General features: G+C 35.0%; 1 protein-coding gene across 1 annotated transcript; it reads right to left on the minus strand.

The window, feature by feature from the left end:
• Positions 1-39425: 39425 nt before the first annotated feature.
• Positions 39426-39899, minus strand: LOC113311544. The gene has a single exon (XM_026560372.1). It carries the CDS (start codon positions 39897-39899, stop codon positions 39426-39428), a length of 474 nt encoding a protein of 157 aa, XP_026416157.1.
• Between the last annotated feature and the right edge of the window lie 21049 nt (positions 39900-60948).

Raw genomic sequence — 60948 nt, forward strand, 5'->3', positions numbered from 1 at the left:
GATAAAAACAACAAGATCAGATCACACAACTACAAGAAAAGTAGTATCGGTCTGGCTTCACAATCCCAATGAAGTCTTTAAGTCGTTAACCTGGTTTAGAAGAAGAAACCAAAGGTTAAAGGGGAATCGACTCTAACTATGCAACTAGTATCACACGTAAGGTGTGGGGATTAGGTTTCCCAGTTGCTAGAGTTCTCCCTTATATAGTTTTCAAATCAGGGTTTGCAATCAATGTTAGCTTGGTAACAAAGCATTCAATATTCACCATTAGATAAAAACCTGATTAGATTCAAGCTAACATTTATCAACCGTTGGATCGAAAATTTAGCTTGTTACACACAAATGAAATGTCCAACTTTGGGTTTACGAACCGTTCCCAAACATTAACATTTGTTGGTTCAACAATAGTTAACCAAATGGTTAGCCATATGATTACTTTCATATCAACCATATTCTTCTTCACCATAACTAGTTCAAAAGACTCAAATGAACTAGTTAGAGAGTTGTTCAATTGCTTAGATCTTGTGTAACTACACAAGACACAATCGAATCAAAAACGGTTTGATTCGCTCGAATAGGTTCATGAACTTTATAGCCACGGTTTGCAAAAGCATTCCTTAGTTTAAATAAACATGATTTCAAGAACAACTGGTTTTAGATATAACCTGCTCAAGTTCGCGGACTTAAGATCATGGAAGGAGTTCACGAACTCCAGCAGAAATTCTTGGGTCGAGAACTTCCGCCAGTTCGCGGACTTGGCTCACGCCACTTCCATTTCTCTTGATCAGCAAAGTTCGCAAACTTTTGTTCAAGGAATAAGGACTTATACATATATGTGTTTCCACAACAATTCTTATATCCTAACAATGGTTATGTAATCCAAACTCTCATTTCAATCATTGAAACATTCTCAGAGGACGGATAAAGCCGTTATTCACAGACCATTTTTCGTCAGAGAAATTTTCAAAGTGATTGAAACATAACATGACTTTCGTCACTAGGTAAAGATGAATTCGGCTAAAGCGAAAGCTTACCAACACATATTTCGAGAAATAGATAGGTGAGATAAACTCGGCTCGAAATACCAAATGTGCATAATGAAAGTCTATATATCAAAACGACTTTTGTCTCAAGAGTAGGAGATAGAATAGATAGACTTTTGAGTGACAAATAAGTTCAAGTCTCCACATACCTTTTAGTCGATGAAGATCCACCAGTTCCTTGAGTAGTCCTTCGTCTTGTATGATGATTGTCATGGAGTTCTTGAGCTCAACTACACTGTCTATCCTAGTCCGAGACCTTTAGCTATGTAGGCTAGAAATCAAGACTTATAGTAACAATCTCCCCCATTTTCAATTTTAGTGGCAAAACTATTAATACATATGGAATACAAAAAATAAATAAATTAACTTTTGTAGCTCCTATTCCACATGCCTAATCTTCAACATTACTCGAAATCTTTGTCACTTCCAAGTACTCCAATGATCCCAAAGGTTGTAAGTTTAGCATCATCGTTATTGAAAATCCGTAGATATAACAACAAGAAAACAATAGTTCTCAATCATTGTTATACAGTGTCATAGTATCATTACACAGCGTCAAAGTCCAATTGTATCACAACTTCAACAACAATACTATGGTGATATGTATCACTCCCCCTTTGTCAATACTCCATCTCACATGGAAACCACTCCCCCTTACATAATGATCCGAAAACCATATGTATTTGTAGTGTGAACTACATATTAATTCTCCCCCTTTTTGTCAATAAAATTGGCAAAGGTACAAGAACGGGATTCTAATGAAATTTCCGAAAGTGACATTTCTTGACCAAAAGAAAGCAAAAATATCAACTTGTTCTTTAGATGCAATCATAAAGCCGAAGCTAAATGCATCCATCAAGGAGTTTATAAAGATACAAGATAACCCCTATAATATTCCACAACTTCACTCCCCACAAAGAAATGGCAATTAAGCGCAAGTTCAAAAGAACTCTCCCCCATTAAATGTCATTCCCGAAAGAACAACAAGAGCGACCTTAATTTCGAAAGAAAAGAAGGATTTCATTGGACATAACAAATCACATACAAGTATGAATTTAAATCCAAAATACTCAATTAAATTAACCACAAGAGAATTCATGATTAATTTAATCGAAAATGCTCAACATAAGTGAACTTATGGAGACTTAAAAATATTCAATTAGATTAATCACAAGAGAACCCATAATTAATCTAATCGGAATACACAACCAAACTAATCACAAAAGGTAATCAATTTAATTGATCATGCTCGTCATAAGAAAACTTACGGAGGAACAACTAAATAGCCAAACAAGATGATTAACTTAGTTGAAAATGCTCGACAGAAAGTACCTCATGGAACAACAACTAAGCCAAAACAATAACTCAGTCGATAGAGCTCAACATAAGACACCTTATAGAACAACACAATATATACACAAAAATTGTGGATCGGAGATCGACCTAATACCGTGGAATAAGTAAGGACTCATTTTATTTTCCATAACCATTTGCACAATGACATACAATAGACATAATCCTTGAAAACAAAAGATTTTAACCTATCTTCCATCAATAATTGACATAATAGGCTTAACTTTTGTATTTGTCAAAAGTCCATTCATTCTTTTATCAATATATGCATATTGACATATGAAAGACTTTACTTTTGACAAGATATGGGACAATCACAGTTCACGGACGCAAACACACATATCTCATAACAAATTGCAATATATAAAACCATAAAGATTAATACTGCAAAAATCATCTTCGAAACAAGTTTAGAATTTAAACCAACAAATCTAAAAACATGAAGATGAAACCGTTGGACATAGCAATGTGTAATCACAATAATGTCTATTACAAACTCTAGTAATCCTTCTAAAAAATAAGAACAAATTCTCATAAGAAGTTTCCTAGGCAACAAGACAAACTCGTAATGCACATACAAGATGATTTGTCCTTATAGGGTGGAATCAATCTTTTTCACATGGATTTACACCAATAATAGCTACCAAAGGCGTATAAAATGATTTTCTTAACAAAGAATAACATACAAAGTCAATAACGACTATGCACCATAGTTCACAAAGGATGATTGTGAACATTCAAGAATTCCGTAGCACTGCGTACTACTTTCCATTATTGAACTTCTTTCTTTGTGATTCACCAACGAAATACTTGTAAAAGCTACAAATTAGCTTAGAAGAGTAGTACTCCAAGAATCCAACTGCCCAAGTTCAAGAGAAGTGGAACAAGTGCAACGAAACGGAGCAAAATACTCAGAAACAAGAGACAGGACAAATACCAATCTTAACTCATCAAAATTCAAGTTTTCTCATCTCCATTTTGAAGATAATCCAAAGAGGAAGAGATTTCAAAAATAATGAGGTCAATCCGAGTTCGGACGAAGAAGTTACGGCCAACACAAGTTTACCGAATATCGACGTCAAGTATGCATACGGGTTTGCAAACGAATTTTCGTATCCTGGAGCAATATGCAGACGGGGTTTTCGAACTTAAACCCCTGGATTTTGGTTTTAAATGATGTTATGCATACTAATGTTTTCAAACCTAAACATTTAAGAACCTTAAACACAGATCAAGTTAGGTAGAAATGAACGATAAGCAAGGTACATGGATCATTATAAGTACTCGAACAAGTAATTAAAAACATAAAACTTTCTCAAGTTTATAGACATACATTTTTAGAAAAGTCCAATTGAATTCTAAAGCCTTACCGAATATAATCTGTGCGCCCCAGTTGTTGTGCTTCCCTCACTGTATACATAGCAGGGCATTTCTTGGTGAGGATGCACTTTCAACACAAACAAGTTGTGTTGAGGTGAACAATGTCTTGCTCACCATGGCACCAAGAAAGAGTTTCTTTCCAACAACTCTTAAATCTTGTAGTGTTGAGAAACTCCCAAGGAACTGTTTTTATAAGTCATCAAAGAACTTCAAGGGAACCCAAAAAGATTTGTGTTTCTGATTTCTTGTTTTCCAACTTATAAAAAACAGTTTTTGTAGATAGTTTTTAGTACTGCGAAGGGAAACTCTTTTGATAAAAAGAGACGTCCTAGATTCTTCATAAAAGAAGACAATACTACTATCTTGATAGGAAGTATCAGTAATTGAGCAACAAATCAATTCATGCTTTGAGGTGATACACTCAGATAACTGAGATTAAACTCCTCTTGTAATTCGTTTAGTTTATCACAACTAATTGGATAACGCAGAGGAAGAGCATCTCTCTCACTGATTAGTAAATCAATATCAACCTCAACATGAATATTATTCATCATAACTTGATTTAGTCTGTTAAGAGATTCTTGCTCTTTCTGGAGGTATAACTCAACATCAAGAGATAAGCTCTCAAGCTTCTTTCAAGCCCTGAAAACACTTCAAGAGATTTTAAACCTGGTGGAGGTTTAGATAGAATTTCTTCTACAGATTTTATTAAATCAGTCATGGAAGAGAATTCTGAAATCCCTGGATCTGGTGGTGCATATATTGAGATATTACTACTGTCCACAGAGTCAGATCGCTACAAACACAGACTTGTAAGGTCTTGAACGTGTTTGCCTGCTCTGATACCAATTGAAAAAGTGGGGGTACAACAACCACACCCAATATTTCGTTTTGCAATCTGTATGGAAAAACTCCAATATATTTTCTAGAGAATCAACTAGACATTTAGACTCAATCTAGATAGAAAGTATATCAAAGATTTTATATCTCAATCTCTCGATTTGATATATACTCAAGCAAATATAAATCTACGAGTCTTTATCAAATACTAGAGAGATAACTTGGATGGTACCAAAGACCAATATCCAAGTGTCAATCAATTTAAATCAGCAACCAAAAGGTCGGATATTCTAATTGATTGAACAACGCACAACCTGTGATATTTCAATTATACAACAAAATATAATGAGGAAAAGAAATAACACAGACACCAGAATTTTGTTAACGAGGAATCCGCAAATGCAGAAAAACCCCGGGACCTAGTCCAGATTGAAGATACACTGTAATAAGCCGCTACAGACACTAGCCTACTATGACTGTAGTTGAACCCCAATCAATCTCACACTGATCCAAGGTACAATTATGCTCCTACGCCTCTGATCCCAGAAGGATGCTACGTACTTGATTCCCTTAGCTGATCTCACCCACAACTAAGAGTTTCTACGACCCAAAGTCGAAGACTTTAATAAACAAATTTGTATCACACAAAAAAGTCTACGGTAATAGATAAATCCGTCTCCCACGAATATACCTACGAGTTTTGTTCCGTCTTTTGATAAATCAAGGTGAACAAGAACTAATCAATAAACCGGTCTTATATTCCCGAAGAACAGCCTAGTATTATTGATCACCTCATAATAATCTTAATCGACGCAGCGAAAAAAGATATTGTGGAATCACAAACGATGAGACGAAATGTTTGTGATTACTTTTCTATCTTGCGTATCGGATATATAAAATCTCAAGCCAATTATTTCAATTGTACTCTTACGATAGAAACAGCAAGATCAGATCACACAACTACAAGAAAAGTAGTGTAGGTCTGGCTTTACAATCCCAATGAAGTCTTTAAGTCGTTAACCTGGTTTAGAAGAAGAAACCAAAGGTTAAAGGAGAATCGACTCTAGCTATATGCAACTAGTATCACACATAAGGTGTGGGGATTAGGTTTCCCAGTTGCTAGAGTTCTTCCTTATATAGTTTTCAAATCAGGGTTTGCAATCAATGTTAGCTTGGTAACAAAGCATTCAATATTCACCGTTAGATGAAAACCTGATTAGATTCAAGCTAATATTTCTCAACCGTTGGATCGAAAACTTAGCTTGTTACACACAAATGAAATGTCCAATTTTGGGTTTACGAACCGTTCCCAAACATTAACATTTGTTGGTTCAACAATAGTTAACCAAATGGTTAGCCATGTGATTACTTTCATATCAACCATATTCTTATTCACCATAACTAGTTCAAATGACTCAAATAAACTAGTTAGAGAGTTGTTCAATTGCTTAGATCTTATGTAACGCAAGACACAATCGAAGCAAAAACGGTTTGATTCACTCGAATGGGTTCATGAACTTTATATCCACGGTGTGCAAAAGCATTCCTTAGTTTAAATAAACATGAGTTCAAGAACAACTGGTTTTAGATGTAACCTGCTCAAGTTCGCGGACTGGGTTCGCGGACTTAAGATCATGGAAGGAGTTCACAAACTTCAGCAGAAATTCTCGGGTCGAGAACATCCGCCAGTTCGCGGACTTGGCTCACGCCACTTCCATTTCTCTTGATCAACAAAGTTCACAAACTTTGGTTCAAGGAATAAGGACTTATACATATATGTGTTTCCACAATAATGCTTATATCCTACCAATGGTTATGTAATCTAAACTCTCATTTCAATCATTGAAACATTCTCAGAGGACGGATATAGCCGTTATTCACAGACCATTTTTCGTCAGAGCAATTTTCAAAGTGATTGAAACATAACATGACTTTCGTCACTAGGTAAAGATGAATTCGGCTAAAGCGAAATCTTACCAACACATATTTCGAGAAATAGATAGGCGAGATAAACTCGGCTCGAAATAGAAAACGTGCATAATGACAGTCTATATATCAAAACGAATTTGTCTCAAAAGTAGGAGATAAAATAGATAAAATTTTGAGTGACAGATAAGTTCAAGTCTCCACATACCTTTTAGTTGATGAAGATCCACCAGTTCCTTGAGTATTCCTTCGTATTGTATGATGATTTCCATGGAGTTCTTGAGCTCAACTACACTTTCTATCCTAGTCCGAGACCTTTAGCTATGTAGGCTAGAAATCAAGACTTATAGTTTTGATCACTAACATTGACAAACATGCTTGAGATAGAAACGCATGCGATTTCGACCGAGCAATGCTCTAACAGACATAAACTAAGAAAAAGATAGAAACCAGAAGGTATACACTTGGTATATAGTTTCCAGTTCGAAACCGAAACTTAAACTATAGAGATCAACCCAAGTGTTTGTAATTAACATGCAATATATTTACTTTTAATTATAACTAAAATAATAATTACAATTATGGAAAGTAAAAGTAAAGACACAACAAGATTTTATTAACGAGGAAACAACAAATGCAGAAAAACCCTGGGACATAGTACAATTTTGAATACTCTCAGAATTAAGCCGTTATACAAATACACTACCAACTTTGTATGGTTGAGACCCAGTAAACTACCCCTAGTTACCTAGTTTCCTCCCTGCGCCTACAACCAATTTGGCCAACACAAGTGAATCCTGAGATATAGTCCACTATTTTAAGTTGCTTCGGCCTCTCTGAAGACTTTAAGCACTCAACAATTTCAATCGTCTTCCAAAAAGAAATGACTAATGTGTTTGGTAACCACTCTCCTATCTCTGGAAATTAATTATAGATATATTTGTTGAATGTGACAAGGGATTTTCGGTTTAAAATCAATTAAACTCCTTTTGCGGGTTAGATCTTCCAAGACCTAGATTAACAAGTTAACCAGATCGAGTCAAACAGAACTACCAGATCCGGATACTGAAGAGTACCACCAAATCTTATTGTCTATAAATACGACTACAAATAACAAGTATATCAAAAGATAAACTAGATCTAGTCGGATCCCAGACGATCAAGTTTATGCACAAAGCAAATCACAAAGATACGAAACCAATAAGAAAAATCTTATTGTCTTCAAATCTTCGATAGTCTTCTGTACCTGCACAATAACAAACTTGATTCCGACTTATGATCGATCACGCACAGAATGGAGTCTGTTAACAATGGATGATCACAAATCAACGTTAGATCTGAACTAACGCTAATATTTTGATCTAATTTGAGTGACCTTATGTCAGAAGAGAAGGATCTCAAGAATAATCAAACTAGGTGCAATCAAGAGTTAACAAACCGTTAGTCAATCAAATCAATAATTGAAAACTAAAATAACAATATAATTATAGTTTCCCACCAACGGTACTAGTAGTAGGAGACGCTTCTTTATCCCAAATAAGTCTTTAAACAAGCGGACGTAAGAGATTTCACCTAATTAGGTTACTCTCCTCTCCAAGTAATGTTATTAGTCGATTACAGCAGTGACTACGAAACGAAGTGCCTGCCTCATGATCAGTTTGTAAGACGAACAAACTTCACTATTTCTATACCAAGGTAGTTTGGACACCAAGGAATTTCCATAACCAGAAATATTCTTAAGATATACAATAAAGCACCTAAATTCAGTTTTATGTAATTCTAACCAATATCCAACTGTATAAGCGAAATCTCTTAGACAGCTCAATATTAGCTAGCACTTAACTAATATATCTTTCCATAGATATGTTTTGCTTGCTGGTAAAATAAAACATATAACTTCGAGAATCTCAAAAAGATTCTCAACCATTTCGGTTTGGGATGTCACCTTGAGTATCAAGAATATCTTGGAACAATTAAGAAATAAGATTTAAGCACGTGTTCAAAGTACTCATTATGTCGACATCTTGAAATTTCCTATTTTGAAAACCCAATTTCCAAATCACACAAAACCTAAAGTGTACGTGACTTAGAGAAGTCGGTTTTGCCTATTGGACCGGTTCTACCATGACTCCTATAACAAGTTAGGATCGGTTCTACCTTGAATCCCAATATAGGTAGGATCAGTTCTACCTTGACTCCCATCATAAGATTGGTTCTACCTTGAATACCTATATAGGTTAGGATCGGTCCAACCTTAATATCTTCAATAAAAATTGGTCCTTCAATCCTCTTGATTTCCTTTCAACTACGAAACAAGTTCGTACGTCTACTTCCTTAAACTCATGTAATTAAACATAGTTTTCTAGGTATAAAATCAAACCTATGTTCATTACTCAATCTAATAATGAGTTACAAATATTATGTTGATGTTGCAATTACGAAGTTCATAAGTTAAACATTATACTTAGTAAATCAATATACCAATATAAAGCACTCATCACTATTGACATATTGCTCTTGGACACTTTGATCACAATATGATGATCAAGTCTCTTATACTAGAGTTTCATGTACATATATTTTCATGTTATGTTTTCAATCAGAAAAGACTTGAAAGCTTATAATATAGAAATTGAAACAATTCAAGTCATGTATTACTAATCTCAAGTGGAAGGATGACGTCATCATTGATGTCGATACGTCTTCGGAATCTTTAGGTCTTCAGAGTAATAATTGTATGTCTCAACATTTCTAGACTTTCTAGTCTAACCTAACGAAGTTGACTCTAGTAATCTAATCAAGTGACTTATGAGATTTGATACTAAAATACGACAACCAATCTTGACATACCAACGCTTGGTGGGTTACCGAGCAATGCTCTAACAAGTTATAATTTCTAGCCCGAATGAATGTTTCACGCACAACTCTACATTTTGCCTCTTCAGAATTCAAACAGATGTTGGAGAATGTCCCTTTAATGCCTCGACAGTGACCTGCATGATCTCGAAATACCAAACCAGAACCAGAATTGTTATTATCATAGAAAAAAGATGCATCAATATTAATTTTAATAAAACCTTCATCGGGTGGTTTCCAATCAGAATTAGGTAGAGGAGACTAGACAGTTATAAGATTAATGTTATCATGCAGACTAATTTGGTGAATGCATTGAGACAGGTAGTAGTTAATTATACTAATTGAGTTAAAAGGGTTTAAAGATGTTCCTTAAAAAACATATTCACATTTGTCTTTCCATAAGAACCGTGCACCAATCAAAAGCTTGTAGATCCAACAATCATTCCTCATGACCTAATTATTTGAGCACTAACTAATAACCCATTGAGAGGCTGAAGCTCCACTGCTTTTAACTCAATCAATGTTTTATGCTTCTCCATACTGCTTTAGTATGCCTGCATTCTAACATAATATATTCAATAGTTTCTGCATATCTTCTGCAACTTCCACATTGAGTTTCAAGATTAGGATCGAAACTGGTCATCTTTGATCTTATTGAGATAATACCTCTTATGCACTTCTATATGAAGATATTAATTTTGTGTGAGATACATTGCATTTCCATAAGGCTTTCCATATTTTAGTATCAACAATAACTCCATTGCCTTGAACATTATTTGTGGTATTTGTCAGCATCTTGTATGTGCTCTTAACATATAATTTTTCATGGCATCCAAATTTAAGTTGTCATCTTTTGAAGTATCAATGAACATATGAAGTATTCTGGAAGTTGTATCCAGTTCGAATGTTGGTTGACTAAATTCTCATACCAAGAATTTGTGTTTGGCAGAAATAGTTCACTGGCAAAAACAAACTGATCATAATTTTGAGTGACCGGAACAGATGGATGATGAATTCCAGAAACCCAATTTTCCTTTGACCATTGTTGATTTCCATTATCCTGCATAATCTTTAAGAATTTTTCAACGTCATTCCAGACCCATGAAATATTTCTTGAAGATTCGGTAACGTTATAATGAAGAATATCATTGTTCCTGAAATATTTCGATGAAAGCATTTATACCCATAACTGATAAGCCTCTGTGAAGATCCTCCATTCTAACTTAGCTAACATTAATAAGTTTAAATTCTCTAAATCCCTAAAGGAAAGGCCACCTTTGTCTTTATATTTACACAATTTATGTCATGCAATTGGATTAAAACCTTTATTTGAATGATGTACCCAGAAAAATCTCATTTGGATAGCAGTTAGTTGATCCGTGAGTTATTTACGAATTAAAAAAACACCCATTTGATACAGTGGAACTGAATCGAGTACGTTCTTAACCATTGTTGATTTACTTGCTTGAGTCAGAGATATAAAAGAAGATCCTAAAAAAATTTACTCAAAATTATCTTTAATGGATTTAAAATATTATTTCTTTAAATGTCCCAAAATCATTGGGATCCCAAATACTTATCTTCGCCATTCATTGTTTTAATTGCTAGAGTTTGAGTGAGAGCTGAAGCAACTTCTGGCTTAGTAGACTTGCTAAAATAAACTAAGGATTTTTCCAAATTGATTAGCTGACCCAATTGAGAGATGAAGTATTAAAGAAGATATAGTAAGTTGTTAACTGAAGTAAGGTTGCTTGAGTGAAGATTAAGCAATCATTTGCAGAGTAGATGATCAATGGTTGGAAAATTACCACCTTCCACTTTAATACCAATGATGGTTTGTTGTTTTGAGCTTTTGTAAGATGCCTTGAAAGAAATTACATTGTTAGGATGAATAAGTAAGGTGAAAGGGTGTCGCCTTACCTTATCCCTCTAGTGGGTTTAAATTCAGTGTAGGGAAACCATTAAGAACCATAAAGAGAGTGGTGGTGCTGATGCACTGATATATAAGATCACACCAGTAATCATCAGAACCAAAATATTGTAGAACTTTGATTACGAAATTCCACTCGATCCTATCAAAGGCGTTGGAAATATCCAATTTGAGGGCAATCTAGCCATTCTCTCATGTCTTCTTATTTATAGAATAAATAATATTTTTGAGCAATGATGATGTTGTCAATAATCAACCTTCGTTAAACATAAGTTGCTTGATATGGAGAGATAATTTTCTCCGTTAAAGGCTTCATCCTATTTACAATTATCTTTGAGATAATCTTATAAGAAGTATTACATAAACCTATCGGTCTATAATCTGCAGTTGTGATTGCCTTTTTCTCCGTTGGGTTTAGTGAGATGAAAGTCTTGTTGATTTTCTTTAGTATGTGTCGGGTTTGAAAGAATCTTTGGATCATATTACAGACATCACCACCTACAATGCTCCACTGACTTTTGTAAAAAAATCCAACTTGAAAGCATGTCGGACCGGGTGCACTCCAGTTTTCCATAGACTTTAGGGTATTATGAATTTCTTGCATATCTGGACATCTGCACAGTGGTATGTTTTCTTCGGCCGTAACAATTGTGGGTATGATCATGTACAACCCTTCTTCAAGGATAGTTGATGTGGAAGACTGATGTCCCTGAAGTGAGTTGTGAGATGATTAGCTATTTCTTCTCTATTTTGAATCCAAACATCATTGTTTTCCTGTAAAGAATCAATGTTATTTCCGACCCTCCTCCTATTAGTCTTTGTATGGAAATAATTTGTATTGTTATCCGTATCCTTAATGAAAGTATCTCTAAACTTCTGTCAATAAAACTCATTTCTCCTCTTATGCCATTTATTGAGTTTTGTGTTGATAGTTAGAATCTGATTGTGAGTTTCATGAGTGGAAGGATTAATTGTTCTGCAACACCTCTAGCTTGTTTTGGAGATTGTCAACCTGTTGATTAATATTTCCAAAATATTCTTTGTTCCATATGGAAAGAGACTTTCTGGTGGACTTTAGTTTTTGTACAAATTGATCGTCGGGTGAGACAACGATAAAAATGTTCCAAGCCTTAGCAATTTCATTATTCCAAGAGTTATCATTAACCCAAGTAAGAAAGAATTAAAATGGAATCCACTGTTTGTTTTGTGCAGCATCAGATATGAAAAGAATGGGTGAAAGATAACTACCTAATTGATTCACGTGCAAAAGGTTAGAATTAGGAAATGTACACTCCATTCACCATTGCCAAGTGCCATGTCTATTTTACATTTCCTAGTACTAGTCCAGGTATAATTCTCTAGCTACTTAGAAATCTAATCTAAAATTCTATAATTTGAGGCATTAAGAATCTAAAACATCTATTTAAGCAAAGCACTAAATAAGATTAATTTCTAATAATTAAATCGATACGCGACAAACAGTCAATAGCAATTGACCTACGTTGGGGTTATTACACCCACCTTACAAAAAAAACGTCCTCGAGATTAGGAACGTTCTTCCTCTCTAAGTAAGTACTGATCATGCTTATCTCCACACAAAATTCAAACCCACTTCAGATGAGTTCGAAGCAAACATTAGGTCAGTCACGAACCTATGGCTTTCTGTAATGGAAAACTACAAATCTTGGTCTTTAATCTCCCTATTCTAATTTCTATTTCATAAAATAATCGTCTTTAATCACAAGGGAGAATCCTATTTGTATTTGTAAGTGAAATTGGAATCTATCTATTCCTACAAGAATTACATCTTCCTTCTATGATTTGTCATCTTTGTATACAATTGCCCTGTTAAGGTTGGTCAGGCCCAATAATGCCTTCCTACAAACACAGAAAACACAACCTCACTATTCCCAAGTGCTGGATTGACTAAATATTGACTAAACAAGACTATTTAACCTTTAAGTCTCGATCGCAACTGGTTTAACCTGCAATTTTTTACTTCATAATATATACATACATACACCAAAAGTATGAAATAATTAAAACAACATGTTAAACCAATCAATCATCACAATTATCATGGCTTTTAGTTTCTTTATAGGTTTAGTGATTTATATTTATCTCATCATCATAATTATCATGGTTTTTAGTTTCTTTATAGGTTTTAATGATTAAGATTTATCTCAAAACTCATCCCAGTTCTAAATTAATCTAGTTCACTTATTGGCAATGGCTATTTTTATTGTCGCCCATGTAAGATCTAATAGTAAGCTCTGATACCAACTTTGTAACGCCCCAAGATCCAGCTACTTAGAAATCTAAGCTAAAATTCTACAAACCGAGGCATTAGGGATCTAAAACATCTATCTAAACAATAAATAAGAAGTTCTAAAAAAAAATAGTTCCTAATAATGAAATCGATACGGGACATAAAAGTCAATTGACTAGATAATAGTCATTGACCTACTTTAGGTTTTTAAAATTCTTCCATACAAAGCCTAGGTATTGTAGTCCACAATCAGATACTATTTTGTTTATCCATCTACTAGCCTATCCTTCCGCTATGTGAAAATTCAAGTAACGTAGAATTAGCCAAGGCTGAGAGATATTTTCTCATATAGTTTTGATGTGTGACCATTGTTCTTTATTCTTAGAGTAACTATTAAACCCATACATGCAACTTAATAAAATATCAGGCTTATTAGGATCAAATGAAAGATATTATCAGCAGTATACATAATATCACAACTAAAACCATTTTTCCATATTAGAACAAGCCCACCTGATAAACCAATGGGATCAATAACAGTAAAGTTAGGATATCGAATCTGGGTTAATAAAGGTTGGCTTTACTTTTGACCAGTTTGGTTTCACTTAGAAAAATTATGTTAGGATTTTGAGTTCTGATTAGGTATTTCAAGTGATCTTTAGTGACATTTTATTTAAAAACTTTCACATTAATTACAAGATAGAATTCTCATATTGAAGATTATATTTGAAAGAGTAAAAGCAAAACAGTCGAGATGACCAGCCAATAGAAAAAAATGCATAGAGTTATTTGAAAAAACGTACCGAATTGAGTTGTTGATAATAATAATAATATATTCCCTCTGTACCACATATATAGGCGGAGGGACCAAATCTCTTAGATTAAGAAAATTACTTTGAATTCATGTTTTTTCTTGTGTTATCCTTTGTCTTATCACTAACACAATTTTATATGTACAATAAATGAGGGTATATGTGAGAAAATTCATCTTGAAAATATGACACGCCTATCTAGTGGTACAAAAAAAATTCAAAATTTCGCATATATAATAGGTACGGAGGGAGTATTTAGTTAACAAAAAAGGAAGAGAGGGTTTTACCAAATTTGCATGGGCCCTTGCAGAACTGGAGAGTGTTCTTTGGAAACATAAGATTCTACAACATTGCCATTCGTTTACATTCCTTCCATATGGTCAGGAATTGTGTGGTCGGGAATTATAGCAGTATTTTGTTGGTAGATTAGGTACCAGTTCTTTGACAACATCTTCACTTATGGATCTTCTATTACACTGAAAAATCTTCTTATGAAAGCGCTGAATTACCAGACATTGTGATATTGTTTAATTTCGTCTCTTACTCTTGTATATGTCGTGCATATTTCTCGTCTATCATAACATCTTCATTTAGTTCAGCAACAATTCCGGCACACCCCTCGTCATTATGATCCACTGTGTAACATTCTTGGAAAAAACTGTGGGGTTGTTTATCCCAGTGATATCTTATCTATACTGCTTTTCCAGAGTTAATATTCCACTATTTTCTTCGTTTGAGGGGTTTGGTTAACTCCATCTCAACTCTAGGTGTAATTATGTACCTCTATTTTGGTCTACAGTCTTTCATATTAACACTTATCTTATTTCCTAAGTCTTCAATTGTTTTATCACTACAAAGTGGCGTTCTAATAACAATTTCACAAAAGAAACATTCCATTGTTATGTAGTAAATTTTTAGATAGGTATATCAAACTTAGTTGTATACTTTTGAAAACTTACATTTATTTATATTTACGAACATCCTTACATTCCTCATCAGTATTCATCTTGATGATATAAATGCTCTTCCCATGACTCTAATCTCATTTCTTCTCTCCACAACGAATTGATTTCTTTTGTGATAATTATAGTTTCCATTGGATCGTCGCATATTAATTTGCCAATGATACAAGCCGACCATTCATCATCAACAACGTTTAGTGCTTTCGCAGAAGCAAGAGGTTTACTTTATTTTTGACGACTGATCAGAGATTTTAGTACTCTGCAAACCACTTGTGATTCTAGAAACTTGAGTGGAAGAAATGGAAGACATTTTTCGGTATTAATTCCAGATGTGAGATGATATGGACTTAGGGTTTTCTCTTTTCTTGGTGATATGTTTATGATAAATGATTTGACTTATATTCGATGTACAACGATGGCCTGTTTCACCAATTGAAATAAGTTTCTTAAAATATGGTAACAAGAATCTTTTGTTTAAGAAAATGAATAATATTTGAACTGATGGGATTTTGGGTCATATGAGAAAATTGCGGTTGAGATAACATTTTCCTAGAATTTCGGAGATAATTAGGGTGGTTGTTGAAAAGCATGCAAATTTTAAAATTGAAGTTTTCCTCGAATTTACTGAGTTGGAACGGTGGATCAGAAGATAGATGAACTGGGACTTTAACAGAGATACATTCCAAAGTATGACAACGTTGATATACTTTTTTAAACCACCACAAAGATGATGGGTTGCGATACTGCTTGATGATTATGCGAAACTTCTAAGCATATTAAAATTACATACTTTGATAAAGACCAGAATTGAACATCCTTCATATTAGAAAATGGAACCCTGCAAAACAAATTAAGTGTCCATTAAAAGAGATTTAGAGAAAAAAAAATAGTTGAACAAAGAAATATTATCAAGATATAATGGCGTAAAGATGTTCAAAAAGAAGACACAGTGAACTCATTAGAGAAAATTACATTGAAAGAAAGACAGAAAAGGAAGAGACGAAAAGATAAAGAAAATAAGTTTACAAAATATAGGCAGGTTACTGAGTGTTTAAACACAATACATAGTGGTAAAAGAATCATGAGAAGAGAAAAGATTTTACAATTGAAAAAACCAGCTAGAATAGAGTAGATTAGATGATAATCATGAAAAAGATAAGATGAAATGAAAAGCTGAGTTAACTAAGGTCATCCCCGGATTTGCAAAACCAAAAACTGAGTCTTTCTAATTTGACATTGAATATTTAATTGAAATTTTCTTTTTCGGTAATTTTTCCTTACCCCAAGAATTGTAGTTATGTCGCTTGCTACTAAGTCGATCAAAGAACTAAGTTAAGAGCACCTCAGTTACCACTTAGTTGAGGTTTTCTTCTTCAGTAATATTTTCTTGCCCTATTCGTTGTAGATATAACTCTAAGACTAGGCCAATGAATTTGATTTGGTTATTTTGCAGGAATACTCTGATAAAATTTGCTCTAGGGTGAGTAAGATAATATTTGTTGAAAGGGTATATAACTTCTCTATGTATTCTAACAACCGGAGTATGCTTATTCTCACTCATACCTTGTCAATATCACATCACTATCACTGTAGATAAATGGTGACCTTTGAACTAATCACCTTACTCTGTTCTATATAATTGGGAAGCGGTCATGCATTAACTTTGATCAACTTATTTTCTTTTGGTTTTCTTTTAATTTTGTTTATCAGTAGCTTTACTATAATTGAGTCTACTTATTTGTGTTTCTGAATTTGTTTCTTATTGTCTTGGTAAGTGACTAATTTTTCAGTATATCTTGCCCTTTTTGAGTAAAACAAATGGTGGCCTTCGCCATTGTCAACAGTTTCCTCAGATTCTTTTGTTTAAAGATTTATCACCAACATATTTTCACACCATTTTCTTTGAAATCACCTTTCACGAACAACAAAGATAAGGAAAAAAAGCACATGGTCACTATTAGTAACGTACCCAAATATCATTGTGTATAATCAATGTACAATCACATGAAATTACTAGATTTTGTCAATTATAATTCATATAGAGATTTAGAAAGTAACATAAAATATGTTGCTACTTGCTACCCAAAAATACAAAAAGGAAAATAATAAAAGAACATATCCATCAAATATTTCATTGATTCAATTAATTGAATTAAAAAATATTAAAAAAAAAATATTGAATACTTACAATTTCACCCCAGAACATGCATCAAGCTTTCAGACTTCAGCCTCTAGCAAGGAGACCAACACAATGATTGTGTTATTATAGTTGTATGCCATATTTAGTCTAATATAACGATTCTATTTACCTACTACACTACAATTTTACAACCAAATCTCTCCAAATCCTGTTATTATTAGCTACATTACTTCTCTTCAATTAAGGACCTGACACAAACCCTCAATAAAGTTCTATAACATATAACCAATACAAGGACAAAAATAAGAGATTTAAAAATGGGGATTGCTCTAGTAAAGACATGCATAAGAAATTAAAGAAAGTAACACTTTTTTCCTTTCAGTTGAGAATCTTTTTGTTTTTTCAATATATCTTGCTCTTTCTAAGTAAAAGAAATGGTAATCTTCCCCATTGTCAACCGTTTCCTTAAATTCTTTTGTTTCCAAAATGGATTGGGATCCTGTAACAAAAGCATTTGACCAATCATTGTATCCCTTAGATTTTGGATATCTAACAGTCCAAATTATTGACGACGTGGCATTTAAATTAATTCTCTTCCTCGTTTGGCTTAGACATAATCAACCCGGCCTGCAAAAATAAAAATGAAGGTAAACACTATCAGAAGATCATCTCGTCATCCATGTCTCTTTTTAGGTTACACAGTAAATATACCAATCAATATATTTTTTTCTTTCTACATCGATCAATGTTTTTATTCCCATTTTCCTCTCATCCTTCAGTTCTTAGTTTCAAATATCCATTGCTCATTCTTAAACAAGATCTTGGTACTGTATGCCGGAGATGTTGCCGCGGAATGAATAATACGCAGATCAATCAAAAACTTTGACGAAATGGATAATATGCAGTACAATGAAAAACTTTGTCAAATAATGATAGTCCAAGAATCAAAGATTATTTTGATGATCTGTAACGTGATTCTAAACCAACAGAATATCATATACAAGAAATTCTTATTTATGATTTGCAAAACAAGAATAAAAAAAAAAGAAAAACTTACTCCTACATCTTTACACAGTAGCTAGGAATTAAGTTGATAATTATATATTTATTGAGATTAGTAGACTGTACATTTTGGGATTAAATTTGATAATCACTAACCCTGGGATTAATGGACAAATATAATAAGGGTTTTTTTATTTATCCCTAACCTAATTCGGCTCAGCCAAACAAGCACTATAATTAATTTCAGTGCCACATCATCGATGATCTGGAACGTTAAATAAATTAAATCTAACGGATACCGTGATTTGTCAAAATACTTTGTCAAATCCTTTTGTCAGAGGATCCCGACCCTTCCAAAATTTATCACCAACATATTTTCACACCCTTTTCTTTGAAATCACCTTTCATGAACAACACATATAAGGGAAAAAAGCACATAGTCACTATTAGTAACGTACCCAAATGTCATAATACTGTCCATTGCGTATAACCAATGTACAATCACATGAAATTACTAGATTTTCTCAATTATACTTCATATAAAAATCTAAAAAGTACCATAAAATGTATTGCTACTTGCTACAAAAAAAAAAAAAAGAAAAAAGAAAAAAGATAAAAAGATAAAAAGACATGTCCATCAAACATTTTATTCATTCAATTAAAACATATTCAGTACTTACAATTTCACCTCATGACATGCATCAAGCTTTCAGAACCTATACTTCAGCCTCTAGCAAGGCGCCAGCACATTAATTGTGTTATTACACATGTATACCATGTTTAGTCTAATATAACATTTCTATCACTTACTATACCACTATTTTACCACTAAATCTTTTCAAATGTTGTTCTTATTTACTATATTACTTCTCTGCAATTTAGGACTCGTCACAAACCCTCAATAAAGTTTTATAACATATAAGCAATACAAGGACAAAGGAGTTTTAAAAATGGATTGCTCTAGTAAAGACATGTGTAAGAAATTAAAGAAAGTAAGACTTTTGCCTTTCAAATGAGTTTGCCACCTATAAGAAACTTCATTTTTCAATGAAGGTATTAATTACCTTACCATACGCTAGTTCATAAAGACCATATTATTATCTACTCTTTCTACCTGAAGTTAACATCAACTTCCATCACCAACTGACCAAGTGTTACGCCAACAAATAGCCCCACATATTACTACGAAAAACGTTCACAACCTGCACAGTGTGAAACCCTTATCTTATCAAAATACATCCAAATCAGGACGACAATTCACAGAATTTTACGAAATGCAAGAATACTTCGAATACCTTATCTCCTTTCGCGCCTCCAAGTACAACCTTATCCTCTTTTCAATGAGTTCTAATACTGTCGTCGGGGAGTGAGTCCTTAGCCTTCTACTGTAGTCGCTCTGATCTTTGATATTAGTTCACACCTTCTGTATTCTAGAGTTGAACTGACTCATAAAAGATATAAAGAATAACTAGATTGAAATGTAAATGAAATTAAACCATAAAAACAGTTGATTCTTGTACTTGTTGTACATACTCTAATTTTGACTACAGATAAACATTATATGATTTAGTAGTGGTTTACATTTCCTTATAATGTAGTAGTTACCTTTAAAGATATGAAGGTAGTTTTGGTTTCTTATTATAAACTCTCAAGTCCCATGTGAGTTGTTTGTGGTAGAATATTGTATAGAAGGAGTCTTTGCTCATGTGTAGAATGACTTGCTAAGTGACTTTTTTTGGTAGGTACATTTATAAGTCTGTTGCTTTTTTTTGCCTTCGTAATCTGATGATATTTGTACTACTCAACATTCTACTGATTTTATTTATTAATATTTCTCAAATTTTTCAACTTCCTTTAAATTTTTTAGTTTTTAAAATCCAATATGTTTTGACAGTTTGCAGGGAGAATCATATGAGGGAAAAGCAACATGGGAAGGAGTAAGCTTCCACTATTCATCCTTACATTCTTCAATAATGCATATTTGGTACTGCTTTCATCCTTAAAATATGTCTCAGAGCAATTTTCTTAGTGATTAAACAGGCCTTAAAACATGTTGCAAATGGAATAAAAAAACCTTGAAAGAAACCGGAACAAAAATTGCGCGTCTGGTTTGACAAATGGAGATTTCAAATACTTAGATACCAAATAATAAATTTTTATATATGTATCTTTCTCTTTATATTAGCTAATAACCTACTATCTCCATTGGTATATATGACACATATATTGAAGAGACTGAGGTGATCATGCAATGACCATATGTGCACGTGAATAATAAATCAAATATCTAGAAGATATGTCTAATCATTTAGCTTCCTAGTTAAGCATATTCTGATATTAATTAGTAATATTTTTTTCATCTTCTAAACTCTATAAATAGAGTGAAAATGTAATTGTAATTCTTATTTCAGAGAATTCGAGTGTTGATGATCAATATAATTCACCCTTCACACTCACAAGTTTCCTCGTAGACGTAATTCGAGTTGACCGAACCACGTAAAACATAGTCTTCAATTATTATTTTGGTATGTAGATTGTTTATTTCTATTTCTTTTTTTATCACTGATTAATTTACATGATAGTTGTGAAATCAATGATATACATGTTAGTTTTGATCTACATATCAAAATCTAATATGGTATCAGAGCAGAATGTCTGATCCAATCGTTTATGCTTCATAGTTTATTGTTTATTGATTTTCATCAGTTCTCATATTATCCTGGAAACATAATTTGTTGAACTGTTGTACACACAAATTTATTCAGAAGGCTCAAATTATTGTCCGAAAGATTCGAAAGATCCTTGAAGCCATGTATAGACCTTTTTCTTTTTTTCCCATGTGTGTTTTGCCATCCTACTAAGAAATGAGTTTTTGCCTTTCTTTTTCACGCCACTCTTATATTGGATCTCCACACACATTTTTTTCTTTAAAAAGAATTCTTTTAAGGATTCTCATCGTTTATATTTTCAAAAAGTAGTCGTTTAGAAAATTTCTCTATAAACTTCTCATTTAGTGGCATGGTGCTAAACAATTGTATTGTTCACTCTTCACACCTTCATAGGCTCAAGAGATAATTTAACCTTCGTAGTGACGTAGCTATAGATATAATTCCCTGAATGTGCTATGAAGACACTATAAGCTGAGTCTTATGACGATCTTCACAAGCTATGCCGCCTCACCTCTGAAGAGGGTTGTTTCTTGTAGTGAAACCTGTTTTGAGGCATACTGAATGTTTTTGAGGCATACTATATAATGCCAAAATAGGGTCACTAAATAAAAAACAACATCACCCCTTATCCATCCTTTTTGATAATGGCATAACTATCCTTACATAATTAGTGTTGATGATTATGATTAGATTTGATTAGCTAGGAATTTTAAGGATTGATTAAAAATAAAATTATTAGTGGTGAATTAGTAGATAAATCAAATTTATATGAGAGAGTTGGGATTTTTGAGAGGAAGAAGAAGAAGAAGTGAAAAAAAACTTGGGTTTTGAATTTTGAGATTTTAGTGATTAGAAGTGACCAAAATGGGTGATTCAAATCAGAGGTAGACTTCTATACGAGGTTTAATTTCTTTTTATAAGTTGAATCTTTCAAAAAAATGAATTTTTAAAACCCAGATCTACTGACCAGATGAACAGTTCGGCTGATAACTTTTCAGCCGAACCTCCGTTTTTTGAAAATATACCTAGGTTCGGCTGACAAGTTATCAGCCGAACCTAGGTATATTTTTAAAAAATTGAGGTTCGGCTGAAAATTTATCAGCCGAACTTCACTCTGAAACTGACAAATTTAGGTTCGGTTGATTCGAACAAAATTTAGCAAAGTCACGTGAGCCGAACTGATCTTCTGAAAACCCTAATTTGATCTTTGAAATCATATTCTATCGATCAAACAAAATAAAATCAATCAAAAACAAGATGGGTCTGTTACACATACATTCTAAAATACATCTAAGAGCAATTGAGGCTTGGATTTCGCACTTCAATATCGCTCACTTTGATTCGTGTTTGCTTTACTTGATCAATTTCTTGATTGAATTGGAGTCCAAGATGTTTAAATTTAAATTTAAAGTTTATTTTTATTTTTGATTTTAGGTTTTTAAGAATAAGGGCATTCTAGTAATTTAAATTGTTTAAGGATATATAGGTAATTGAACTACCTTTAGACACCCCTTATAAACCCATCCTAGATGGCGTAATGAATGAGTATGCCTCAAAAAAAATTGAGTATGCCTCAAAACAGATTTCCTTGTAGTTACGAGGTTGTGAAGGTCATAAGCGTGGAAGAATTCTTGCAGGTCAATAAATAGGCCCAACCTCTTATTAAGGTATGTTCTTTATTTATTTCAACACTAATAAGTTAAAAAATTTAGCGAGAAAAACCGATTGTTGCTAAAGCAATTATTCTGGGCAGAAGTTGTGATTTAAAGGCACCTTCCACATTTACGAGGGTGCCCGAGTTTGTGCGGAAATTGAGTTTACACGATCCCTTTTATTTTTTGTACAGTGTGAAACTCCCTATAATACTGACACGGTGTTTGTTTTTTGCTGACTCGGCGTCTGGAGCCGACTCAACACGAATCAGATGTCCGACCATTTGTTTTTTAGTTTGAGTCAAATCTAACTCGCGACCTGACTCATATCCTTTCGAGTCAAGGAATAAAATGCCCTGGAATCAATCCACTGATTCACATATTTTTGAATCAATTGAGTCAGATCTAACTCAAAAAACAAACACATTGAGTCAAATCCAGATAAATCATATGATTTAAGTCAGATCTAGACGAGTCAGATAAAAAAAATAATAATAAAAAAAACATGATACTAATCTTAGAGGTTGTTTTGAAGACACACGAAAACACTTCTTGGACTGATTATTCACGAATTTATTTTGGATGATCTTTTTCTGAATAGGGGAAGGGCTTACCAAGTCACGAATTTATTTTGGGTGATCTATTTCCGAATAGGGGAGGGTCTCGGCTTGGTAAGCCTTACATCTTACTTGTTTGTAGCTGACTCATCTGAGTCTTCTAGGTCTGGATCATCTAGACCTGACTGAGATCATCCGAGTCATCTGGATCTGACTCACTAAGGTCTGACTCAAAAATATTTTTGTTTTGTGAGTCAGGCCTAACTCAGCTGACTGAATTTTTTTGAACAGAAAATGCCCTGCTGTACATTTTTAACCATAAACTTTTACTACTACAAAAACATCACAAAAGCACTTTTTAGAACTGACTCAGCTGACAATTTTTAGTTACTGTTATCAATATCAAAAGCACCAAAACTGCCAAAAACACTAGAACCCATCATCGAACTGGCGATATGGGAAAGAATTTAAGACGTATATTTGTGTGGCATCCAAGTACACTACGTACTACTCCTTTATCAATTAAATTTATGACTAGAATATGAATCAAGAATGAATAGTACGTGAACTTGAAAGATTCTTGTTTGAAAGAAATTAAGCCAATGATTCTTTTTACCCAAGTATACTACGTACTACGAGACTATCTTGTCGTGCGGGTGACCTGTGGTATCTGCACTTGCACTAGAGAATTCACAATGGTGTCCTTCTGGTGGTAGTTCACCAATCCTAATCACTGAAACTAATTTCTGTCCACCAAAACTTTGCACAAGTTAGTGATAATGGTGGTTGGTGTAATAGGTTCAGTGCCAAGGCCAGATATCACGTGGTGCTATTGGTCTATTATTACAATCTCTCCACTAAAAACATGAAACCATCAGTGTGCTTCATCATTGGTTTTCAAACCTAGCAAAAAGGAAGAGCTCTTCTTCCTCAACCGAGTGTACCATTATGCAGCTGCTAATCTTTTAATATATACGCGGCCAATCAGAAGTTATATGCAGGATACTTTGATTCTATATATAACTTATGAGACCAAAATAAGTACCATAATCTTTTAATATATACTGAAACCAAATGTTTACTACAAAACAAAAACATTCTAAGCTTATCTCAAACAAAACTAGTGACAAAACCCCTAGGTGAACAAACTAGTGATAAGAAAAAACCGGTCATTTTATTTTTAACAAATAAAAACCGTTTCAAACAAAACTGGGACAAAAACCCCAATTCAAATAAAAATTTTAAAATTCAGTTTTTATTTGATTTCTAAATTCCAAAATTAACCTTCCGCATATAAAAACACTTTCAAAGGAAAGTTTGGCGGAAACAAGAAAGAAAAAAATTTCTTCTCTGAACCGAACATATCAAATGAAAGTGTGATTCTTCTTTCCTAGTTTTCTTCGTTTTTTTCGTTTCAATTCAAAGATTCGTCATCATCTTCTCCCAATTTCAATTCAAAAGTTGAGAGAGCAATTTTAGGTTTGTTTGATTGAAGAACCGGAGGAGAAGCTACAAGTTTTGAGATCTGTTTATTCGAGATACGTAGAAGAATCCAATTCAGTTGTTCGAAGAAGAGAAGATAAACGTAGTTGTTCGAAGAAGAGAAGAATCCAATTCGTTATTCGAGATCTGGTTGCAATTCAGTTTAGCTGAAATCATATTTCCGCTTTTCAAGTTGAAATTGAATCTCGAATTGAAGAATCCAGCTGAACAATCAATCAACTTCGTGTTGATCATCTTCGTCTTCAAAGAATCAATCAACTTTTCAGGTATTCAATTCTCTTTTTTGTGTTGATTTTTGATTTTGTTTGTGTGAATTTGCTAGTCACTCTTGTCGAATAAACTGAATTGATGTTAGCATATGTTTTTTTATGTTTGTGTTGATGTTCTTATGAAGGATTCCATCTCTTTGGAACTGTTTTTCAAAAAAAAAAATTGTTGTTGATATTCACATCTGGTGAAACTGTTTTTGGTTTCATCATTTTGTTCTGTAGATTATGGATTCTGTTCTCGCACTTGTATGTCACAAAGAAGATTGTTTAACTCTTCGTATTGGCCTCCAAGAGTCTTTTGCTAATTTGAAGACTAGTATATGCTCAAGTTGGTGTGAATTCTCTCCTCCTTCTATGGAAATTTTTCACATGGTTGATGATCAGCAAAAGGTCATTCATTCTGATTTTGATCTTCAATGTTTGGCTCTATTTAGTATGTATAATAAAGAAGGGATTATGGAGTTACTCGTTAGTCATAAAACTGAGATTTCTGGTTCAATAAGTTCAGGAATTATAGCTTTTGATGACCAGCCACAAAGTTCTGGAATTATACCTTTTGAGAAGCCACGGATTGATTATGATGTTCCAGATAAAATTAAGGAACCGTTGAAGTCTGCTCACTGGTTACATCTCTTTCAAGGAGTTGAACAGTTGTTTCCGGGAGGTGTTGAACAAGTTCGTTGTGATTTACAGAAGTATCACGCAGCAGCTGGTTATGAATACATGGTATATAGGAATGAGAAGTTGAGGATTGGTGCACGTTGTGCTAATAAGAACAAAGAGGAGAAATGTGACTGGCATTTATATGCTTGTCTGTTGATGGTGTTGTAGGAAGTCCTTTTATTATCAAGGAACTAAATAATCAGCATACTTGTGTTGGTGGATTTGTTAACATGCCACGGATATCGAAGAAACTAGTTAGTAGCTTGATTATTGATGAAATTAAACAGGATCCTAATAAGAAAACTAAGCATATTATGGAATCTTTTACGAGAGACTTCGGCTTTGACATTAGTCGTTATTATGCATACGCAGGTAAGAAGCATGCACTGAATACTTCATGGGGAGAGAACGAGAAATCTTTTATGTTCTTGAACTGGTATAAAAACAAGTTGATTGAAACCAATCCTGGTTCTCACGTGGTTTTGGAAGTTGAAGAAGGGACCCATAAATTTCAGAGGATGTTTATCTGTTTTGAAGCTTGTAGTCGTGGATTCAATTTCTGTCGTCCTGTATTATTCGTTGATGCGGCTCACTTGAAAAGCAAGTACCTTGGTCATATGATGGCAGCAACAGGTCTAACCGGAAATGATGGTAAGGTTTTTATCATTTTTTTATGTTGGTTTCATCATTTTTTTATGTTGGTTTCATCATTTTTTATGTTTGGTTTTCATCCCATCTTATGCTTGTGTTATGCTTTCTGTTCATGTTACAGAAATCTTCCCTCTTGCTTATGGTGTGGTTTCATCGGAGAATGAAGCGAACTGGAAATGGTTTTTGGATAATTTGAAGAAAGTCCTTTCTCCTTTGCGACCAAAGCTTACTTTTGTGAGTGATCGAGGTATTGGATTGGTAACACAAATTCCTATTGTTTTTCCTGAGGCTTTTCATGGTTGGTGCTACTGGCATATGGAATGCAATATCAATACATGCTTACCAAAGAGTTGCAAAGTTTATAACAAATATGTATTGGGACTGTTTAAGAAATGTGCGTATGCTTCTACTCATAAAGAATTTTCAGAGAATTGGGATAAGTTGAGGAAGGTTCAAAATCAGAAGTTACAAGACTATCTAAGTAGAGCTCCTCTTGATAAATGGGCAAGTTTTTTCTTCAAGGGTCGACGATATGGTAGGTTGTGTTCAAATATTGCTGAGAGTTTCAATGGTTCGGTCGTTGAAGAGAGAGAGAAGCCTATAGCCATCATGGTTGATGAGATCAGGGTGAAGCTAATGGACCAAATGTGTAAACGTCGTGAGGACTCTGCTAACTTAATGAAATGGCGTCAAACTCTATGTCCAGAATATGAAGCTCTACTCCACGACAACAAGATGCATGGATGTAACTACCAAGTCACCAAGTCGTCGGAATATGTGTTTGAAGTTCATGCTTCATTAACACAGACTGTCGATTTGAAAAGAACATGTTCTTGCAACCGTTGGCGTATTGACGGTTTCCCGTGTGCCCATGCTGTCCGTTGCATCATGGTGAATGGAGAAGATCCTTACAATTATGTTGAGCACTATTTTACAGTAAAGTTCTACCGAGAATCGTATAAACATGCAATCAATCCTGTTCCCACAGTCGAAAAGCCCGTGACAGTGTCGCCGAAATCGATGGTTTTTGGTCCGAATAATGGACCACAACCAGGACGTCCATCGAAGAAGAAGAGGATTCCTAATACAGGTTCAGTTGCCAATAAGAAGATGAGAACCTGTGGTTCCTGCAATGTTTTGACCACCCATAATAAACGGACATGCCCTTCTCGTCAGATTTCATGAGAACTTGGGGTCATTTCGACTAGACTACAATATGTGGTTCCTGCAAGTCATCGAATTTTACTCTTAGTTTCGTTTGCTAGACTACAATATGTGTTTCATTTACTATTTCATATTTTTTGTTTTAGAAGTTAATATGCTGCAGGTGTTTTCATTTTATATTTTGACTAAGAATAATAATTTTGATTAAGTTTAAGTTTTTCAGAATTTTTACAGGCCTTTATAGTTTGGTGTAACCGAATCAGGTTTCATCATTTTTTTGATGAAACCACAAAGGGTTTCATCATTTTTTTGATGAAACCAGAAAGGGTTTTATCTTATTTTTGGTGGAACCATTGTTTTACTGTCACTTTTTCTTCTATATTTTTTGACAACACAGTAGATGATGTTTTGTCTACTGTTTATTGGTGCCGCAAATATATGACACATCATTTATGGATAGTTTTTATAAAAATGAGACATCATATTTTGTAGACATAAGCTTTTAAGGAAATACAACTGAAATAGCACGAAATCGTTTTTTATATAAACTGTAACCATTTCACAAGTACATTAAACTTCAACTAAAACTTGAATCTGCAAGGAGAACTGTATGTCAAGGAGTATCATCATTACAATAACCATTTCAAAAGTAATTTAAAATTCAACTAAAACTGAATGTTCAATAGGACTGGCACGACATGCGAGTATTATTCTATATTGTCAAGGAGTATCTTCAACGCCAACTTTGGTCTCATATTATGCACCTTTTCTCGTATATCATCTGTAGACATGTTTCCTTTCAAGAGGCTCTTCATGTAATAGCAAACATGCAGGCCACAATCGTTCCTGAAAAACCAAAACAATGTCTCAATTGTTACAAAGTGACTAGCTGAGAGTGTTCTGATATTAGTATCTATATGTAAAGCATTCGGTTACAAGTGATGTAATGATTTCAAGCATATGCATATGTGAAATATAAACTTCCAAACATAACTTACCCTATTTGTTCACAACATGTAGGGTTGTGCAAAGAGTATGTTGTTGGCTGACTTGCCTGCTGATCACAGGGGAGCTTTGCGTCGTGCTGTGCAAATGCTGATACTATACGTTGTTTCATGCTTTCAGCACTTTTTCTGCATTCCTCTCCCGTGGAAGCCAAGGAGTTGTAGTGATAAAATTCCCCGGTTTCAAAATCAAAAGTAAGCAATGTCCAATGGTTTACATCTCCAAGTGATGTCAGCAACGGAACGAACAAAAACCGCACGCTATAATCCATTTTGTCGATGAAGCCTTCTATTACAGCACCACATTTCTTTCCTAATGAGTGACATGTCTGAAACAAAATACCAGATAAAAGCTCCTTAATTAGTTACAGACATGCAAGTTTGATGAAACCAAACTTTGTTCCATCAAAATTAACCATATAAACAACATCATTTTTTTTTTCCACAACTATTTTTTATGCCAAAAAATTTACATTAAACAATTTCGGAGTAAACTTACATAGGCAAATGTGCTTATAAACACAGCTCTCTGGTACTTTGGAGAACCATCTTGTTTCAACTTATTTTTTTTGATGTTGTTTTGCAGCTTCAAAATGTAGAACTCTATAATGTCTCCTGCGACGTCACCCTCTCTCATCAAATTATCCATCATCTTCCCCGATATATGTAATTGAAGATTTAAATGCTCCCACGCCGTTGACCTGTTAATTTTATTTTTTAAAAAGCTAGTCAATGATGGATAAAAAAAGGAGAAACAATGCATAACTTGGAACAAAATTTTGATGAAACCAGTCTTGGTTACATCAGTTATTTCCCAATTACCTTTCATTATTCTTTCTGAAAAAAGTGGTCACGAGGGGTTTCTCATTTCTGTTGAGTACTTTCAAGATCTTCAAGTTATCAACTGGTTTCAACTTCACCCCCTGTACTTCCTGCACCTTCTTGTTCTCCTTGCACTTACGAGCTGTAACCTTTCTTCTTTTTTTCACACTGGTGTTGTAATCCTGCATTCTGATAGGTGGAACCAAATTCCTTCTGTCTTCCCTCATTCTTGTAACCATGTTACTCATCCTTTGCGCAGCACTGAGTTCTCCATGTCCTTTCTCTTGACTGTCACACTGCGACAGTCCTAAATCAAATCCAGGTTGTTCATTCTCTAACTCAAGTAAATCATTCGCCATCTTTACAGCTGAGTAGTAGTATACGCTTCCAACATTTGGCTTTGACGACGAACAACCTTTCTTATTGTATTCATATTCCATTTTCCTGATAACATCTTCATCAATTACAAATTGAGTTTCGTTTTCTTCTTGTTCAATAATTTGCTTCATTTCAGATTCTACCCGCTCTGCCACCTTGATATCCTCAACGGTATTTGGAGTCAACTCAGTACCCTCTCCTTCTTGTTCATCATTGGTGACTGGCATCGACGAAGAAGCTTTGCTCATTTCAGATTCCACCCGCTCTGCCACCTTGATATCCTCAATGGTATTTGGAGTCAACTCAGTACCCTCTCCTTCTTGTTCATCATTGGTGACTGGCATCGATGAAGTAGCTTTCTCCATTTCAGATTCAACCCGCTCTGCCACCTTGATATCCTCAACGGTATTTGGAGTCAACTCAGTACCCTCTCCTTCTTGTTCATCATTGGTGACTGGCATCGATGAAGTAGCTTTCTCCATTTCAGATTCAACCCGCTCTGCCACCTTGATATCCTCGATATTATTTGGAGTCAACTCAGTACCATCTCCTTCTTGTTCATCATCGGTGACTGTCTTCGACGAAGAAGATATGACCTGCTCTTGTTCAGATTCTTGTTGATTTATCATGTTAACATCCCTTGTTATCACCTGCAATATTAAGATACCTAAGTTATTTTACTTTTCATCTTCCTGTGTCAAAACCTAATGCTGTAAAAATCAAAAACTTCTGAAAGAATAAAAAGAACTGGCCAATTCATCAAACAAACATTAACTTGAAATGATGAAACCAAATCTGGTTTCATCAAAAGAATGATGGAACCAAATCTGGTTTCATCAAAAAAATGATGAAATGTATAAGAAAATTGTAATATATGCGAGTAATTCAATTGTTACTAAGAAAAATCAAATCTATCTTTGTACCAGTTGTTGTTCCCTGTCCTCGGCATCATATTTTGCTAGCAGTGATTCTTCTTCTTCAGAAAGAACATATGTAGCATTGGTCCTAAGCTTTTCAATCAATGATCGCGCAAATTGGTATTTGGCTTTGAAGGAGTTAGCTTCACTGCTAGCACCAACATTTTCTTCATCTTGCACTTTGACCGGCACTTCATTTTCTTCATCTGGCACAACAATTTCCACTTCATCTACGGGATCAGCCAAGCGCATTTCTGATTCGTCATACTGAAGCAAGAATGATCCCTTTCGGTGACCAATATTCTCCTGCAGTACACAAGAAAAATTGGTTTCAGCTAAAAAATTTGATGAATCCAAAACTGGTTTCATCAAAAAAGTAAATCTGAACAAGAAAATATTTACCAAAATTCGTTTAAAATAAAACAGACGACATACCAAGCATAGCATTTTTAATGGTAACAAGTAATGGTAACAACTCATAGCAATAATCTAATAAAACCCTCGAAGATTTCGAATATTGTCTAACAAAAATATCAAATAAAACCCTCGAAGTTATCTAAGAAACAAAAATTCAGCTAGAATTTTTGATGAAACCAAAATTGGTTCCATCAGAAAAGTAAATCTTCTAAGTAAATATTTACCTTAGACCAAAGTTCTGTTTTTTTTCAAGATTCTCAAAGTTAGACAATACTTGTTGACAGATGTTGCTAAGGTTCCATCTAGCAAACCTCGGATACTTGTCTAGCCCATGCTTTCTTTGTGCGATCTTTGTCATCTCTGCCAACCAATACTGCAAAAAAAAAAAACAACCAATATTCAAATTAATCATCAAAAACAAGTCGCTTAATATTCAACAACCATTATTGAAAAAAAATACTGAACTTATGAAAAAAAGAACAAATCTTAACTTACCAGAGGGTATATTACACAACCAACAACATTTTCTACGTCTGTTCTGTTTGTCATTATCGAATCAAGTACATAGTCATGGAAGACTTCCGGCCAGCACACCTTGTTCATATCAAACACCATATACAAGTACTTTGCTGCGAGAGTCTGCCCACATTTGTTAGGGACAAATACTGAAACCAACAGAAACATTACGAAAAACTTGACAAAGTCATCCGCTCTGGTTTCATCATTTGCGGCTTCCAGCATACGCTTTTCAATATCGGTTTTTTTGTCTTTTTATTTCCAGCAAAATAATTAGCCACAAAGACGTTAACCTTTTTAACCAGATCTTCATCTATGTCGTCTGCTTCTACATAATTCACCATTTGGAAACCAAAAGTCACAGCAAAATGTTCTGGAATTGTCCGCAAAATCATTTTCCTTGATCTTGCTAATTTGAAACAATACGGGAGCTTACCATCAAGTCTGTTTTCAATTTTACTTAAAAACATTATTACTGCTTTTGTCTTTTTGATGAGCTCATCTTTGCTCATTACGCCATCATAGAACGGCTCAAAGAAACGCCAGAAAGGACATGATTTAAGAGCTTTCAAATGCAGTTGCTTATTTTTTATCAACTCCTTAATTTTCACTGCTAGCTCGCACAAATGATGCAACGAGCACCTGTATGGTTCCTTATCTCTTTTTTTACCTATTGTGAAACCAAAATTAAACCATAAGAGAATAATAATAATAATGATGAAACCATAAGACATAAACTTGTAATGATGAAACCATAAGCACGAACAAAGTGATGAAACCATAAGCATAATTGAAACTTGTATGAAACCATAAGATTACGTAACATAGCGCCAATCTCCACAGTTTGAATTCAAATCAACAGCCAATAACAACTCTAGAAGTAAACCAATAACTAAAAATGATGAAACCAATTTTGGGTTTCATTAAGAAACAGAAAATGATATCTAGTTTCATCGCAAATCTGTTACATCATTCTTGCAGACCTAAACCTAACAAATGAAAAGTGATGAAACCCAGAATTGTTTCATAAAAAAAAACAGATTATACTTTGGTTTCATCAAATAAACAACAAATGAAATATGGTTTCATCAAATAGAAAAAAAAAATATCTGGTTGCATCAAGTATACAAACAATTGAAATCTGTTTTCATTTGGTTACATCAAACAAACTGAAACCTAAACCTAAACCAAAGAAACGATGTAACCAAATGAAAACAGAACCTAACCTAAGAAATGAAACCTAAAAGCAAACAGAAAACCAACCCATAAATCAAATGAAACCTAATAATCTTTTGAATTCAAACTCGAAATCAACTTGAAAGCAAGTTCGATTTCTTACCTTTAGGAGATGGTTTCGCTATTTTCTTTAGCTTTTCATCTTTCTTTTTCGCCTGTTGATTTTGTTTCTTCACCATTTGTGGTTGAAAAATTAGGTCAGATTTTGTAGCAGTGGTTGAAATACGCAACCTTAGAATAAGAGAAGAAGGTAAAATCGAGAAGATGATGACGAATACAGATTGATTTTGAACGATTTTGGCTTAGGGATGAGCAGATTGATTTTGAATGAATACAGGAGCGGATTGATTTTTGAACGAACAGAATGATTTTGAACGAACAAGAGCGGAGGTTTTAAGAAACTTTTTCCGTTAGTGGGTCGTTTTCTTTCTCAGTTTTTTTTGGGTTGAATTAGGGGAGGGTAGTTTAGACAGTTTATGATATTTGGGGTTTTTGTATCACTTTTGTTTGGATGGGTTTTTTGTAGATGGGTTATAACCCCTTTTGGGTTATAACCCGCGGACCGTATCTCAAATATAAACACTAGAAAAACTGAACAGGGTACAAAAAAAAAAAAAAAAAAAGATTACGCAAATGGGTACAAAAAAAAATTGATTAGGTAAATATGGAGTAAATGTTCTAAATTCCAAACAAAACTGAAAGGATCTTACCTTGTCTAATTCAACCCATTGCTCTTCGCTCCAATCAAAAGTGTTCGTCTCAGCGTTGTACCCATGACCAGTTCTTGCTAAGAGGCGGGACCAAATGACATATTGATCACGCAAGTAATCCTAGTGGTTTCTTAACTTCTTCTGTGTGATAGGTGCAGTCATACTTTTCAGAAAAGAACTTGCACAAATTTCCCCACGAAGTTTGTTTCAACGAAGTTCCAGAAAATCCATACTCAGTAGCTTGTGCCAAACATTGGTCAATAAATAACCCTCTACATGCTGGGATGTTCCTAAAAGTTATCTTATTTGCTTTCTCATCTTCTTTTTTCTCCATTGAGAACTAGCATAGAGTAAAAAAAATACAAGATGTGGGTATTTGAAACAGAAGAGAGTGTGCTAACTACTGAGAAGTGGCAGAAAGATAATTCGATATTGCTAACATAACGTATAGTTAGAAAAGTTCAAAACCAAAATAACATAGACAAATCAAAACACAGAATGCAGCTTCATGGGAAACTAAAACACTTGTTAGATGATATTCTGAACTACTTATACCACTTCTTTTTACTTTCATTAGTATATGCATATTGAACAATATATTGATATCTATCAAGCCAGGACAACTAGGTACGGTTAATTTCTTGTATGTTGCACATTCCATTAGCAAGAGTAGAGACAGGACTATGTGAAGCGGAATGGTCCATGCATAGGATGCTCAAGAGTGATTGGTTCACAACAGATTGATTGTTAATCAAAGGCATCCAAATCAACTAAAAACAGGCTAATAACATTATATGGAATCTATAGTTGAAAATGTATCATAACTAGATATACAGGTGTAACTAGAAAAATCAAATTAATGCCAGAGACAAAATAAAATCAGTGGCATTTCATTAGTATACAGATGCACTAAAAGTAGAAGGCAGTAACATGAAGAAACACACAGGAAAAGGAAATTCAGATTATAATACAAAAATCTAGAAGAATATAATGTGAAACAAAAATCCATATGCTACCATGCTTAATTATCATACTTCTCTCCTTGGCATTTTCACAAACACCATCTAAAATCTAAAAAAACATCCATCAAATACTCAACCAGCAAAGAAACCATCATAGAAGAACAGAGTAATCAAGTGTATATGTGCATAGGAAACCCCTGGTTCTAAAAGAAAACAAGATGGAATGAAATTATTATACCTTCACAAAACTTTAATCTCCGTCCTTCTTCCTTATTTCCTTCCCCCTTCAAACCAATTAAGAACTCAAATCAGAATATATAAAAAATCCATCTTTCAAAATCATCAAAAACCCATATGAAAATGATACAAAACATATGGACGAAGAATTATGGATGTTGAAATTATATCTGATGTTGATGACTCTTTTAAAACTTGCTGATGAGTTAAAAGAATGGAGAGATTAGTTGAGACTGATGAAGGAGATGATCAGTAAGATATATTGGTAGATTTTTTGAGAGGGGGATGAAGCAGACATCAGATCTAGGGTTTTTCCCCATTTTCCATTTCTGCTCTCGATGGTAAAACCTGGACGGAAGAAACGAGAAAAAGGAAAAGGAAATGAAATATGTGATTTAAAAGACCGAGGGTATTTTCGTATATGTATACGAGTCAGGGGTTTGAGCGATTGATTTAGGGTACCTCTGCACCTGAGTCCATAGGGTCTGACTCAGATGTTGGTCGCGAGTCAGGGGTTCCAATAAGTGGAAAACAAACAGTCTAACTGCTGACTCGGCGCGAATCATAGGTTGACTCATACCAAGACACCGAGTCAGCTGCAAACAAACAAGGTGTTAGCTTTTGAAATGAATGTGAGACTGCCCACATAAGTCTGCCTGACCAAGTGATAAAATGATCAACCGTCAAGGGGTTTATATGTGGACTGTTGACTGAATTCATTAATCTGGACTATAAGAGCTTCTTCAATGGTGAGTGTGGATGTTTCATACGTGGCATCACTTTTAAGACATCCTCTAGGTATAAAATCCTAAATATTAGGAAAAAATAAATTTTATCTCCAACCCATTAAATTGTTTCATCTTTCTTTACTTATTTGTAGGTATATAATTGGTTAAAAAAAATTAGTTATTATTCTCATTGATTTTTATTAGTAAAAATGTGACTAGGATGGGAAGACATCCTCTAAGTGAATGTCTAAAACTAGAGGTTCATCTAGAGGATGTCTAACTTTTTTTTTGCCACCTCATCCCCACATCAATGGGTTGGAGATGATTTTTTTGAAATATGGTTGTGTATCCTATGTCGATTAAGACTCTTTTCCTCACATTAGGGGTGTCAACGGGTCCGGGTCCTACTTTAGATTCTTACTACAATATTAGTTCATCCAATAGGGGAAGCCAACTATGCTAATCCATCAGATGCCTCACTTTAACTAGCTCAAATACTTCACACTGCAAAAGGAGAATACCGGACCTAGGCTCAAGATTCAATTCTTTGGAATATTAATGCATATCGGAGAAAATAAATAAGGCATCCTCGTTGTAACTATTAGCGTAATCGCGACTTCGATAATATATGTTAACATCTGAAGCAGACTTGCTCATAGCATATTACTATGCCCCATGGAAAATCAGTTTGCGGGTATCACTAGACCCGGACCCTACTTATAAAGGTCGGGTCCGGTTCCTAAACTTGTGGACCCAGAACCGGACCCATTTAAATACCCGGGTACCCGTCGGTTCCGGGTACCCATTGGGTCTAAAGAAAACTATTTAAAAAATCTCAAAAACTTAATATATTTCTCTTTTTAGCTTGGATTTAAGTAATTTTTATAAAAAATTTGTTATTATTTCTTATGAGTGTACTAAATAAAGATTAAATGTAAGAGAAAAAATTTAAATGAGTAAAATATCAAAGCTAAAATTAGAAAAAATACTTATAATTTTGCTAAAAACATGAATAAAAGAATGAATAAACGGGTACCCGATACCCGCGGGTACCCAATGTGTATCACCCGTTTGGACCCGTTTAAATTCGGGTCTAATCGGGTAATTACCCGCCGGATCCTAAATAGCTAATGGACCCTGATATACCGGATCCGGGTAATGGGTACCCATTGACAACCTTACCTCACATACATTCCATTGAAGAAGCTTTAGGTCACTAATGAGACACCCGATGAATCCATCTCCTATTTCTTTCCAAAAAGCTAATTGCCTAATTCTGCTTCCAACATAAACAAATGGCAAATCCAGCAATTTGGTAGGGCTCAGACTTAGATAACAATCAAAAGGGTTAGGTCCGAAAACAGACTTTATCAGCAAATTATTAATGTTTCTTTGCTTCCTATCTCTATCTTGAGACATAATTTTTCATTAGTCATCAAATGGAGTTAATCACGCTCTAACCGATGTCTATCTTAGTTTTGTTCTCTTTAGAAGAAAGAACAATGTTGCACCCACAGAAGAATATTTTTTATGGGACGTAGTGTTAAACTGACTGTAGTCTGTGTATATTACTTTTCCGGTGAAACTAATTTTCAGAGCCAACGGTTAGAGTAACTCATAAGAGAAGCAAAGAAGGTTAATTGTGTGGAACGGTATGGTTTTTGAGTAAACACGTAGCTAGAAAAAAATGAAGCTAGACCTGATTTAAGAATGAGATAATGTCCAAAAACTTAGTATCTACCAGTGTTTAAGATTCAGACGAAATTGGAGGTGCTCTAACTAAGAAAGACGCACCAAACCTATTGAATATTCCCATGATAAGGTCCACGACATTGTGTCATTCCAAAACAATCAATTATTGGTAGATAAGATATATGATAGCATGAAGCAAGAAAAGGAAAACAAACAAGAAAACAAAACCTTAGATGGTTCAGCTTTTTGCACATTACACCTATTGAATATCACCATCATCATCAATCATAAAGGGCCGAAAGTCATATATCATCCTTTTGTGTAGATTGAAAATTCGTAATCAAAAATGTATTTAAAACCATTTAAAATTAAATTTATTTGTTAGAATTTAAATTGGACGGAGAAGACGAGTTAAAAATCTGTACAAGTTTAAATACCTTCATTTCAACGAATAGATATAATATCATTTTATATTTTAACCTATAAATGGACCAACTTTGAAAATAAAGTAATACTAACTTCTTTCCAGAAATGAAGGAAGTACTTATTTATGTAGTGGAAATTTATTGGCAAGTGAAAACATTCATAGCTCTGTCATCGCCAACAGTTTAACCTGTGAGTCATTATAGTATCATTTTCCTCTATGGATGTAGAGGTTCGAACCCTGCTGGTTTAGAAAATGGCTTAACGTCCATTTCCTTATTAATACGACCGGTTATTATGGGCAAGGAAAAGCCATGAGTTTGTTACTTTTGCACCCACTATGGGTACCATAAAGTGGCAAAAAGACCTTGCTAGCTGTCACTTAGCCAGGTGAGATCTAACCTCTACCCAGCGGTGGAGTCTCGACCGTTCATTTTACATTACACTGAGTGATCTAGACTAAGCCGCTAGCGGTAAAAACTCGATTGCCCGGTGCAGACTACACCGTTTAGTATATCTGATCCAACGGCCATAAATTCACCCCTATAAATACCCAATTCCAATTTTATTTCAACTCACACTTTCCTCATATTTTCTTAGCTCTTCCACTTTTTCAAAATATGAACGTGGCTCAATTCATAGAAGAGCAACATGCTTCCAAAAATCAATGAGTTGTAAACCGAAGCAATGTGCAAAATGAAGTAACAAAATCAAGAGTTAATGTGGCAAGAGCACATAGTCGAAATTTAGCGCTGCGGGAGATGAATGTATTTGCAGGAATTATGTTTTGTTTACTAATCATCCTATCGTTAGTGGCGCACTCGAAGCCATGTCGTTTTGGAAACGTGTTTTTCAGAAATTTGAAGAAGAAACGATGAACCTCAACAATCGTTATGCGATGGTACATATTGAGTTCTCAGTTCAACATAATTTTTAAGAATGTTAAAAAGTATATTGCTTTGATAATGCAAGAAACTCGAAACATGAGAAGTGGTGAAAGCCTGATGTACCTTGAACAAAATGTCGTGCGGAGTGGCTCTCCAACAACGGAGAAGAGTTTCGATATGGAAGTTGTTACGAAATCTTAAGAGTGTTACCCAATTTTATCCAGTTTTTATGTTTTAATTTCTTAATTGTTAAGCATGAATAAAAAAAGTAAATTTTCAATTATCAAACAAAAGTGCAATTATATTAAATGATCATCCAACAAAAGTGCGATTAAATTACATCTGTCGTAAAATTGCGATTAAATTACATCTATCATACTAACGATTTCCCTCACCTCCAAATTTGTTTTTTTTTTGAACGAAAAAAAGTTGTATTAAGGAGAAAAAAGAAGCAAGCCAGAGTCAAGCTCTTGCAAAATTACAAGAGAAAAAGAGCCTATAGTACTGCAAAACCTGCAAACCTCCTTGAGCTGACAACACAAAAGCAGCAGTAGATTGCAGGAGCTGCGGAGCCTTGCTCCGCAAATAATACTCAGGTAACTCCATAAAAAGCCATTCAAACTCAGCCTTGTTCCGTAAAGAAAACTCAGGACCGCAAATTCATCCATTCGAGTCTTCCTGCCCGCACATTAGAGTATCCCAGCTACTCCATATTAAGCTAGAATCTATGAACTTAAAGGTGTCTGTGTCACAAGACCAGATCACTATACTGTGTTTCACCAAATCAATCAGTTCAGAAGAATTCTTATTCCTTGCACCACCGAAATGTAGATTGTTTCTTTCCTTCCACAACAATTAGCAAATTGTGTATGGTAGAATTTCCCAGATTTTCCGTCCTCTCCCATGGAGCACATTAATAGACCAAGCACCGAAAAGTTCCAACAGAGTTCTTGGCAAAGGCCACAAAATCTTGAACGCCTTAATGAAATAGTCCCAGACAACAGAAGAAAAATTGCAGTGCATAAACATGTGTTCCGTTGTCTCCCTTTCTGCATCACAAAACAAACACAACTCACTTTCAACTTGAATCCCTCTATGTCTCAGCATGAGTCTAGTTGGAATAACATTTTGAAAGCCTTCCCACAGTAAAAAGCTCACTTTGTGTGGGATATTATTTTTCCAAACAAACTTCTGAAAATTGCACTGTTCTAAATCGCCAACTAAAGCATCATAACAACTTTTAGTGCTGAAATCTTCCAGGATTTTCAGCTCGTCTTCCTCATTAGTAACCTCCGGTACTTGTCCCAATCCCTTCTTAATAAATCTCATTATAATTGTTCGTCAGCATTGAGATTTTTCTTGAAGTTCCATTTCCAACCATTACCATCTATCATGTCTGCCACCGAAATGTTCTTATCTTTAGCAGCTTTAAAAACAGTCGGAAAAATATCTGCCACCGAAATGTTCTCACCTCCAAAATATATTCCCCAACTCGCAAACTCATCAAGATGAGTCTGAGATTGTGGTTGAGTAGCATCAGGCGATTCAACATAACCTTGAAATGGTACATAAGATGGTTGAATTTGGCGAGTAGGTGCTTGAAATGGGTGAAATATTGATGTGGTTGGGGTAAAATTATAGATTTCCTAAATACATTAGTGTTTGAGCCACCACCAGGAGTTTGTGCCTGTCCTTGGGGCATTTGCAAGAAAGGACCAGGGGTCACACCTGGGATTTGGATCCAGATATCCGTCATCTTCAAATCTCTTGTATCACCTACTAGAGTGTCTTTCACTAAATTTGTAGTAGAATGACGACTTCTGCGAGCTACAAGACTTCTTTGGATGCTACCACCAAGGCTTTTACTCATGTCATCATAACCACTTGTTCCTATATCGGGACGACGTGAACCACCACGAATTGCACTCAAACCATCAAAACTCGAACCTCCTGGAATCTCAAGCATTTCAAGTTTCGAATCGTCCATCTGGACCTGCATCTCTCTCAAGTGAAAAGTCTGGAATCCATCAAGAAGATTAGTTAAAGTGTTCAATTGTTTCTGATACTCTTCTGGTGATGCCATTACCCCGTAATATGGAAACCTTAGAGGCATACCTTCGTAACCAAGGGGAACAGTGATGAGTGTCGTAGGCTCAACAAATTAATGATCTTATTTCCACACTATTAACTGGTAATATAATGGAAGTAAGGATCGTTCCCACGAAGAGCAGTGAGTTTTAGTTGTCAAAGTGTAATGGTGATGGGGGGGGGGGGGGGGGGGGGGGGGGGTCGTCGTTGTTTTAGATTTCAATAAAGTGAATAAAAGTAGTTGAAAGTAATAAGCATTAAGCAATAGAGAGATGTAATCGAGGAATCCTTCTTCGTATATAAACTGACAATGAGTTAATATACTCATATATTCGTCATTAGTCTTAGATTATCACCAACCGTAGAAAAGTGTTATTCTATAAAGTCCTTTGGTCACTGGGTACCGAAGCGCTCGTATACCAGATTCTACTCGCCCAAACCACCAAGTAGTAGCACACTCAAGGTGTGGCTTGGTCGAATGCTTTATGTTTTGTAACTTAGGTTAATCCTAGTAGTTAGACTCTTAGCGCAAGGTCTACTTTCTAGTATTGTTTCTACACGTGATTGCTCCACAGAATCCCTCTGCAAGGTTTCACGTTTTCTACTTGTGTAGGGGTTATTCAACAATTACACGGATATCCTAACCCTTAACTAGCTTTAGATTAATAAATAAACTGATTTAGTTGGCCACCTAGAACAATCAATCAATCATAATATTTATTCATAGTGGAAACAAACGATAATCATATGAAGAAATCAAAATAAATTCATATATTAAATCAAATCAAGTTTACAACTTATAATTCATCCTCAATCAATAGGTGTTTAGATACTCATGGATGTAGAAACATCCATGATATACATATGAGAAAAGTTAAGAGATAACATTACAATTGAGAATCGCTCTGAAACCCTAGATTTCGATGTTTATTCTCTCTAAGACTTACAATTTTGTGACCTAATGATATGATATCATTTTACATAACCTAATACCTTTTTATAGGTTTTTATTGCTTGGTCTTCACGTATTTAGTTCGGTTCAAGAACCCGACCCGAACATACAAAATAACGACTCCAAACATGCCCTTAGGTCTTCCAAAGTGTAAATACACGTTTTCCTACTTGCTAAGTACGCGTACCTCAAATTCAAGCAGAAGTTTTCGGAACTTAGGTATGCGTACCCGTACGCGTACCTTTCTGTCTTCGGTATTCAATAACAATTTGTTTTGGCCATTACTTCTTCGTCCGAACTCGGAATGACCTCATTCTTTTTGCATTATTTTCATCTTTCAATTATCTTAGAGATGATGAGGAGAACTCCTTGATTTTAATGAGTTAAGATCGGTCTTTGGCCCTTCTCTTGATTTTGAGTGTTTTGCTCCTTTTCGTCACACTTCTTCCACTTCTCTTGGACTTGGGCACTTGGATATTTGGAATACTTCTTTTCCTAGCTATTTTCAGCACTTTGTAGCTCCTTTGTGGATGATTCACTTAATTGAGACAAATAAGATAAAACAAGAGTAATAATACGAAAATATGCAAGAATAATAGCTTAAACAAGTATGGAATGAACACTAAAATCATATGAATTATGCACTTATCAAACAGTGACAATATATCCTGAAGAAGATAAAGTCTTGACTTCTCAAGATATTTGGGGCATATTAGACGAACCTATTTGACTACTAAAGTACGTATGTGCTTCGCCCGGCTGTGGGGGAGGTTGGGATGGAATATCAGTAAGTGATATACTACCGATTGATGGAAAATCTACATTACCAAGTTTTGTGGTTGCACTACAATATATGGATTGCAAACCTTCTGGAACCAACTATAGTAATCAAAATCATTCTCGGCAGTTTGGATCAAATCTTCAGCTTCTTCCCAAGGTTGTTGATTAGTTAACAACTTCAGCCGGTCATCAAATGAAATTATCGAGGTTGGAATGGGGTTGATTGCTTTTACCTTTCTGTCTTGGGTATGAAACACATGTCTTTCTCCGTAGTATCAAATACCATGACCAGTAACAAGACCGTAAAACACAAGTCGTTGAAGACTTAACTGTAGCATTATTTGTGTTGTTTCTTGGCCATACTCCTCAAAACTAATATACGACATCTCATCGATGCGTACAGTTATTCTGCACAGTTGTTGCAACCTATGAACTGCAACACATTTTGACCATCATTTATCTGACCAATCAAATTTTCGGCTTTGTACTTGTATACGATTGGAAAAAATTTCGGCTTTGTACTTGTACATCATTGTTTTAGTATATTTACCAGTTTAACAATTCGATCGAATAAATAAAAAGCGATTGTGATGCTTACCTCCAACACATACCCAAATTCATTCAAGTTATATGAATCACCAGACGAGGTCTTACCAAGAGTTAAGTATAGTTCACCTAAAATTGCAACCCCCAATCATATGTTACTGTTTTAGCTAAATCTTCTAAAGTATTGAGAAAACCAACTAATGTCACTGAGCTAGCATTGGGGAACATAACTTTTCCTAGCACGTACAACACAAAAATACGTTAAAGCTCAGCATAATTGCCAGTGTTTGAATGTCCCCGTTCTTCAACCCTCCTAGCATAAATCTTCAAAAAACTCTTCAACCCAGACACTCTTACTCCATTTGCATGTAAAATTTGGATCTTGGCTTTCTTCCAATATCATTTGAGTACAAGGGAAGTAGTTGTTTTCATTTTCCTTCCGACTCCCACTTCATTTGGTGAAATAGAAGTAAATCTCCCTCACATGTTATTCCCGTCAACATGTACAAATCTAACGGTGTAAACCCTAAAACCAACATGGTCTTAATTAAAGTCTGTATCTAAGTCGAAAAATTTGATTTAAATAAGACTAAAACAAGTGAATTGGAAAATTAAAACTTACCACGTTCGAAAAAGAACGTATTTGAAGTTTTCCACTAACATTCCAATATAACTTGCACAATCTGAGTCCTGTGGTTTTTAGTTCTCATACGGTATAAACATTGCCAAGGATATTTTCGCTCTCTTTCTTGAACATGCAAGGAAATGAACTCAAACAAATCATTGGTGTCAGACCATCCACCTCTTAGTTTAGGCAAACCAACTCGCTCGGGATGGCTAGATATATATACATAGGTAATATACCAGGACAAACTAGTTGTATAACATTTGCAATCTCTTTTTCTTTATCCTGAATCCATACACCATCACGTGTTGAGGATATGCGGATATTTCTTTGTCTTTTATATTTCTTTTTCTTTGACTAGTAGTTTAGTTTTGGTACTCATTTTCTTTTATATTTTCAGTAAAAATAAATATTTATTTTTCTTTTATATTTCTTTGATTAGAGAAGGGAAGGGAAGAAGAAATACGTTTGAATGAAAATTAAAGAGGATGGTGTTATTTATATACGACGAAGCACCGACCGTGGGCTATGGAATCTCCACCGTTCTTGATCCTTGATCACGGATTAATCTCCATTGTTCAATAAAAACTTCATCGCTTAACCTTGGTACCATAATGGCATGACCAGTTTTCCATGCCATGTGACATGACACACTGATGGTTTTATCACCTCATAAGAACCGGCCTACTAGTAGTTATATACAGGCACGGAGCTGTTAAGAGTCTAATGGGGACAATAGTCCCCACTGGGTTTTGTGAATTTAACTAAATAAATTTAGTAGTCAGCTAATTTTAGTACACATGGGAAAAAATTCATGGGGAAATAACAGAAAATTGCTAATTCCGTATCTTCGATACTAGCAAATGGTTTATTGGCGATAGCTTTTCTCTGTAGGAAAGAAAGAAGAGAATTAAATGGTTAAAAAGCTCCAAATATTAGCAAATTTCAGCATCAGTACTAATTCAAAAAAAGAAAAAAGAAAAAGAACCCTTTGATAGCATGTTTGTTATATTGTATTTTCATGGAGTTCTGCAAATTCATATATATACGGTTCAAAATGAAAAATATGTTAGAATTTAACAAATGTTTCAACGTGTTCACAACCCAGAATGTAGCTAAAGAAAGGTGAAAAAAATTGCGGCCTCCGGCCGCCTAACTGGATTTAGATCATCACTGTCGGTATATAAACTTGTCCTCCCTAACTAAAAGTTCTATCTCCTTCCCTGGTTAGATATGATGGACTAAAGGGATGAGAATGTCTTGTCTTATGCACATTCCTGAGAAAAACTTATACCAGACTCTATGACTTAAATGAGAAAAGACCCTTTCCCAATTTCGTGATTTACTAGAGGAGAGAGAAAGGGACATATTTTGTGGTTGATTGGGAAAATTTGTTAATTGCAAGGGGGTAAAAACCAGTAATAATCACTCACTCACTTTTTCTTTTTTTTGGAAAAGAGTATTTCTTATTTATTAAGTAAGTTTGAACTTCTCTCGGGTAAGAGATCCCCGTAGAATCATTCATTACGATTACATTAACGAATTTCGGGCACGTGTGGTCCCATATAAAAGTGTGTGATTTGTTTCCTACCTGTAATTGTTGTTTTGTTGCTAGGTTGACCAAGCCATCCGCCGCTTGGTTCGCTTCTTTGTGGGATTGTGAATTCACTTATTTGTTGCAGATGGTTTTGAATCTCCAGTATCATGTTGTAAATGATCCATGGTGCATGGGAGCTGTTTTGCTTCAGTAGTGTTATCAGTATTGTCGAATCTGGTTCGAACTGAATTCAACTCCAGCCTCCTGTGAGTGCCATTCTGAAAAGCGGGGGTCTAACAACCTCACCCAATATTTCGATTAGAAATCTGTATGGACTAACTCCAATATACTTTCTAGAGAATCAACTAGGCCGTCAGACTCAATCTAGATAAATGTATATCAAAGAGTTAATATCTCAATCTCTCGATTTGATCTATACTCAAGCAAATTGAAATCTGATGAATCCGTCTCAGAGTGATCATCTTCAGAGATATACATATTTTTACTCCTTATCAAGTAATTTTGTGTCTTTTAGTGCTTTGAACGCCACATCCTTGGATTTGGACGAGTGTTCATGATAAAAAATCTTTAGCTTCCCAACCAAGGTATTTCTGGAGAGGGTATCAAGCTTATTTCCCTCAACAATGGAATGCTTCTTAGAATCGTATCTAGATGGCAGCGATCTGAGAATTTTCATCACAGTGTCCTTTTCAGGAATAGTCTTACCCAATGCAAAAAATGCATTAACAGTTTCAGACACTTTGTGATTAAACTCATCAAATGAATCTTTATCTTCCATACGAAGGTTTTCAGCATCGGAATTTAGGTTTTGAAGCATGGCTTCCTTTTCACTGGTATTTCCTTCGAATGCGGTTTCTAAGATATCTCATGCATCTTTAGACCTAGTGCAATTTGACACATGGTGCTGAAGATTTGGGGTAATGGCATGTATGATAGCATTCAAACCGTCGGGGTTTTGCTTTGCAGCAAGTATCTCAGCAGCATCGTATTCGCCAATATTCTTTGGAACAGTAGCGTTACCTATTGCCACAACAGGAGCATCATAGCCATTAACCACATATACCCATGATTGAAAATCACGTGCTTGAAGAAAATATCGCATAACAATTTTCCACCATAAGTAGTTTGAGCCATCGAAGACTGGTGGTACGTTAATATAGATACAACCTCTGTTCATAGAGTCAGATCGCTATAAACACAGACTTTTGAGGTCTTAAACGTGTTCGCCTGCTCTGATACCAATTGAAAAGGCGGGGGTCTAACAACCTCACCCAATATTTTGATTAACAATCTGTATGGACTAACTCCAATAAACTTTCTAGAGAATCAACTAGACAGTCAGACTCAATCTAGATAAAAGTATATCAAAGAGTTAATATCTCAATCTCTCGATTTGATCTTTACTCAAGCAAATGGAAATCTGCGAGTCTTTATCAAATACTAGAGAGATAAACTTGGATAGTACCAAAGACCAATATCCAAGTGTTAATCAATTTAAATCAACAACCAAAGGTTGGATATTCTAATTGATTGATCCTAACACACAACCTGTGATATTTCAATTATATAACAAAATATAATGTGAAATATAAATAACACAGACACCAGAAATTTTGTTAACGAGGAAACTGTAAATGCAGAAAAACCCCGAGACCTAGTTCAGATTGAATACCATACTGTATTAAGCCGCTACAGACACTAGCCTACTACAAACTAACTTCGTTATGGACTGTATTTGAACCCTAATCAATATCACACTGATTCAAGGTACAATTGTGCTCCTTACGTCTCTGATCCCAGCAGGATACTACACACTTGATTCCCTTAGCTGATCTCACCCACAACCAAGAGTTGCTACGACCCAAAGTCGAAGACTTTAATAAACAAATATGTATCACACAGAAAACTCTACGATGATAGATAAATCTGTCTCCCACACATAAACCTAAGAGTTTTGTTTCGTCTTTTGATAAAATCAAGGTGAACAGAAACCGATTGATAACCCGGGCTTATATTCCCAAAGAACATCCTAGAATTATTAATCACCTCACAATAATCTAAACCGTATGGTAGCAAACTAGATATTGCGGAATCACAAACGATGAGACGAAGATGTTTGTGATTTATTTTTATCTTTCCCTATCGGAGATATAATCTCAAGTCGATTATTCAATTGAACTCGTACGATAGAAAATGGCAATATCAGATCGCTCAACTAAAGAGAAGTAGTTTCGTCTGGCTTCACAATCCCAATGAAGTCTTTCAGTCGTTAACCCACATGGTCTCGAGAAGAAACTTAAGGTTAAAGCAGAATCGGCTCTAACAAAACCAACTAGTATCACAGATGAGGTGTGGGGATTAGTTTTTCCAGTTGCTAGATGTCTCCTTTATATAGTTTTCAAATCAGGGTTTGCAATCCAAGTTACCTTGGTAACAAAGCATTCAATATTCACCGTTAGATGAAAAACCTGATTTAACCAAGCTAATATCTTTCAAACGTTAGATCGAAACTTATCTTGTCATACAAAAATGAAATGTATTTCATTTTGGTTTGAGTAACCGTACCTAAACGTGTACACTTAGTTGGTTCAAAAATAGTTAACCAATGGTTAGCCATATGATTACTTCTATATTAACCATTGAAAAAGTAGGGGTCTAACAACACCACCCAATATTTCTCTTAGCAATCTGTATGGACAAACTCCAATATACTTTTTATGAGAATCAACTAGACAGTTAGACTCAATCAATAAAAACATATATCAAAGAGTTTATATCTTAATCTCTCGATTTGATCTTTACTCAAGCAAATGGAAATCTGCGAGTCTTTATCAAAAAGAGATAATTTGGACGGTACCAAAGACCAATGTCCAAGGATCAATCAATATCAATCAACAACCAAAAGTTGGATTTCCAATTGATGATCTTTAACGCACAACCTGTATTATTTCAATTATATAAAAAATATAATGCGGAAAAGAAATAACACAGATACCAGAAGTTTTGTTAATGAGGAAACCGCAAATGCTGAAAAACCCCGGGACCTAGTCCAGATTGAATATACATAGTATTAAGCCGCTACAGACACTAGCCTACTCCAAGCTAACTTCGTACTGGACTATAGTTGAACCCCAATCAGTCTCCCACCGATCCAAGGTATATTTGTACTCCTACGCCTCTGATCCCAGCAGGATACTGCGCACTTGATTCCCTTAGCTAATCTCACCCACAACTAAGAGTTGCTGCAACCAAAAATCGCAGACTTGGTAATAAACAAATCTGTCTCGCACAGAAAAGTCTATCAAAGGATAAATATGTCTCCCACAGAAAACCCTAGGTTTTGTTCCGTCTTAAGATATAAAATCAAGGTGAACAGGAACCAATTGATAATCCGGTCTTATATTCCCGAAGAACAGCCTAGATTAATCAATCACCTCTCAACAATCCTTCTTGACTACACAAGTGATTTGTCGAGGAATCACAAACAGTGAGACGGAGATGTTTGTGACTTCTTTATCTTGCCTATCGGAGAACTCTCACGATCTCAAGCCAATCAAAGATTGTACTCGTGCGATAAAAGATGCAAGATCAGATCACACAACTACGATAAAAGTAGTATCGGTCTGGCTTCACAATCCCAATGAAGTCTTTAAGTCGTTAACCTAGTTTTAGAGAAGAAAACCAAAGGTTAAAGGAGAATCGACTCTAGTGAGCGCACTAGTATCACACAGACGTGTGGGGATTAGTTTTGCACAATGCTAGATGTCTCCTATATATAGTCTTCAAATCAGGGTTTTTTCTTAGTTACAAAGCAATCCATATTCACCGTTAGATGAAAACCTGATTTAGATTCAAGCTAATATTTCTCAACCGTTAGATCGAAAACTTAGCTTGTCACACACACTTGGGTAGACATTTACTGGGTTTGTGAAAACCATGCCCAAACGTGTACGTTTATGTTGGTTCAACATAGTAACCCAAAAGGTTAACCATATGAGCATTTCATATTAACCTAGTTCTTCTTCACCATAACTAGTTCAATTGACTCAAATGAACTAGTTAGAGAGTTGTTCAATTGCTATGAGATCTTATGTAACTACACAAGACACAATTGAAACAAAGATGATTCGATTTGATGAATCGGCTCGTGAACTTTATAGCCACGGTTTGCATAAAGCATTCCTTAGTAATTTAAGTTTCATGTTCAGAGCACATCTTTAGATCATAGCCACTTAAGCTCACAAACAAGTTCGCGGAATTAAGGCAACCGGCAGAGTTTTCCAAACTCAGCAGAAAATCTCGGCAAAGAGACTTCCGCCAGTTTGCGGACTAAACACGCAAACGAGTTTTTGGAAAATCCCAGCAGAAATTCTCGGTAAGAGAACTTCCATCAGTTAGCGGACTGAGTTCGCGGACTGAGTTCGTGGACTGGGTTCGCAAACTTGGCAAAACCAATTCCTCCGATTTCTCTCAATCAACAAAGTTCGAAAACTTCGAATTAAGGAATACATGGTTATGTAACCTAAACTCTCATTCCAATCATTGAGACATTCTCAGAGGACGTTATATAGCCATTATTCACAGAGTGTTTCACATCAGAGCAATTCTCAAAGTAATTGAAACTTTTCATGACTTTTGTCACTAGGTGAAGATAAACTTGATCAAAGCGAAACGCTTTACCAACACACGATTTCGAGAAAAAGATAAGTAGTGAATACTCAGCTCGAAATGTGAAATGTGTATGATCCAGTCTATATAGAAGACGACTTTATATCTCATAAGAAGTAGGAGATAGAATAGATAGACTTTTGCGTGATAGATAAGTTTAAGTCTCCATATACCTTTTTATTGATGAAGTTCCACGGTTCCTTGAGTATATCTTTGTCGTTGTATGATGAATCGCCATGAAGTCCTTGAGCTCAACTACACTTTTCTATCCTAGTCCAAGACTTACCTATAATAGACTAGAAATCAAGACTCATAGTTTTGATCACTAACATTGACAGACATGCTTGATATAGCAACGCATGCGAGGTTGACCGAGCTATGCTCTAACAATCTCCCCCTTTGTCAATTTTAGTGACAAAACTATTAATACATATGGAATACAGAAAAGATAAACTTTAGTGGCTCCTATTCCATAGTCTAATGTTCAACGTTCCTTGAAATCTTCGTCCTTCCAAGTACTCCAATGATCCCAAATGTTGTAAGTTTAGCACCACCGTTGTTGAAGATCCGTAGCTATAACAATGAGAGAAATCGAGATTCTTGATCATTATTATACAGTGTCATAGTATCATTATTTAACATCAAAGTCCAATTGTATCACGACTTTAACAACAATACTATGGTGATATGTATCACTCCCCCTTAGTAAATACTCCATCTCGATCGTGGAAACCACTCCCCTTACACAATGATCCGAAAACCATATGTATTTGTAGTGTGAACTACATTATTTCTCCCCCTTTTTGTCAATAAAATTGGCAAAGGTAAAAGAACGGGATCATAATGAAATTTCCACAAGAGAATTTCATAGACTAAAAGAAAAAATACATACCAACTTAATTTAGATGCAATCATAAAGCCGAAGCTAAATGTATTCATCAAGGAGTTTTAAGATACAAGATAACCCCTATAAAATTCCACAACTGCATACCCCGCAAGATATTACCATTAAGCACAAGTTCAAAAGAACTCTCCCCCATTTGATGTCATTCCCGAAAGAACAACAAGAACGACCTTAATTTCGAAAAAAAAAAAGAAGGATTTTATAATTGAACACCAAAAACCATGGAAATGATTTTCTATATCCAAACTCAATCAAATCAATCACAAGTAAACCCATGATTAATTTAATTGGAATATGCAACTAAATCAAACCACAAAAGTGATCAATTTAATTGATTGTGCTCAACATAAGAAAACTCACGGAGCTACGACTAAGATAACCACACGGAGATGACTACCTTAATCGTTCAAATACTCAACATAAGGAAAACCTTACGGAATATACGACTACATCAAACAATAGAACATGATTAGTATAGTCGTTCATATACTCAACAGAAGAACTTGTGGAATATATGACAAACTCAACTAGATTAACTACAAGAGAACCTATAATTAATCTAATTGGAATACACAACCAAACTAATCACCGAAGCAATCAATTTAATTGTCAAATGAGTTTTCTCGACAAAAGAAGAATTTCGGAGCAAATAACTAAATAACCAATCAAGATGATTAATTTAGTTCAAGAATGCTCAACATGTAACATCTCATGGAACAACCAACAAGGCCAATATTAATCGACATAGTTGTAAGGTGCTTAACATAAGATACACAATGGAGCCTTCACGGTAAAACATAACAAAATGGATCAATGAAGATCAATACCGTGGATAACATACAAGGATCTATTCTATTTTCCATCACTATTTTCATAACGACATAATAGACTTTATCCTTGTCAAACAAAAGATTTCATCCTATTTTCCATCAAATAAATGACTGCATAGGCATAACTTTTGTAATTGTCAAAAGTCCATTCGTCCTTTGGTCAATACGAATATCAATTTATGAACGACTTTACTTTTGACACAATATGGGACCTTCAAGTTCACGGACGCAAACAATACATATCCCATAAAAATATTGCAATATTTCAAAACAGATTAATATTGCAATAATATCATCCTCCAAATATTTTTAGAATTTCAAAACCAATAAACCTAAAAAATAAACATAAGAAGATGAAAACAAAAATAGCTATGTGTAGTCACAATTTTGGCTATTCAAAACGCTAGTTATTCTTCCAACTAATCCAAAATAAGACATACTAGGTATCTGAAAATATCCTCAGTTTTCCTTGATAATTTCATACCTCTGAAATGGTCCATCAAAGTTGAGTCACTGATATCCTTGATCCTGTTGACTGTAGACACACCATGTTCATAAGTTAGAACATTAACTTTCCGATCAACAGTGTGAGCATAATGACGAGCCTTTGCACAATCAAGGATAACTTTCTTCTGATTTATGATCAAGATATTCTGAGTATCAAGGATTTTCGCCTGTCCATCAATAAGCTGGTTTATCTGCAATTGAAGGTTAGCCAGTTCGTTCTTAACTTCATTCTGAACACGAAATAGATCCTTGACATATTCTCCAATTCAAGAGTTATACTCTTTTCTTTCAAGCATCTTCTTCAGTATAAACTCTTGACCAGAATCACATCCTTTGAGATCATCCTCAACCATAGGGTTAACTTCTTCTTTGGGAACAGTTTCCATAGATTCCTTTATGAAGAAAAATGAAACATGTATAAGAGTTATATATGTTTGTGAATGCCCTGGCTAGAAACCCTAGAGTTCCTTGAGGAGATGCGGACTTTCGTGGGCCGACCAAAAGACAAATGTCCCTAAGAGGAAATATTGCACACTGTGCAGCTTTCAAAGATTCTCCATCCCAAAAGGTCATAGTGACAAAAGAAAAGGAAACTAGAGAAGAGCATTACATCAAAATATATACAAGCTAGAGAAAAATAGCACAATACTTGAGCATCTCTCAAATCCTTATCCTTGTATCTCTCAAGTTAGAGACAAGAATAGAACATTCTGTTGTTAGGTAGTAGAGGGAGACATAGTATCACCATAGGTTCTGAGAGAGTAGCTGTAATTTCCTTCAGGATATCTTATCTCAGCATTTCTTGTCTTTTCACTGCAGCTTCCAGGAAAAAGGGTGTGTCTCGCAGTCCTTCTGGGAATCACTGGTGAGAAACCTTTCTGATAACAAAGTCTAGGACCTGTAGAAATAGGTTTTAGGGGATTTTCCGAAATTGGTACCCACACACTAGACTTATATTTACCAGATTTGTTCTTATAAGCACAGGGCATGCTTTCATTGGTAGCCCGAGAGTTTACAAATGTCCTGTAACGATTTCTAGGAGAGAGATCATTTTTATAAGATGCCTGGTTTCTTGTGAAAGGGACCTTCACTGTAGCAGTCGTCCGACTATTTACTCCATTGACAGTAGAAAGAAGCAATTTTTGAAGTTCAGAAACACGTTTCTTTCTGGTAAAACAATAGATAACATAGTGATTTCCTTCTCCACAGAAGGTACAGATTCGTGGAGGATAAGCAACAACTGGTACTTGTTTAAACTTCATAGCCACCGGAGAAGATTGTTAGTTATGAAAACTTTTCTTGACACAATCTTCATCTGGAGAAAATTTCATTCTGTATAGTAACTCATGAGAATTAGTTTGTGCAGAAGAATTTTTCTTTAAAACAAAGTTTTCCTTTTCCAAGGAATTGCACTGTCCATGGGCTATGACAAGTGATTATTCAAGTTTCTTTTTCTCAACACGAAGTATTTCAAGATCAGATGAATGCGTCTTGATCAAACATTTTTCTCTAATTGAGCCTTCTTTAACCAGCTTTTCAAGATCACAAATCTTTTCACGTTGTATACTGTTTTCTTGAAGAAGTTTCTCAATTTCCTTAGAGAATGACCCTATAATGTTATAGAGTATCTGTTCACGATCAATAGACTTTTCAAATTCATCAATGAGTTGTACATGATCCTTGAGATCAACAAACTCTGTAGAATTTTTTGAAATTCTGGTGAGCTCATTTTCAGCCTTTGCCATTATGTCCAATGTCTCATTGGAGGAAGAATGACCAACACAGGATGGGACAATCTTCTTACCTCGGGATTCGGAAGAATCATCTAAGGAGTGACCCTTTGAGGTATTTCCGAGACACTTGACAAAGTTGACAGCTTTAGGAGGCATTTTTGGTATTCGTACGAGATTCTATCCACAAACTCAGATTGCCAAAAACACAGAGTTACAAGGTCTTTAACGTGTTTGCCTGCTCCGATAACAATTGAAAAAGCGGGGGTCTAACAACACCACCCAATATTTCGCTTAGGAATCTGTATGGACAAACTCCAATATACTTTTTATGAGAATCAACTAGAAAGTTAGACTCAATCAATAAAAATATATATCAAAGAGTTTATATCTCAATCTCTCGATTTGATCTTTAATCAAGCAAATGGAAATCTGTGAGTCTTTATCAAACAGAGATAATTTGGACGGTACCAAAGACCAATGTCCAAGGATCAATCAACAACCAAAGGTTGGATTTCCAATTGATGATCTTTAACGCACAACCTGTATTATTTCAATTACATAAAAAATATAATGCGTAAAAGAAATAACACAGATACCATAAGTTTTGTTAACGAGGAAACCGCAAATGTAGAAAAACCCCGGGACCTAGTCCAGATTGAATACACATTGTATTAAGCCGCTACATACACTATCCTACTCCAAGCTAACTTCGTACTGGACTATAGTTGAACCCCAATCAGTCTCCCACCGATCCAAGGTACAGTTGTACTCCTACGCCTCTGATCCCAGCAGGATACTGCCCACTTGATTCCCTTAGCTGATCTCACCCACAACTAAGAGTTGCTGCAACCAAAAATCGTAGACTTGATAATAAACAAATTTGTCTCACACAGAAAAGTCTATCAAAGGATAAATCTGTCTCCCACAGAAAGACCCTAGGTTTTGTTCCGTCTTAAGATATAAAATCAAGGTGAACATGAACCAATTGATAATCTGGTCTTATATTCCCGAAGAACAACCTAGATTAATTAATCACCTCTCAACAATCCTTCTTGACTACACAAGCGATTTGTCGTGGAATCACAAACAGTGAGACGGAGATGTTTGTGACTTCTTTATCTTGCCTATCGGAGAACTCTAACGATCTCAAGCCAATCAAAGATTGTACTCGTGCGATAGAAGATGCAAGATCAGATCACACAACTACGATAAAACTATTATCGGTCTGGCTTCACAATCCCAATGAAGTCTTTAAGTCGTTAACCTGATTTTAGAGAAGAAAACCAAAGGTTAAAGGAGAATCAACTCTAGTGAGCGCACTAGTATCACACAGACGTGTGGGGATTAGTTTTGCGCAATGCTAGATGTCTCTTATATATAGTCTTCAAATCAGGGTTTTTCCTTAGTTACAAAGCAATCCATATTTACGTTAGATGAAAACCTGATTTAGATTCAAGCTAATATTTCTCAACCGTTAGATCGAAAACTTAGCTTGTCACACACACTTGGGTAGACGTTTACTGGGTTTGTGAAAACCATGCCCAAACATGTACGTGTATGTTGGTTCAACATAGTAACCCAAAAGGTTAACCATATGAGCATTTCATATTAACCTAGTTATTCTTCACCATAACTAGTTCAATTGACTCAAATGAACTAGTTAGAGAGTCATTCAATTGCTATGAGATCTTATGTAACTACACAAGGCACAATTTAAAAAAAGATGATTCGATTCGATGAATCGTCTCATGAACTTTATAGCCACGGTTTGCATAAAGCATTCCTTAGTAATTTAAGTTTCATGTTCAGAGCACATATTTAAATCATAACCACTTAAGCTCATAAACAAGTTCGCGGACTTAAGGCAACCGGCAGAGTTTTCCAAACTCAGCAGAAAATCTCGGCAAAGAGACTTCCGCCAGTTCGCGGACTGATTTCGCGGACTAAACACGCAAACGAGTTGTTGGAAAATCCCAGCAGAAATTCTCGATAAGAGAACTTCCGTCAGTTCGCGGATTGAGTTCGCGGACTTGGCAAAGCCAATTCCTCCGGTTTCTCACAATCAAAAAAGTTCGAAAACTTCAGATTAAGGATACATGGTTATGTAATTTAAACTCTCATTCCAATCATTGAGACATTCTCAGAGGACGTTATATAGCCGTTATTCACAAACCGTTTTACGTCAGAGCAATTCTCAAAGTAATTGAAACTTTTCATGACTTTCGTCACTAGGTGAAGATAAACTTGATCAAAGCGAAACGCTTTACCAACACACGATTTTGAGAAAAAGATAAGTAGTGAATACTCAGCTCGAAATGTCAAATGTGTATGATCCAGTTTATATAGCATACGACTTTTTGTCTCATAAGAAGTAGGAGATAGAATAGATAGACTTTTGAGTGATAAATAAGTTCAAGTCTCCGCATACCTTTTTGTTGATGAATTTCCACGGTTCCTTGAGTAGATCTTTGTCGTTGTATGATGAGTCGCCATGAAGTCCTTGATCTCAACTACACTTTTCTATCCTAGTCCGAGACTTAGCTATATTAGACTAGAAATCAAGACTCATAGTTTTGATCACTAACATTGACAAACATGCTTGATATAGCAACGCATGCGAGGTTGACCGAGCTATGCTCTAACAACCATATTCATCTTCTTCACAAAACTAGATCAAATGACTCATAAGAACTAGTTGAAGAGTTGTTCAATTGCTTAGGTCTTTATGAATAGACACAATTGAAACAAAATTGGTTTGATTCACTTGAATCAATTCATGAACAATATAGCCATGGTTTGCAAAGATTGCACTCCTTATTGATTTATTGTTTAAGTTCATGAGCTTCCGATTTGAGAAATATAACCAGCTTGGGTACGCGTACGTACGTGTACCATAGGTGTCGGATTTGAGTTTAGAAACTCAGCAGAAATTTTCGGTTGAAAACTTCCATGGGTACGCGTACGGGTATGCGTACCCAAGGTGACTGGTTTAACAAGTTTGCAAACTTACGAACTCAACAGAAATTTTCGGTTCGAAAACTTCCACTGGTACGCGTACCCAACCTGTATCCTTCACCAATACCGTATGCACACATATGCACACACTTGGTTTCCGGCACATGGATTTATACAATAATATGCGAACACACTATATATATGCTTATATCCATAGTTGGTTACGTAATCTCAACTCCACATTTCAATCATTGAAACATTCTTCTATAATGTTATAACAATCGTTATTCACGACTATCGTCATCAAAGCTATTTTCAAGATTGAAACGTCATCATGACTTTCGTCATGGGTTAAGATGAAAAGTGGTTAAAGCAAAAGCTTACCAACACATATTTCGAGAAAAATATAGGCGAGTAAACTCGGCTCGAAATAGCAAATGTATATGTATGAAAACTATCATACTTATACGACTTTGTCTCAAGAGTAGGAGATAGAGTAGATAGACTTTTGAGTGATAGATAAGTTCAAGTCTCCACATACCTTTTAGTCGGATGAAGTTCCACTGGTTCCTTGAGTAGTTCTTCGTCTTCGTAAGATGATCGCCATGGAGTCTGGAGCTCAACCACACTAAACTGTCTTAAACCGTGACTTAGTTATAATTAGTCTAGAAATCAAGACATATAGTTTTAACAACTAAACTTGAAAAACATGCTTGAGATAGCAACGCATGCGAGTTCGACTGAGCAATGCTCTAATAATCTCCCCCTTTGTCAATTTTAGTGGCAAAACTATCAATACATATGGACTACAAAATAAATAAAACTTTGTAGCTTCTCCTCCACATGCTTGATCTCCTTGGTGCTTCAACATTACTCGAAAACTTCGTCTTTTCCAAGTACTCCCATGATTCCATAGATGTTCAATTCAGCATCATAGTTGTTGAAGATCCGTAGCGACAACAATGAGAAAACAAAAGCTCTCGATCATTGTTATACAATGTCATAGTATTGTTACACAGTATCAAAGTTCTTATATCACAACTTCGACAACAATACTATGGTGATATGTATCACTCCCCCTTGGTCAATACTTTCATCTCAATATAGAAACCACTCCCCCTTACATAATGACCGTAAAACACGTAAACCATATGTATTTGTAGTGTGAATTACATATTAATTCTCCCCCTTTTTGTCAATAAAATTGGCAAAGGTACGAAAACGGGATCCTAATAGAATTTCCACGGAGATGCTTCAAGACCAAAGAAAAGTACATATCAGCTTGTTTAGATGCAATCATAAAGCCGAAGCTAAATGCATTCATCAAGGAGTTTATAAAGATACAAGATAACCCCTAAAATATTCCACAGCCGCACTCCCCACAAAGATATGGAAATTAAGCGCAAGTTCAAAAGAACTGTCCCCCATTTGATGTCATTACGGAAAGAACAACAAGAGCGACCTTACTTTTACAAGAAAAGAAGGATTTCTTTGGACACCAAAAACCATAAGGATATGATTTTGTACCCAAAAATTCTCAATTAAACTAATCATAAGAGTACCCATGATTAATTTAATCGGAATACACAACCAAATTAATCACAAACGAATCTATGATTTGTTTAGTTGGAAATGCTCACATAAGAAAACTTATGGAGACGCACAATATATACATAAAATATGGATCAGGGAAGATCAATACTGCGGAATATACAAAGATTCATTCTATATTCATCAATATTTGCACAATGACATACAATAGATATAATATTTGTAAACAAAAGATTTTAACCTATCTTCCATCAAAGAATTGACATAATAAGCTTAACTTTTGTTTGTCAAAAGTTCATCGATCTTGTATCAATACATGCATATCGACATACGAAAGAGATAACTTTTGACAACGTATGGGACAATAATAGTTCACAGATGCAAGCACACATATCCCATAACATATTGCAATATATAAAACCACAAAGATTAATACTGCAAATATCATCTTCCAAATCACTTTAGAATTTAAATAAATAAATCTAAAAACATTGCAAGATGAAAACGTTGGGCATAGCTATGTGTACTCACAATAATGGCTATTCCAAACCCTAGTTATCCTTCTTAAACAAAAACAAGAATAAAAATTCTCTTAAGAAGTTTCCTAGAAAAATAAAGGTCAAAACAATCTAACACCAATATAAAGAAGCACAAGAGGCTACTCATTATCTTCATCTTCGGAGATCACGAAGGTGGAATGAACTTTGTCCATGTCTTCTTTAATATCGGGATACTTGGTAGCAATCACAAGTAATTTTTCTTGAACACAATTTACTTTGGTATTCAACTTACAAACACCTTTGTAAATTTGGCGAAGAAGCTTCGTAGAAGGATCACTCGAGCTATCAATCGTGTCACACCTTTGTCTCTTGCATTCATATTCCCTCATTCGACTGAAGTACACGGTCGACCAAGATTGGGGGTTCCAATAGAGTTCCCAATCGGCTCAATGGAGAAGTTGCGACAAATACGATCAATCAAGCAAGGGAAGCGTAACTTCTTATCAACGGATGTCATGTCTAACATTTGCAAAATAATGAACCCACCAATAGTCAAGACCTTTGGTTTCCATCACAAGGTAATAGACCAATTCCGCAAACTCACGGCTCCAACGAGAATTCTCGACCGTGGAAGGACAAAGGTTAGAAATACCCAATTTTCCAAAATACTTTAAAATAAAATCTAGTTGATCAGTGGGAAAGTTTACTCTATTCTACACAACACTCTTTCCACAAAGAACTTTTGAAATAGCTTCTTGTGAAGGTCGTTCATCACTTGGTCTAGGTAGACGATAATCACCCAAAGGAATTCCAGTAATTTTCGGAATCAATATTCTATTAACTAGAATCCTTTCTCTATTGACATGGTCTTGAATTCCATGTCCTCGGGAACAACATCATAAATGTTGGCATAGAAGATTCTAGTAAGAGTATCAAAACCTTCACCAAGGCCATCAAAGATGTTTCCACGCTTGAATTTTTAAAAACAAGTCAAATCCTCCTTATGCCCACTTACATCATCCAACTTCTTTTCTAGAATAAACCCAATAGAATAAATCTTTTCAAATACTTTGCTACAGGATTCATCCACAAATCTAATCATAATACAATTTTGTTCAAAAAGGAAGATTCATTGAGGAGGATGAAGAACCTAGGTTATTTGAAAACCATTTTGAGCCCTTAACATTCTTCATGATTATAAATGGAAATAAGGGAGTGGGCAAGAAATTACTTACTTGACTTTTATCTTGAGAAATCCCTTCCCAAGATGTTCTCCACCAAGATTCAATGGAGAAAAATATTGAACCCTAAAAGTTCACGAACGCGGACAGATGAGGGAGGAAGGAGGGTTTGTGTACCCGTACTTCTTTTATACCCACAGATGGGCTTGGACCCGTTCACGAACCGCGACCCACAAAAGGAATGTAGGATTTTTAGAGGTACATGTACTGGGATAAAGATACCAGTATGAAGAAAGAATACTTGCACAAACCTTTTGAAAAGCTTTTTGTCACAAGGAAAATAGAAAAAGAATTTCATAAAAAAAGTCAACCAGTTATTTTCCCCATTTCAAGTTATATACAAATGGGGTGACGCCATTCCTGATTTAGGTGGTGTAGAATGCAGAGAATTTCTCATGCAAATTCTTTGGTTGACACTTGTGGCCAGAATTAGGAGTAAGATCATACTGATAAAACTCAAAATCCGTTGGGCTCTTTTCTTATTACACAGAAATGACTTTTTCTGATAAATGGTTCCTTTACCAACCTTACAGGAAATCTTTTTATCAACTTCAAGTGAGTTGGTGGTTGGAACAGTTTGTACATCATTAGAACATGATTTGACCGGTACAAAAATTTTATCAGAATGATTCAATTCTTTTATGGAAATAAGCTTTTCTAAGAATTTCAAAACATTTTCAAACGCTCTAAATGGATCCTTGTCAATTGATCCATTATGATAGTGTTCCTCAAAGAGATTAAGAGTAATTCTTGTGAGGGTCCATACCTTTGCGCATTGTTCATGTTTCCTCTGAAATTTCTTCTTAGAAGGTTTATTAATTTTTCCTTTAGACTGTTTCACATCATCTAGATTCAAAGGTATACTAGATGGTATATGATTATTACAAAATACCGTAGGTCTAAAGAGTAATAATCTTTGAACAGTTTTTAAGGAGATCTG

This window comes from Papaver somniferum, chromosome 9, assembly GCF_003573695.1.
Source record: "Papaver somniferum cultivar HN1 chromosome 9, ASM357369v1, whole genome shotgun sequence".
Classification (NCBI taxonomy): Eukaryota; Viridiplantae; Streptophyta; class Magnoliopsida; order Ranunculales; family Papaveraceae; genus Papaver; species Papaver somniferum.

Bases quoted from the DNA above. Each gene is read 5' to 3' on its own strand.
- LOC113311544 (XM_026560372.1), bottom strand. From the start codon at position 39,899: ATGAGATTTATTAAGAAGGGATTGGGACAAGTACCGGAGGTTACTAAT.